Raw genomic sequence first — 54,032 nt, 5'->3', positions numbered from 1 at the left:
TGCATCCATTTTTTTTACTCTTAGACTAGGGCTGCTGAGTTCGTCTAAAAAAAAGAAGATGAGTATCAAAAAAAGCTGCATTTGCAAGCTTTTTTTTGAGCTTCTTTTGATTTGATCAAATGCTTCTGAAGTTTGCCAAAGGCACCACAAAAATATAAAGCGTGCTTCCGAGCTTTTAAGCCCAGAAGCCCAATTCTCAAACACCCATTTTGTTTCTTAAATTTTTATTTTTATTTTTTATCATTTTTTTATATTCTTTATCAATTTTAACTGTAAAGAAAGTGAGAATTAATTAATAATTAATTAATTATATAAACAAGACAAAATACCCACAACTGACAACACAACACACCAATCTCGTCTTCTACCCATCTCTCACCCGTCCCCTCTATATATAACGCCACTTCTCTTCCCCTGCATCTCTCTCCTACCATCTCTCTCCTTCCGCCACCACCGTGACCCGCCGGAATATCCACCGTCGGCGTCACTTACATCACCATTACCGGACAATTTCCCTTCCTCTCTTCATCATCTCTCATCTCTCTCCCCAAATCACAACAATTACATACAACACAACATAAACCCTCACACATCTCATAATATACACACCTAAATAAATTCTCCCCCCGCCTCTCTCTCTCTCTCTCACACACACACACACATTGTATCTTCGTGTTGGATTGCAAACAAGCAAAACCCTAACAAGTGAGTTATTCTATCATTCTAATAACTAAACTTTTAGCGCCAATTTTTTTCCGATGCGGTGCAGCTTTTACACATCGATTATATATGAATTTATACACACTTTTAGGTTTTATGCGCGTTCTTAAATTATTTCTATAAAATCTTTAAGACTCTGTTTCAGGTTCCGGTGGATGTACCGTAAGTAAAGTGCAATGTTTGAAGGTCTCGTCAGACAATTGATTGTCGGTTATTTAGGGCGGTATATTAAAGACATTCACAAAGAGCAGCTCAAAATCACCCTATGGAATGGTAACATTCTATTTCGTCACACTTTTTCCATGTTAGTCTTAAGTTATTCCGAGTTTCTATGTTTGGTGTATGAAGTTGAATGCACATCTATACTCCACTTTTTTTTTGTTTAAGCAAATTGAGTAGTTGAGTTGATTTTAGTAGAATAAGATTGATAGTATCAACTATCATCATATAATCTTGAGGTTTATGCGTAAAATAAAATTGAAGGGGGTGTATTCAATGCAGAATCTTCAGGGTTTTTTTGGTCTCAAGAAATTGGGGTGTATCAGTTTGGATTGTAAAATTCATTAGAGTCTAATCAAAATTTGATTCAAATGATGGATTATGTGGGATTTTTTTAGTGTATTTTATGTTTTTAGGAATCTCTTCGAAATTAATAAGATTTTAATGGATTAGTGCTTACTGCTTGAATCCTTAAGATTCTACATAAACATTGCAATATTTTACCTCAACTCTGCGTAGAATCTAAATAAAAAACAATCTATTAAAATCCATCTATATTATTATTATTTTTTAAAATCTATTAAAATCTCAATTGCATGCACCCCCTTAAAGCATTTTTAAATTTTTTAGATTCTTAAAACGAGATTAATAAAGAAATCAAAGGATGTAAGTGAGAATCAGTTTTGGCTTTAAAGGATCACCCCGATGAATAATATATGTGTAAGTTGTTCTAGTTGCGCGAAACAAGCATGTTTTTCTTCTCTTGTAATTGTCTCTTTCTTCCTTCAATTTTATTCCCACCTTACAGGAATTTCATTTTGCTACTCTATTTCCTTTTTGGCGAACTGGCTGTACTTGACAGGCCATCCCCGAATTTGCATACTATATACTTATAAGCATACAGTATAGAGTAAATGACAAAGTGGTGGCTGTAGTTTTTTAAAAATTGCAAAATGTTTGCTGGATTTTAAAAACTCCAGAACGGTTACTGGAGTTTACTTCCGCATTTTAAAACGGCGGCGACCGTCAAATACCCACTAACGGCTCTAACGGAGCAGGGTTAAATTAGGTAGCACCCTGACATTCTCCGGCCATTCTCCGATTAAGGAATAGCACCCTCTCTCGCCACCATTCTTTGTTACATCAAGCTCTCATGTTCTTCCCAAGGTGATGGGAACCTAAGATTAAGGAATAACTTGTTGTCAATGTTATGCATCTGCAGCCAAGACCTCTGTTCAATGACCGCAGAAGGTTTGCAAAATTGGCTGACCCAAGGCTTAAGGTCAGTATGCAATGCGAGGGCTAAACCAGGCTCTAGCTGTAGCATCCATGTGCATCCAAGAACAGGCTGCCAATCTTCGCCGCCGATCTCTGGCAGCTTCACTACCATGCCTGCCCCCCCTCCCCACCACCACCGCCATCGGTGGTGGTTTCTGTCTTCTCCGTTCCCCCTTCATCGCACACACAACATCACCACTCCTCTCCCTCCGTCATACCTCTCTCTCCCGTCGTCCTTCTACCCCATCCCCCGACACCGCTGCAACACCCACCTTGCTCAACCCATACACCTACAAATACACATACCCACTGCTTTCCTTTCTCCTTTCCCTCCCCAGCTGTCTCCTCGCTCTCCTTTCTCCTCCGCGAGTCACCACCGGCGACATTTGCAGGTGTAATATAAATGTTCAGTTGAATTTCCTGATATACCCTTCCTTAAATTTAATTTTTTGGAGTTAACAGAGCTATATTAACGGTGCTTGACGGGCGCCACCGTTTTAAAAGGCGGAAGTAAACTCCAGCCACTGTTCTGGAGTTTTTAAAGTCTAACCAACATTTTGTATTTTTTTGAAAAACTACAGCCACCACTTTGTCATCTACTCTACAAAATATTATCTTTAAGAATTGTGTAGTGTTTGTTCCTTATTGTTGCTCCAGGACAAATTTGTGTTCAACAACAGGTGTTTAGAAATGCAGAAATCAAGGTATTTTTGGTGTTCTAGGGTTTATATGCAGAAACTAGACAACAGAAATGTAGATCACAGAGAGAAATGAACAGTTAACCACAGAATCACTTATAGAAAGAGAAAGTACAACAGAAATCTAGAGAGAGAATGCTTGGTGGAAAAGATATTCCATTTTCCAAATAATATGTTCAACATAACAGAATTACAAATATAGTCCTGCTATAATGCTATTTATACTAATCTACCACATACTACTGCAGGTAAAAATAAAAGACTAACATACCCTTACTACTAATCTATATACTTAGATTGCACTTCCTCACCAATACTGCTACTGCTACCTAAATCAGACTCATCATCAGTGATACTAGTAACCTGTGACTGTCCTAACATTTGTTGCTATAATTAGTATTCCTTACACCATCAAATGTTCTTACTGTTTTACTTGCATAACGAGGGTAGTTATGAAAAGTTTGGCATTCATTATGGCTCTGGAGGACAACATCGGTGATTAGTGTGTTGACACATTCTAATTACAAGTTTCCTGATTCTATGGTCTAACCTTTTTTACTTGTATTTAGTTTGGTATTTTTTCTCCTGTTGGGAAGAAAAATATGTTAATACAAGAAAGAATGAAGACAAGAACAATATGAGAATGACCAAAACTTATTAGTAATAGGCTAATAGCAGGTCAGAAGATAAAGCAGAAACAGTGGTTCAACATATTTGGGTTGGTGTATCTGCAATTTTGTTACAAAGTCATATTCATAATTGATAAAATTTACTCATATAATTATGTTTATTTCAAGATAATTTGTTTTTTTTTTGACGAAAAGCTAAGATTTCATTAAGAATTCAAATCCAAGGAAATACAATGTTGAATCGAACTAGGGTTTGTTTTAGTAATTCCTTATCTGAATGACGTGATACTTTCTGCAGAAGAAGTAAAACTGGAAAATGTGGAGCTGATTCTTGAAGCTTTTGACTACCTTCAGCTGCCATGTGCTCTGAAAGAAGGTAATATGATGCTAGCCTGCCAGTAGTCTGCCTAGAAAAATACTAAATCTTTGTTAGTGTATCCAATAATAGAATATAACAGAAATACTTGATAGTCTAGCCTTGAACTTTAGGAAGTCTTTTTACTGCGTTCTATATTTATTTGCTAGACGGAGTTAATGTAATAACTAACATTAACAGTAACTGGATTATGCTAGGTCGTGTTGGGAGGTTAAGCATTAAAATTCCATGGAAGAAGCTTGGTTGGGACCCTATCATAATTAGTTTAGACGATGTTTTGGTCTGCGCATGCCAGCGGAACGATGAGGAGGTAATTTATCCTTGTTTAGAATTGTACTATTTGTTAAAAGTATGTTTCTCTGATTCTTTACAAGTGTTGTGGCTCAAAACCCAATTCCATTAACTGAAAGTCATTTAAAGAATACACAGAAGGACACGATTTTAACCTTTCTATGTAAAATTGTTAATCATTTGCTACATTTGCGTATGAATTATGTAGAGCATTATCTAGATGTGTAACAGCTGTTGCAGTTTGTACCGGAGACGTGTTAAACCAATAAAACTGGAAAGGAGAATGTGTTTCTTTGAACCATTATTGCTTGTCTTTTCAAACTTCCACTCGGTGCTTAACCTTTTGAATTGTAAATACAGTAAATAAGTTCTTACAATTTGGATCAATGGAGCATAAAAAAGTTGTCCAAATAGTTTTAATGCGAGATATTAACCCTTTTAATGGTGGGCAGTGGAGTAAGGATGCTGTTGAAAGAAGAGAATTTGCTGGCAAAAAGGCGAAACTTGCTGCTGCAGAATTGGCAAAATTGTCAAAACGTTTTTCTGGTGAGTTGTCTTTGACAATCAAATTTCAATCTTAATTTTCACCAATAGCATGCATTTATTACAGAAAGCTGACTTTTTTAACAGTAACACACAATATTTTTATGAGAAACAGATGGCCTTTGCATATGCAAACTTTAAATCTTAAATTGCAAGTTATATGAGAGCACTTAATGCTTGGTGCAACACTTAAATTTTCACCAACTTTACTACATGGCATACAAGATATGCATGTGAATTAAAAAATACTGTCAGTTGCATTGTTTATGTGACGTTACTGCCTGTAGTGTTTTTGCATGTTCCTATTACAATATAAAATTGTTATCCACCCCATTATTTAAATGTTAAATTGAAATTCATAAATGAACCTCTGCCTTTTTATGCCATCGTATGTACAATGAACACATAAGCTATGTTTAGTAAAATTGTTCATCTATGTATTATTAATTTATTATACTTGCGGAAAGCGGAAAATATCTGGTATGCTTTTTAATACTAATTGTATATAATGATCCTTGAGTATGGGGTCTACAATAGATTTGTTTAAAAGGGCGAGTCTTTAAAAGTTCATTTTACTTATTTGGTCCTTGATACAGATTCTTTGATAATATGCAGCATAATATTAATACATTATAACCTCTGAATCTCCAAAGATCGAGAAAGTGTAACCAAAACCAAAGTATCAAATGTATTATAAGAATTGTGTTAAGTTTACACTGTTTTTATAAAAAAAATTGTCTTCCAAAAAGATCACAAGCAGGGTCATCAAAAGTGTTTTGCTTACCGAGGTGCAAAAGTCTTCCCGACTCCAAACTTTCTGGAGCCTTGGCGCACATTCCAAATTTCTAAAATAGTACTAATGTTCAAAGATTCAATAGTACAAATCTGACATCAGATTCAAAATTTGAAGTTTATAGCTATGTTCCAGCTTTTTGGTAATTCTTTTTCATCTTCATCTTGAAAATCCTCTCCAAATAATCTTCACACCTTAAAGTGTTCCCTTCAAATTAAACTTGTGTTCTCCATTCTGCACTCACTTCTTCGGCCTTGTTTATCAAACATCTCTTACATGAAGAGGCATATGTTTGATTTTTGAGCTTTTTTTGTTTGTGATACATAGGCTTTCCAGCACCAGAAGCTTAGATTTTTCAACTGATGTTCATCATCCTTCATAGAAAACGAGATCATTTTCTTCACCTAATTTCCTATATAGGTTACCAACCATCCACTAGTTACGTACATCAACATCAAGCAATGATATAAGAGTCAATCGGGGGGATGCGAGAATAAACAGTGTATGCAGAATTTTCTTGTAAGAATTTTCTTCTAATTAGAATACCCGTGTCTGCAGAAAATTAATAGAAATTAAAATTTAAACTTTAGTACCTATTTACAAAAAATGCATTTATGTAGAACTATTAGTTAAGAGTAGTAATGTAGAGGGACTCAATTTATAAGATATAAATTTTCTTTGCACGAAATTACCAATTAACTGCCATCTTTTGTGGTTTAGCCGACGAAAAAATGTTTCTTGCATGTTTGGTGCTAATTATTGTTTCCATTTGTGTAGATGATCAGGCTGGAACTTCATTCATTTCATTTATTACAGCAAAGGTATATCAACTTCACCGATAGTCTTTGGGATGACTATTTCCATTTCTCCGATTCAGTTTATCACGTTTGTGTATTGAGTTTGATTTATAATTAACAACGATTTGTTAAGCTCTTTTAGAGTTAAGCTCAAAATCATGTCTTTCATTAGGGTTTTTTATAGTGTTGGATATGTGGAGATCCGATGACGCCCTTGTAATATGATGTGAGAACTAACATTTTTGTTTTTCATGTGCTTTAGATTCTTGATGGCATTCAAGTTTCCATACGGAATGTCCATGTCCTCTATCGTGATATGTTGACGGACGGGGTATAACTACTAATCTTTGATGTTTTATTAAGTTTTACTCAAGTAAAACCTACAATGATAATGCTCTTGAAGGCAAGATTGGATTTTGCGGGACCAAATGTTTGATGTTATACAATTTATAAAACAAAATAGTTTACTAATGGTACCAACACATGGTATCGGAATAAGAGTAAATGACGGTATGACGCAAGTCGTCTTATCTATTAGTGTCATATAATTAAAGCATTTAAAGTTTGGTCATTGGTCTATTTGTTCATGAAAATATTTATATATGGATCAATTAACGTTTTGGGCGGGACTAAATTAAGAACAAACTAAAATCAGACCTTTAAGTAAGAACTTAGATAGCATAAAAAGAATCGCACTTATGAATATTATGGACTAGTTCTTTTTGGGCAAACAAATAAAAAAAATAAGTTGACCCATTACAACAAAAATATTGGATACTCCTCCCGGTACATTTTATAAGTTACTTGACTTTTCACTACGAGCCTTGACCCTACAGTTAAATTAATGGTTTCTAATTTTTTTTGAATAGAAGTTACTCCCTCTGTCCTTCTCATTTTTTAAAGTTTTTTCTACATTGCTTGGCACGCATTCTAACTTCTAAGACGTATATAAAACAATTGAGGGGATGGATGAAGTTTAATTTTATTCAGGAAAAGAAAAATTTATACTATTTTTTTTACTTCCGAGTCAAAGCTTGTGGAAATATGTGAAAAAAGTCAAACAATTTATAAAACTGGAGCTAAGGTAGTACTCCTTTCGTCCCCTTTTACATGTCCCCGTTTGACTTTTGAGTTTTGACCAGTCAAATTGACTCTATTTTGACTGAAATTTTACACATATCATATAATTCAAAAAATTCTAAAAATTATATCATTAGAAAGTGTATTTAGTGTATTTTAATATGCAACTTTCAGATTTCAAAAATAATGAACAGATAATTTATAGTGTTTAGTCAAAATTTGGTCAATTTGACTGGTCAAAAATCAGATAGGGACATATAAAAGGGGACGGAGGGAGTATTATATAATTAAATTAATAAACAATTACTTTTTTCTAAAATCTAGTTACAATTCTATTAGTATTTTAATTATATGTTGATTCTTCTTTAAGATTACTAATCATATATACATGTTAACTCCTTTTTGTAATTTACTCATTTTATAATATTTTATGTAAAAAAGCTAGTCTGGGGATATTATTATTGATAATCCAATTTTTGTTTAGAAAGTATGTTAGATATTTCACTTATGTAACAAATTGTATGTATGAAATTCGAATCTTAAACCTTTGTTAGTACTTTTATTCTTAAATATAAGTATTATAGTTGGGATATGTTTTTGGATGGAAATTGAACCTTTAATATTATGCTTCAAGTTATTTGAACCCTAAAATTTTGAGGTATATAATACTATAGTACAATGAAGGCAATGATTGTCAAATTATGCACTCCGACCTTGATTATAATTATAACAGTTAAGTATAAATCGATTTCTTATTAAATTTTTTGATAAAATTTCTGTTTATTACTATGTAAGGTCAGTTATACAATTATCCATACTATATTGTTAAAACTAAAACATTAAAAGTTTTGGTTGGTCATTATTTGGGCTGCTCTATAGACCCATTTATTTTGAAATCTGTCTTAACAGGTGTATTTATTTTTATCTATACTATATTATTAATGGCGGAACATCGAAAGTTTTGGTCAATCAGTATGTGTGCCAATTTATGGGTTATTAGTTTTAAAATCCGTCTTGATGGATGTTCTTACTTTATATATCTATCTATATTTACAAGGTCTTTGTTTTTGATTTTTGGTACTTAATTATATATTAAATATTTATAGTTGGAAAAAAATATTAGTTACCTCATGAAAATTCTTAATTACCTTCTACATATTTAATACTTCCCCCGTCTCTAGTTAAATGTCCATTTCAATTTTTTAGAAGTCAAATTGACAAATCTTTGACTAAACATTAGAAAGTATTTACTATTTATTATTAGAAAACGGAATGTTACTTTTTAAAATAGACTAGATGTACTCTTCAATGACATAATTATTTTTGATTTTTCCAGTTATATAATACATATAAATTTCAATCAAACTAGTTTGACTAGTAAAAAGTCAAAGTGGTGTATTTAGGGACGAAGACAGTAGTAATGTAGGAAACATCTTAGGTGGTGTTTGGCAGGCATATATAAGCCGACTTCTGGGCTTATAAGTTATAAGCACTTATTTGTACCGTTTGTGTAAAAGGTAGAGAAGCACTTAAAAAAAGTTAGGATTACTAGCTTTTGTTTCAGGACTTCTGCTTATTTGCCAAACAGTTTAATCACTTATAAGTCTTAACTTGCTTCTGACTTCTACTTCACTCTTTTATTTTAAGCAAAAAGCACTTATTTTATGCTCACCCAAACGGCCCCTTAATATTCTCCTAAACTTTTCATTGCCAAACTATAAAATTAATTAGCATTTTTCGTAAACATAACTTATAACATATCTTTAAACCTAATTATCTTTTTAGATCTATATAAATAATAAAAGAAGAAATTTTAAAAATAACCTGTGCATCACAAGGGATATAAGGTAATATATCTGTCTGTCTATCTATCTATCTATATATATATTTATGGATGTATGTATATGTATATGTATATATGTTGGTTCTTATTTTTGACAAATTCTGATATTATATATATATATATATATATATATATATATATATATATATATATTGTCAGTCCTGTTTATTATTTTTTTTATTTCTACGTTTTTTAACTTTTATTTAGAATTCTATAAATCATACTTATATACAACACCCGTGCTTGGCATGGGCTCTTTGCATTGCTTGTTGGATTTTTAGAACATGAAGTAAAAAGATTTTTTTGTAAATGGAATTCTAACACACCAATAGAACAACATATGTACAAACATTTTTAAAGGTATATACATTGTTAAACTGGATGCTTTGTATTGTAATGTCAAGTATGTGGTTGATACCATAAATGTATATCTATTCATCAATTGTCAAATTTTGGAGAAGTGGGACCACCTATTGCAAGTTTAAGATTTGCACATTATATGAGGTGGAATGCAAATAACTTCTTTCATGCAATTATATGTAGCAATTGTTTTGTGGCCCTTATCTTATCATGTTGCTCCTTGGATGTGTATGGCAGGCACATGTGGAGTTTGGTTTGAAGTTTTCTAGCTTGACGTTAATGAAGCAAAGTCCTGCCGGGTATTTTAGCTCCGCTTTCCTTTCATTTTGTCGGTCCAAATGTACAGTACTATTGATTGTAACTCTGTGCTTCGATCTTAATCCTTACATGATATCTATACAATGTATAGTTCACACTGTACAGGCTTCCTTGATCCATTTCTGATATTCAGGATTACATGCGAGATATTTATAATATCGCTATAATTCTCAAGATTGGGTACTATTTTGAGTGGCGTGTGTGGAAAAGATGAAGGTGGTTGTTTTAATGTTGAGGCATTAATGAACTTCTTTTCTTTCTATCCAAGATGGATAGTCGTGTGATGCAGAATGAAAGTGACACTAGAAGGAATTTCTGTATTTTTTTGTTTTTATAGTTTAGTTATATATAAGAATGTATGTGGGATGTAGTTGGTTAGTTAATTACTTCACATATAATATGCCCAATTATTATGGGTCTTATCCATTAGTTTAATTTGTTTGGTATTATATTGTCTATATAAAGATGTAATCCCCATATTTGTTGAAGACTTGGTTTTTAATGTGGAATCCTACTGGGGTAGAGATTAATCAGCGGTCTAATCTACCAATAAAATTATCCTATATGTTTGATTAAACTGTCAGTTCCTGTTGAGCCCAACCATCTCATTACTTTAAACCCAGTGATTATTGAATCTGAAACGCCAGCAGTATGTTAATTACGTGATTTTCATATTTACGATCGTTTGTGCCTGATACTTTCTTAAGTTTAATCCTGTCCCGTAACTTTTAAGAATTTACAAATTGGTCCCTTGGCTTGCAGGAATTACAAACTGGTTTTTGATCTCCCAAAAGTTATAAAGCAGCTCTTTAACTTACAGATGCTTTCTCTGAACTTCAAAAAGTTTGCACTCATGGTTTCCTTTAGGATTGGACCATAGGGAATCAAAAGGCATGGAGTCCACCTATCCCCTGTAAAGTTTCAAATAAAAAGAAAACACGAATAGAGTTATGAAAGACACTCATGGTTTTTGTTAGCAAACTAATATTATTTACAATTATGCTGCTACGTCTTTTTAATAGTAACCAATTATACCTTCTTTTTGTTTGTTTCGAAGTTATCGATACAAAATAACCTTTAAACTCTTGCGTACCATAAATCTACCCATATGTCAAAGTAAAGTAAAGTTATTCTTGAAGGTAGTTATACATGACACATATTTATACTTTTAAGATGGAGGAGTATTCATATAAAACATTTTGATTTTGATACTTAATTGCATTATTTGGACGAAAGATATATAAATAGTAGACATTTGTTTTGTGCTCGCTGTGGAGGAGTATTTATAATTATTGCAAGTGTGTTAAGATTTTTTGTAAAAAGCTTTGCCCTTATACTGGTTGATTAGTATATCACGGGGTGAACTAAAAGTGATATCATCACCCAGACACCCACTGGAGAAAGAAAAGATAATTATTGACATTTTGTACTACTGTTTTTCAGGGTTTCAAGTGGAAAGGTGAGAGGTAATCAAGTTGCAAAACTTGTTGAAGTTCAAAGCTTAGAAATCTATTGTAGGACTTTTCAAAGAACTCTTGATGGAATAAGGATTGGTAATGATGGAACTGAGCATGTTGATAGTACAAAGAACCTACACGAGGGGCATATAAATGTCTTGGCTCCAGTTGATGTCTCGATATCTCTTTTGGTATGTATAACTGCTTATTAGAATCCATTAGTTTTGTTTAGAAAGAGTTTTAAAAAAAACAAACAAGATTATCTCTTCAATGCTGTCTAGTTTTTGTTTTCTGGTCATTATAAAGATTCTATACGGTGGGATGTTGTTCCGATGAATGTTACAGACATATTATGGGGTCAGCCTTGGCTCTATAATCGTGCTGTGTATCACTGAGGTAGAGAGAGTACTTATTTTATGTGCAAGGTTAAGGATGTTACTCTCTATTCAAAGAGTACTTATCATTGTTGTCAATGTGTGTAAAGATTGGAGATGCACCATAAAATGCTGTTTATTCTTTTTTATCATCCTAAAATTAGAGCAAAGAATTCAATATTTAACTTTGAAAACATCAAGGCTATGCTCGTTTGAGAGGATTGAATACGGGATTGGATTATAAACCTTCAAATCATTTAATCTCAAGTTTGTTTTGTAAGGAGAAGTGATTATGATTCAGGGATTAACAAGGATAGCGAAAATCTGAATTATAGTAGGGGATGAAGCTTATCTGATTAAAGGAAGATATAATTATCCTTTCAAATTGGATCAACTTCTGATATAAAACCTGAAAACTGATTTTTTTCGCTTTTTTTTTTACGCAGTGTCTAGTTACTTGATGAATCTAACATGTCAGGATAATAGTCATGATGATCTAATTGTAGGTCTGAATATTAATATTTAAGCAATTAGATTTTTTTATGCAGAGAATAGGGAGTTTGGGTTAAAAATTCTGGAGTTGTGAATGTGAGAATAGCTTGTTTGATTGCATAGGCACATAAAAACAACTTTCTTGGTCAATAAGAGTTATACGTACTGGCAGAGTCACACTTGCGCCAGCTAGATAATAGTTTGTTTGCATCTTGCGTAACTTAACTAGGGGTGATAGGCGCTAGCTGTTGACATGAAGCTAAGGTATTTGCTTTGTGCTAAAAGTATACATAAGCTTAAATATTTATGATATAAGGAGCTTATAAATTTTTCTAAATGTATATTTATATATTTGTAGGTGAACAGACCTGGAAATCTCGAGAGTGATGCCCCACAATATTCCATTAATTTCACCCTAACTGGTTTGGTTAGTATGCTGTACCGGAGTCTTTAGATTAATATATTTCTATTTTGGATACACTGTTTCTTACCTGCTTAATGTATTTAGGTCATTTCCCTGGATGAGGTGCAGTTGCAAGAAATTTTGAATCTATATGATTATCTGAGTACTTGTCGTTTGAGAGAGAGGTAGTACAAGAGAAGGGAGCTTTTTGACACACACACACATTCATGCATACCCAAGACATACATTTACACCATGATTGTTGGTGTCATCTTCATGCATTAATGTCTTATACTGTGTTCCTTATATTTCAATGCCCGTTAGTTAGTAATGATTTTTGAATAGATATGGTTGTTTTATCTATTTATGAATGGACATACCCAAATATCTCGCTATTTATTACTATTGACCAAATATTCTGGCTTTTGATTTGTTTGGGGTTTGCTTGAGATATCTGTTGTTTGTAACTTGTGTCACCAGTGCTCGTATAAAATTATACAAAAGAAATATATTCCAGTTCTCTAAATTTTGCTTTTACAGATTCACCGTTATAAACTTTATTCTATTTGCCAAATACTTGAGGATGTCCGTTTTGAAGGCATATATGGAGGCGTATGTGTGTTGGTTATTTATGTGTGTACATTATCCCGTAGATGTACTAGGTGTAAACAAAAATATGCCAAACAGTTGGTCTTCATGAAAAAATAAATTTAGTTTGATATTGGTAGATAGTTTGTTTAATAATGAATCTAACGTTATAACCTCCCATGAGCGCCAATATATGACTTAATGAAAAGAAACTTATTTATATAGTGGCGATTAGGTCTATACATAGGTCTGTTTATCAATGTCATCAGAGAGCTTTGCAGGGATTAAAATCAAGCTTATGCGTGAGTGTGGGTGTTTGCAACATTATTCTCCCTCTACTTTTGTAATCTGGAATCGGCTTTCAGTTGAAAACTCTCCTTTGTTTCCTTTTTATTCACCTTTTTCTTCTAGTTTATTATATTCTGAAAACAGCTTTACTTGGCCAATGAATAACTGTATAGTTTAATGATTTAGCAAGAACTTAATTTTCATGTTGAACATTGTGGAGGGAATGACAAGCACCAGATCTGTAATACAAAAATCCATCTTTAATGTATTAATTAATATTGCCTATTTATGATGTAGATATGGACAATATCGACCTTGGGCTAGTCCTTTATCAAAGAAAGTTAAGGGATGGCAAAAGTTATGGTGGCAATATGCTCAACAGTCTGTGTTATCAGATGTTTGTAAAAGATTGAGGAAAACTTCGTGGAAATACCTTGGAGAACGGCTGTAAGTTGGTTGCTAATTGAAAATAGGTTTTTAACCTACTGCACTCAAGAAATGCATACTTATTTGTTGTTAGGCATAACTTTTTTAACCTCTAAATTTGATTGGTATTTACTGTAATGTCGAAGACACATGTTATAGTACGTGGATGGTGTTGTTTTTTAGCTTAATGCAATTGTTTCTCCTTTCCTTTGATTAGTGTGTATATGTCTACGTAGAATGTATATCATGAAGTTTTGCTTTATGTGGTCCTAGTTGCTTCTTTTCAATATAAATGAGTATGAAGAGGAGTATTTAATACATTAGGAGACTTCTCCATTTTGAATGATTGTGCACAAACAAATAGAGAGTAAATAATAGATGAGTATGGTTTAACTTAAAACTCGTGCTTTCTCGATTTTTTTCAAGAGCAATATGATTAAGAGTTTCACATTCTGTCAAATCCCTAACTCCAAATCATCAAAATTGTTTTTGGATCACCTAGCTTTCAAGATAGATGGATTTAGCTTCATATTGACAAGACAGTGCAAATATGTTTTAACATGTTTATTATGAGTCTTAAGTCAAATATAATATATGGGTATAAGGCCTCACAGCCATAGTTACAAGGAACGCGGGTGGTGCTAGAGAATCGCGAATCAATTCGCTCGTCCCGGAACACGCTCCGGTTCTGATCCAAATCGCTCCAGTTCGCGTCAAATATAATATATGGGTATAAGGCCTCACAGCCATAGTTACAAGGAACGCGGGTGGTACTAGAGAATCGCGAATCAATTCGCTCGTCCCGGAACACGCTCCGGTTCAGATCCAAATCGCTCCAGTTCGCGTCCCAAATCATAACTTCCACAGAGACACGTCAGCTCCGGTGACCCAATTGTTTTTAAGAAAAAAAATAAAAAAAAGAATGAAGAAGGGAAGAAAATCAGACTTGAATCATGAATATCAAAGGAAAGATTGCGGAGTTACTGGAGAAGATGTAGAAGACGAAGGAGATGATGCCTCGATTCTCGTTAAAGTTAAAACAGCTGTCCATGTATATATGTATATGTATATCTGTATTGTGTGTATATTGTTGTTTTTATAGTACTACTGCTTTTTACTTTTTGTTTTGACTGGTAAATAGACTTCTTTCTGAAACATCTTTCAAGTCTTTGACCATAGTCTACAATGTTAGTCATAAAGTCAATTTAAAATTTTAACTTTTATCAATATTAGTAATAACGTTTTTAATATTTTTATAACTAATATTATTTATTATCTGTTAATAATATAGAATAGTAAGAAGATATATAATATAATATTTGAAAAAAAATTTATAATTAAAATCATAAAAAATATTTTTTCGGTACCCAAACTTTCTATCCTATACACACGTTCCGTCGCACCAGGTTCACTTAGTGTTATCTTCGATTATCCATTTTCGTATCGAATCCCGTGCCTGGTAACTATGCTCAGAGCAATGTGATCCGAAAAGAGCAACATAGTTGGGATCAGAAAGCATACAAAACCCTTCCCTTTATGCGAAAATTCAAGTCATAAGTAGTTCATGGTGATGCATTTTAAGAATCTGAATGCAATGACTCTTGTTTCTGCAATAGAAATGATGGTTTTGTATGTTTTTATTTAATGCAGCAAGCACATTGTTCAGATTATAATTTTATTTTATTACTGAACAGAAGCCGACGTCACAAGTATGTGAAACTGTACAAAACGAAATTGGAGTGTCTTCGACAAGAACTGGTATGGCTCTGAACTCACTACAAAAGTGAAGCTTATTTATCTTTATCAGATGACTTCTTTTTCTGGAGAAGTGTATATATAGTTGTATGGTTTAATAAAACAATTTGTTGTCGTAAGTTTGATATGTTGTTTCGAAGAAAGTATAAAGGAAATAATTAGGATAGCGATCCACCAAAATAAAAAAAAATGTATGGCTCCACAAGTATTCTTTTCCTTTAAAATCAAATTAGTATAGTCTCCTACATGGATCAAAAGAAGAATTCAGATTTGAACCTAAGGAAAATGTATATTATATGCTCAGCGGAACAACTTATGTTCAATTGGTTTAGGTTACTTCTGAGCAACATATCCCCTTTCTACTACATGACCAGAAATTGGATTGGAGATTGTTAACAACCATCCATTCCAATTGAGCATTCCTTTTCCAATTGGTGGGATTGAGCTCTAATTGTAAATTAGTAAATTCATAGTATTGGAATGAAAGAATATACAATTGCGTACCTAAAAGAAGTACCATATTCTTTCCGTTTCCACCCAATTTCTTTCCTTTTAAGTTCCAACCAAAAAACGGATTGTAGTTTTGTAGTGTATTGAGTACTACCAATGGCCTATCTGTAAAAATCTTTAGTTGTAGTTGAATATGAAGCTTATAGATTTTTTATACTTGTTTTCTAGGTTGCTTGGTTTCAATCTGTTATTCACTTTACTACTTTCTGTATCAGTTGCTTGATGACGATGTTCTTTGGGAGTTGGAGCAGATTGAGAAAGAGGCAGATATTGATGAAATATTAGATTATAGATCTGTTGCAGAATGTGTGATTGAGGTTTGTTCAGTTTTTTTTTCAGCGGTTACCAATCATTTTTGTTTTAAGTGGCCATGTATCTTCTCATGGCCCCTGCTTATGATTAATTTTGATTTCTTAGGAATTTCTAGAAGATTCTTCTTCTAGTTTTGGAGCAAAGGTTGCTGACGTTGCTGCTGATAATTCAGTAGATGATGAGCACTCTTCTAGTAAGCCACGTGGATGGTTGAACTGGCTGTCACGTGGCATGCTCGGTGCTGGAGGAACAGATGATTCTAGTCAATTTTCTGGTGTTGTTTCAGATGAAGTAATCAAGGTATGAGTATTGAATAACATTAATATTGAACGTTATTTTATTTTTCTTTTTCCCAAATGTATTAATACCTTATCTGTGCAGGATATCTATGAGGCAACCAAATTTTATTCAGTACCTTCCTTAGGTGGGGAGACAGCTTCGGATGAAATTTTTTTATCTTCTGTGAAGTTCAACATTAATCAGATCACTGCAACACTAAGGAGCATGTATGAAATTCAATATCTTGCATATTATTGAGTAATATTAATGATTAGTGAATACACTGTACACTTTCCAACTTCCGAATATGTTATATTGTTTCTCATTGATGTATCAATGTTTTGTACGGTTGTAATCCACTAATATGTGAAGGGTTTCTAGAGGCACATAATTCTAGTTTTTTTTTACCTTAAGACTCTCACATTGTTGTTGCCATATATTTCTGCTTTTGGGGATATGTAGCACTATTATCCGTCTGCCTGTCTCTTTCGGCCCCACCCCTCTCCCTCTAATCTCTCTCCTCTAACTGTATTCTTTTTCATCATGTATTCAGTCTGTTACTACTTTCATACTATAGATACGAAATGTTGAGGTATACTACGCATCTGGAAAAGATACGAAATTTAGTTGAAATGTAATACACCTGTAACACTTTCCTGTTTGAGTGCCAGGTTTTTTCATGATTTTCACCTAGCCTGAAATTTAGTTCTATGTTTATTGTGTATGCTTTTGATGATACTATATTCTTGCAAACATTTTAAATCGTTCATTTTTGTTGGGCATTGGACACGGTCACACAGAGAAGATGTGGTTTGATTGTATTGCATTGTTGAGTAATGTGAAAGTGGTTCTGTTTAGTTTTATGAGTCTTATTATCTTATTCTTTCACCTTTTTTTCTGCTTGCACTTGTTATACTGTGAAGATGTTCGCTATATGAATTTGGTTGTAATAGTTTTGAGTAATATGCTTAAAATTACTAAAGTAGATGACAAATGCAAATGCTAATTTGAATGCTGCATGCACAACGACAGATGTAGTAACCACATATTGTGAAGAAGAAGATAAAACATTATCGATGTAAGTATTAGGGTCATGCATGGCTTAGTAGTAGATACTGTATCATTTTAATAAAATGAAACACATTTTACATTTTGGACATGTTTTACCCTTTACCATCAGCTCTACAAACAGCCGAAAAATGGGTGAATTCATGTGCAAGGGTCGATATGATTATTTTTAAGCGTCAGCATGGTGGTATTGGCGATACTGACCATCTTAACTGTTTAAATATACAGGAAACATAATCGTGCTATTGCTGATTTGCTTTTCGAAGGGGTTTTTATTGAATGCAAGATGTGGGAGAAATCTGCTCTAGTTACTTCAACAATCAACTCCGCTCAGATAGTTAATCCATCAAACAAGCAAGTCATTTTAGTTATAAGAAGGGTATGTATACAGACAAGCCCTTTTGTGATTTATGGTTAAAAGTACTATGTTGGGATATTTATATAGTTAATAATGTCTCCATCTCAAGTAAAGGGTTGAGCATTAGGTAATCTGGTGTCCGAACTGGATCATAATTCAGATACTGAATACCAAATAGATTGAAAATCTAATACCGGTTTGGTTGTTTTACCGAACAGAATTATTTTTTTGGTTCAAGTCTACAGCCGAAAAACAATACCAAATTAGAAACCAGAGTTGATAAAACTAAAATCACCTGTGACAGGATACTAGGACGACTTCTGCAAACTAAAAAATGAAGACCAGAAACATAGTATGTCATTAGGCAAAAAGAAACATAAAAACAAATGAGTTTAATAACACAAATAAATGAGATACAGACTTTTTCCATAGCTTGATAACTTCTAGTGGATTGAATTGATCCATATCTAGACCATATATTATCGTTGCGTATATGTTCGAGCTTGGAGATATTTATTCATGAGTATCGAAATAATAAAAATAGAACAAGTGTTTTTAACTCAGTTAAATGTGTGGGTACTGGGTAGCCGGAGTAGGTTTAAAGATCATTAATACCTGAGACTGAATCACTGAAAAAACAAATTAAAAAGTAATCCAAGGGTATAACAAAAACAGATTGCTTGTCAGATTAGTTCAGAGATATTCGCCTATCAGCTATAACACAATTAAAATATATAATATATAATCTGGTATTTTGGTTTAATTTGGCTTTTTTACTGTTAAAAAGTGAAATAACCCACAGCTGCATTACACTGATTTGGATAGCCGGACCGAAATCTTTGTTTTAACAGAAATGCATTGGCTTAAGTTGTGCTTATCTAATGTTGTGTCTATAGTTTTCTAGCATTGTAATTAAGTTATATTTCGTGAAGTATTAATAATTTTAATTAATCTGGACTATGTAGGAAGACAGTGGACTATGTAGGAAGACAGTGACACACAGGATAGTACTCTTGGCCTCCTAGGCTAAGTTTGTTTTAAGATATTAAAGCTAAAAAAGCATTTCTACATTATGTGCGAGTAACATAATCAATTTTACTGGATATTGTGTTCTTACAACCTTTTTGGGTCTTACTTTGTTGCATTGAATTTTATAGATTATCAAGTGTCTTAAATTACCTAATGTCTACATTGTCCAAAGATACAGATGCCACGAGTCATGGTTCTGGGACCTATATCAGATGTGCCAAATATAGGGACTATATATATGATTAAGATATATAACCTTAGTACTTGATTACTCTCGTGCATCCATTGCTTATACTAATATTTGCTTTAGCGCAGTATAGTGGCTTATAGGTTTATTCCTATTGTTTTATGATGTAAGATTGACAATTTGAACTGTAATGAGTTCTTGACATAGCTTTGGATTTTTTTTTTAACACCAAATCTTGTTTCTAATCCATATTAGTAATAACCTGTACTCGTATAGAAACCATCAAAAAACAAACCACATCACAATACCCAACATTCCCCACACGGACACGGAGGTAGAACATGTGCAGGGTAATATGCACCCAGACCTTAGCTAGAGTTGTGTCATTAAGAAACAATATTCATCATCCTGATGCAGCACCTATTTACTGCTATTAAGGACGTTACGCCTAGCTTTAACTGTTCATTTTTTTTAGCCTGCCTCATCTATCCACCCCTTTGACTAAAAATAATTTTGACTCTCTCAAGTGTCATCCTCAGTGCCTTGCCGGCGTTGCCAAACCACTACAATTTTCCCTTCCTTTGTCCACAGTAGGTGTGACTTCTAAGTTCTAACTATACCGCGGAGATTGTATTTGCTATTTTGTCCATGGTACAGCCACATGTCATTACCACATTCTCATCTCTGCATCTGCCTCTAGATTACTTGAGACTTAGTAGTCATCACCCATACATCTTAGCTCGTCTTCTTAATACCTTTTAAAATAACCTCTTTGGAAGATAAGTGAGAAGCTGGAGATTGTTGAGTATGCTCATTGTTGGAGCTATTATATAAAATTGTTATACAAAATAATTCTCCATTCATATGTTGAGAATATGAGTTTTTTTTTTTTTTTTTTTTTGTAATCATAAATGGGATACAAGCTCACTTGAAAGCTTACAACAGTTTGCTGGGGCTGAATTGTGAAATGTATGCCTTTAGGTTGCCGTTTATGTGTCTTGATTATCTTTACTTCATTTGATGTTGTGATTGCTTGTTAATTGATTTCTTTCATTGTGCTCGACTAGTTTAAGCATATGAATTTGTTTTCTAAACATTATTAATTGACTGTTTTCTTCCTTAATTATATAACTTTTTCAAACCTTCAACAGATTTTTATACATCAAACTTCTTGCAGGCAATTACTTCCAAACATGCTCCTGAACTGATGGAAACTTCTGTAAATATACAAGTTGATTTGTCACCCCCAAATCATGATAATGAATTATCAGTAAAGGTAATTTGCTGTTTACTTGTGATCAGCTATGGCGTTCTTCATCATGCCTCAAATTTTATATACTAAGATTGGACTTTAAATTGCTCTTTTTTATCTTTCTGCAAAGGTTATGCTTCAATCACTGGAATTGACCTTTGATTTGGACTTCATCCTTAATGTTATGGAGCTGTATCAAATAATACGCTCATTCACATTTCAGCAAGAAAGGGTGGGTTTCTCCATATAAGACCTTTTAACATTCATCTATAGGCACATATTATCAGATTGTTCACTATCTACTTATTGTTTATTGTAACTGAGGACAGTGTTCATTTTTTTGATGACAGAAATGTTAGCTTGACATAATTAGTTACTCTTTATATAGGAAACCCAAACAAATGTGCATATGGACCCCTTTAAGGAATTGATCGATTTGGATTATTTTACCACTCTGTTCGGCTTGGCAAAAATTATGGCAATTGACTGCACTAAATTTTATTCTAATTCCCTTTCTCCCCTCAAGCTGGCTTAAAAATCTCTTTGCAAGCTTGCTAAATTGTTTCTTTTCTTTTGCAACCACTTTTTGGTTAATATACACTTATACAAGGCAAACAATCGGTGCTTCTCAGCCTTTGTATATCCACTACTGTTGTGGAAAATTACTATTTGTATTTAAGATTACTGGCTCTTGTTGTAGTAAAGCCTGGCAGTGGACGCTGTGCAAATCTTAATTTCTTCTTGTAGGAATCCACAAATTCTTATAGATAGTATGAGCAACACCTGGTTTGGGAGAGCTGGTCATCTAATAAAGTCGAGGATCGAAGGTCTGATTTTCAGCCTGATTTAATGACAAGAATGCATGATCTGACCAAGTCAGAATGAATGATTGCAAAATGAAATATATTGAAGACACCATTTAGGGCATATCTTGGCACTCTGTTAGATAGTAAACCCCTTTGAACTGACAAAAGTTTGGTCCATTTTTGAGGCCTTATGAATACAGGATTCAGCTATACCAAATGTTTCAGGAAAAGAAAAGAGAAAAGTGACTGATTGTGTATCTAGGAAGGATGAAGCTTAGAAGGGGGGTGTCGAAAGACATTAAAACTAGGCTAAATTCATTTTTTTGCTTAGAAGTTGTGGTGGGTGAAGATGTCTGAAAGACCCAAGTCTCTGCTGTACATAGTATTTTTGGAAAGAACTATTGTAGTAAACTTGGTAAAGATGGTACAAAATTGACCCTTTTGTTATGGTTATGATGAAGACTAGATAGAACTTGTCAACTTGGTACGTCATTTTTCTGAACTTTCCCATCCCCAATTTTCGGAGTCTGGATTTTTTTTGTTTCACCTTTTTACACCTCCTCCTCTGTTTATTTGGCAAAAAAACAAAAGAAATAAATAAATTTTTCCTCAGTTATTCAACACCATCCCTTGATCTTTAAAGCAAATCTCTCACAATCCCCAATCCAGTTAGGTTCTTTCAAGGACTTGTGAATGAAAAAGAATTCTCTTCCTTGCTTAAAAATAACTTGTCCTTTATTACTATCTTTCAGCTTGGTGGTGTATACTATATATTCTCATTTATAGATCATAAGCACTTTGGAGTTTAGATTGATAAAGCTTCTGTTGTTATATAGTAGTCTCTGGGTAATATTTGGTCAGGGTCTTTTGTTCCTGAACGTCTCTCGCAGTTTCTATCTACTGTATATTCGATGACATTTTTTAGGTATTTTGTAACACCATCTGTAACATCCCCCATCGATTAGTTAAAGAGTATTTGAGCCTCTATAAGCACAAGCAAATAGCTAAAGTATACCAATTTGCTAGCATTTTGGGCCGACTTGTGGTGGGTTGTTGGGTCTGGTATGCATCTAGTTGTGGGCTTGGGATGTTATACCATCTTTTCGTCGATATTAAAAAAAAAATTGATGTTTCAGTCTCTTAAGGCCAATTCATGTTTTTTATTTCTGTAAAATTTCATGCGCCCTGTAAACATTCTCATCATCCCACTGCAGAAGCAGGAATGAAGTTGGCATGTGGTTTTTTGTCACCTCTTTGAAACCAAAATTTTGTAGAGTGTTATGAATATTTACACGATTGTGTGCCAAGATTTGCATCCTCAAGCCCTCTATGAGAGGTTGAGGTTTCAAGCCTGTTAAAGGCAAAGTGGTCATGTGTGTTTAATTTGTAATAAAATTGGTGACAGACATTACTAGTATATTTTATTACTCTCTACAATTTAGTTAATAATTAATGTTCCATCCAGCTAGTGTTAAAGGCGTTATGGTTTTTTTTTGGGTTTTATGTACAGGTTTTGTTATCATTGAATGGTATTGATGATGACAAAGTTCGACTGCTATCAAAGGCCGAGTAAGTTTAACTTGCACTATAGATCTTTTTTTCAAGTTGAAAACTATTTTCTTACTAACTGCGTGATCAAATGCATATTTGTTACAGTATTCATTATGTTTATAGTTAATTATTCTTGATATAAATATTGCATGTGTTTGACAGATACATGTTATCCAGTCGCAAGAGGGTTATGTGGGATGTCCAAATTTTCCATAATCTGATAGGTGTAATATGGCAAGATACAAATGCAGATACTTACAAAATGGTAGGCCCCTGTGAAGGATTAGCTGTGAAAAACATATTTGACACTAACCTTTTCTTTAAACACCAACCATGGCAGGTATTGGAGTCACAAGCTCTTATCTTTCGGTCGATACGTGATATGGGCTCTGCTTCATCGGATATGAGTTATCAGCCGCGCCTCTTTGAATTTCAGCTCTCAGACTTGTATGATTGCTTTGAGATCAAATTAGATGATTTTGAGGTGTGTATCACAAAATCTTTCTACCTTTTTTTTCCATTATGTGAAACTAATAATAGAAATGGCTTAATGCAGATAAATCTATTACTGCCCTTGAACTCTCAAATGCTTTCTATCTTGGATAAGCTTGGTGTTTCTCTTACCTTGTCATCATGTATCCTCCCAGATGAGCCGATCCTGAAAAGCTCCGAGGTAAGAAAATGTTTGGGTAGAACTAACATTACTTCCTCCCCTATTTAGCAAGTTGTATATGAGTACTTATGATATAATGACAGAAATGATATTTTACATTGTCATTGCTTAAACATAATGTCTTATCGTTGTTGCTTCAATCTTTGTGATTAGCTAATTAATATTTTCTGCGCTGAAATTTTCACAAATCTAAAAAAAGCCACACACACACACACCTGTGTGTGTGTGTGTAGTGAACTTTATTATATTTTAGTGTGTTCGTCCACGCTTCGCTTGCTTTTTTGTTAGTTGAGTTAACTATTTATAATTTACTTCCAAAATCAGTAATTATGAATGATATTAATATTTTTAGCATTATTTAGCAAAGATTATCTCAAATTTTGATTTGTGGGGCGCATTCTGTCATACAATTCAAACCTGAATTTTTTTTTTGCTCGGCACACTAAAGATAACCCTTCTTTTGAGCAAATATTGGTTAGAGGGGGGCTGAAAATAAAATATTAACAAAATACCAGACTAATTCCACCAAATGTCCAAACAATAGTGGTCCAAACTGCTGATAACATCTAGACTATTATAATCTATTCTCTAGAGTAACTGTAAGAACTATCATAAATAAGAATTTATTAGTGTTGTTATGAATATTGTCTAAAAGTTTAAAAGTATAAAAAAATCTATATAAACAATGGACCTTGGACCTTCAAGTTTTTCATATTTTTCGAAATTGTGTTCGTACTCGGACCTTGATGGTTTGTGACATAGCGGAGGCTTAATGAAAATCACTGATAAATGATGAACACTGTGATGATTTTGCAAAATACAAAGGTATAGGTGTCTGTTGATTATAAATGATATGAGGATAAACTAATCTCAAGATAAAAAGAAGTATCAATATATACGCTCTTCAAGATTCTAATATAAATAACCCATAAAACAACTTATAATTCATTTGGGGCCATTCAGGTCAAAATAGGGCTGAAATTTGCCCTATTATTTTAATTATATTTTTATTAAAGTTGGATTCCATTACTCATTTTTCTTGTGATGTTTTCGTGAAAACCCTATTATACTTTGCAAATTTTTTTATTCAATAATATTTATATTTACCTTAGAATAAAATTGTAATATTTTTACATTAAATTCTTGCTTGAGGTGGATAATATTTATTGCACCACATAAAAACTATTTAGTATATTCTGGTTTTTTAATGTGGCCCTATGTGTGCTTATAATAGTTGTAAGGCAATACACCAATTGCGGATTAAAATGATAACAATATGGACTTCTAAATTATGATCTTATATATGAAAACTAATTGTTTAAGATGAGTATTTTTCTCTAGGAAAAAACATGGGGATTATTACTCTATTTTTTTGGAAATAAGTATTCATTTTTTGCAAAAAAGAAGTTGTCAAACACCCCCTAGGTATTTATTTCTATAAAAACATAAATAAGGCAGGCCAGATATTTACAACTCAGTAGATTAAAAATATATTGTTTGGTTAGAAAAATAGATTTCTAGAAGTACAATACTGTATAGTATATAATTTACTGGGTCAAAATAAATGTGCAAGTCCTAGAATAGCCTGTATAGTATTCAAAAGGTTATCGGGTTAGGAAACAGAGTTGGATTAAATAATATGAATAATTGGTTACATGCATCATGGATTTATAAAGTTAAAGATTCTATAGAGTATATAGAAATATTAGTTTTAAAAAAGGATTCAGAATAGTGCACCGAACATGTACTATTTATCATCCTTTTTTAGAGTATAAAATATTTTCCTATATCTTTAGGAGAAGTTACATTGTTAATTGTCCTGTGCAGGTTTATATAATTATATCATCTTTACTTGCACATTTTTCGCTGTCAAGATATTGTGCAATACTGGAATTGATTTCTAACTTCAGTGCACTGAAACCGGCAGCAGACCCAGCAATGCTGAAAATGGCCGCCTCGTCACAGAAACAATTCAATAGAGCAAGAACTTCTAATCTTAATTGTTTCTCTGTTGTTGCTAATTTGGGATCAGCCAGCTTACTTGTGGACCTTGAAAATGGTACTGAACATAGCTGCATTTTGAAGCTTTCTCTGCACGAGTTGAATTTTCGGTAAGTCGCTTAAATGATATCTTTTCCCCCCAGGTTTTTCAGTAGAATATGCTTCTTTTTTTCTCTGCGTGCTGCAAGAATAGCTGACAGTTCAGTAAAATCTTTCTTGAGCGACTTCTTTTGAAGCTTTTTTAACCCGTGATGAAAACCTTGTCCAGCAGAGTAGTTTAGCATAAAGAAATATAAATTCTTGTTTGGCTTTGCATGCTTTTTTAGTGGGGTTGTGGTTTATTGTTAAGTTAGATAATTTATGTAGATTGTAGGTGACTTGTGAATTTTTTTTTGGTAACTGTGACTTGTGAAATTTTAAGAAGTTGCCTTAGCTCTCTCTCTCTCTCTGTCTCTCTGTGTGTGTGTGTGTCTGTGTGTTGTTTGCTGTTTTTATGCGAGTCTGTGTAGAAGTAATGTATATTGATCTTTTGTGCACTATCTATACAAACTTTTTCATTGCATTCCTTACATACTCTAGATATTGGTTTTTGTTTTTGACATGAAGAAAATATAGTCAATATAAAAGTACAAGCTTGGAACTCAATTGATTTTCTATTCTGTGAGGAAAGCTATCTTGTAGTACATTTTTTAGATCTACAAAAGTAAGAAAAAAAGAACGATTTAAACGAGTTTTTTCTGGCCCGTCTAGCACAATAAGTAGATAGGAGGAGGAGATCTTTATCATTCATCAGGAGTCACTATTCTGACTGGCCCTATCTACGGCCTTCTCTCAATTGGATATTTAAAAGGGCAGAGTAAGCACTCTCGTTATGATAACAGTTGGGCAGATGGGTATTTAAATTTACCTTGCCTTTATGAACTCGTGAGGGACGGTGTGAGATGAGCTGTTATGCAATAATATGTTGTGTGTGTGTGTGTGTTGTCTCTCTGTATCGCACACATTTTATGCTGTTTACCCATTATTTAAATGCTATTTACAGTATTGTTTGCACCTTTACAAGTGCAATCCCCAAACCTCACATTTGCTGATCCCGGTAGCTATATACCTATATTTATTTTGTGCAGTTCATGATAACCATGCTTTGTTTTGTTGTGTGCATGCTTGTTGTAATTGCAGGCTATCTATTGCAAAGCTCTTTGAGTGGTGGATTGGTAGCAAGGCCTTGAAAGTTATCACTTGTCCGATTAAAAATGAGGATGAAATACGAACTTTGTGCTCGGCTAAAGCTACTGTTTCTAACAGCTACGCGCAAGCACATGGAGCAGATGGTGATAAAAATATAGTTATTGATAGAGATGGTACTTCTGATGAGAAATGCCTATTGTTATATTATCAAGGAAGGAGAAACTCAGATTTAAATCATCACAAGTATTCAATATGGTTTAATGATGTTGACCTGCATTTTTATCCATATATAATTGGTCAGCTGGTTGGATTTTCTGATAAACTAGCCAAGTGCGGGGCATCTCATGTTACCATGGCCAGTGCCGCTGTTGAGAGCTGTTTAGCAAAAGGGTCTGGTTTTGAGATCCAAAGATTTGGTTTCTCAAACTACTTTGGCAGAAATGCTGACGATTTGGATTGCATTCCAGTGGAACAATTTCCTTTTATTACTTCAAATAATGATGGTCCTCTTCTCAACCTTGAAAGTTCACTGAAATATGCCGTTCCTGAGTGGAGAGATCTACCTAAATCGAAAGAGAGAAAAATTAGAAGTCCAAGATTTAGTTTCAAAAAACAATTTGAACAAATAATTGCTCAGCCAGTTGATCCTAGATCTGATGATGAGGTTTTGCCTACATCGTTGCCTGTTGATAGGGCTGATATGTTTGCAGTTGAATTAAATCTCAGCAGTGTTCGACTGCATTTTCATGACTCTGCAAGTTTGATTGGAACAGTTACAGTGCCTACCTCTATATCGTCTATAGTCATCTGTGATGGTTGCTTTGATGTATTGTTTTCTTGCGAGGGAGTAACCCTTTCATCAGCTTGGTGTAATCAACATCATAGTAACATTTTATGGGGATCTTTATTACCTGATCTCCCTTCAATTCTGAACATACGAGTCAGGAAAGGAATGAACGGATCACTAGGTTCCATGATGGAATTAAGTATCAGTGTGCAGCATGTTTCTTGCATTTTACCGCCTGAATATTTAGCAATATTAATAGGCTATTTTTCGATTTCCGATTGGAGACCAAATGCTAAGCAGCATTCAGTTGCTGAAACTTTTGAGTTAGCCAATACTGAAACGAATATTAATCTTAAGTTTGAGGTTTTGGACTCTGCTTTATTTGTACCAGCTGGGAATGATGACTTTCATCTTTTAAAGCTTAACATTCAGCAATTACTTTGTAGTTTCATAGAAAATTGCAGTTCAGAAATTGTGCTGAATGACATTCCTGTTGATTGTTTGGTTCCAGTTCATAAAGTTGATGGCAAGAATGACTGTTGGAACATATCTGCACGCGATTTATCTCTTCAATTGTTGCTCTTGAAGGATGATGCCTCTGATTTCTTGGTATCGGATAAAAGCGCAACAAAAATAATTGCTACCTTAATTTCTGAGCTTAGTGCTGATGTATGGATTAGAGTGCCGTGCAAGTCCGTGTTGCTTTCTGTAGGCTCTTCTCCACTATGCATTATGGCAAGGATCTGCCATATTCAGTTTACGGTCGAAGGTAGTTTCTGTTGTATTTGAATGTTAACTTTATGGGCTCTTAATTCCCCAACCCCTCCCCTGGTGCCCTCGGTTTAGCTAAGTTTTTTTATTTGAATAACAGGTGTTCATGTACTTGCTGGCTATGAGATTCTAATAGATATTATAAATCAATTTTCCTCTGTTGATGCCGACTCTCGAGGTTTCACATCAGATGTTGAGCAGTTTCTCCAGTTTAAGAGGAGTACAAAAGAAAGAAAAGGAGTTCTAGCTGAATCTTCAAGTGTACAATTGACAGAGATTAAGTGTTCCTTCAATTCAGTTTCACTGAAGTTGTACACCTCCAAATGCGATTTACCTGCATCTGTACCTACTTTTGAAGCTGAAACACAGTTTCTATGCTATGCTTCGTTAAGAATCGGCGAACCTCATTACCTGGATATTTCGTTCTCCACTGTATCACTATTCTCACTTACTAATTCTGTTAGGTTAGTGGAGTGCTGCTCAAGCTCAGTGGTTAGTGAGTTTAATATTTTAACCGCGGCAGTGGCAGAAATTGAAGCTCGTGTTTCTCTTCCGCCACTAGACATATGGTTTTACTCGTCCGACTGGAGTGAGTTCATTGACCTATGTAGTTCATACTTTAAACATACACCCGAAAATCCGATCGTGAAAGTATCATCAAGAAAATCAATCAATGATCTTGTAGAGCAAGCTGAAAATGAAGTTGATGTTTCTAATCCTCCACAATCTGATAGCGTGTCGAGTACATTTGCATCATCGAACATGAAGCCTGGTACAAGTTTGCTTCATTTGAAGTCAGAAAATATTACCACAAAAGTCCATATACCTGTCCGAGTCAGTGGCGAGCTGTTTGGTGAATTTACTGAGCTCCAAGTTCACAAGGATTCAAGCGACATGTACGAAGCAGACCACTATGGTTTCATTGTATTTACTCTGGAAAGTAAAAGTAGTGAACTAGTTTTTGATGGCAAATCTGCAAAAGTAAAGTCCAACATTGGAAAAATAAATGGAACAGTTGAATTGTGCAAGGAAATAAGTGAACGAGTGTGGCGTTTTTTTCAGATCTTGCAAGTATATTTGGAAGCTAACATCAGTACACAGGTGGACCTTATGCAGATAACAGGAGAAGTTCGGTGTGATAGCATCGACGTATGGCTTTCTCATCATATATTTTATATTTGTCGATGTATCATGCATGGAAGTTCTTCACAGGGGTCATCGCAGTTTGCATTTGGTAAAACAGACTTAAACTTAAATCTGAGGAGGCTCTCTATTCTTTTGATTGATGGGAAGGTATGATAATTTTGACTACATCCCTCCTAACTTATATGAATTGGGCTGCATTTCTCTGCTCCTTGTGCTTATTGCTCAAAGTAACCTAAAAAAATCATACTCAATCAAATGTTCATGTATAGTCACAGAAAGAGCTAGCTTGCAAACCCGTGTGATGCATGGACTTTGAATATTTTTTTATCAAAAAAAAAAGTATATTGTTTTTTTAACAAATACTCCCTCCGTCCCTCTCATTTCTTTACAGTTTTTTTGCATTGCTTGACACGCATTTGAAGGCGCACATAAAACAGAGTTTTATAACTTATTTTTTGAAATTTTTTCATTTTTGTATAAAAATTTAAACATCAAACTTTTATTCAAAAGAAAAAAAAGTTCAAAATAATTTATCAAACTATATTTTATGAGAGTATTAAACGCGTGCCGAGCCCCCCTCCCCAAATTTAAACAATTGAGGGGATAGAGGGAGTACCTTTTATCATGTTTACTTAATTTCTTTGTGCACTTTTTTCCATCTTAAAATTTTTAAGTAAACCAAAACAATAGCACAAAGTGATAAAATCAATATGTTTTAAAAATTCAGTAGTGTATTCTAATTTGCTCTAAAATGCGAAATTAGAAGTAAGAGGTGACATCGAAATACTTTGATATTAGTGGTATGTTTTTTTTTGAATTTTCCAAGAATTGAACCCTTGACCTTTGATAGCACTAATAGACAAGCATTATTAATTTCATTTTATTTATGGAGAAATTGGACCCTTAATATTCGGTAATTACTAATATTATGTTATCTTTTGCTTTGGTAGTAGTTTCAATTACATCTCTCGTACTTTGGTTATGTAAAGTGTATGATAGGTGCTTTTAGAAATAAAGTGATGTAATTTATGGTTGGTTTATAATTTTTTGGTCCCATTATTGTTAATTTATTAAAGTTCAAAGTACTTCAAACTATAATTTGAAAAGAAAACGCTTTGAATTATTCCTTCCTCTCCTAAACCTAATATAGCAAGTACAAAGTTAATCCATTGAACTTAAAAGATAAGAGGTTCGTAGTATAGAGGAGAGATAAAAGGCTCAAAGGTTAAAAGGTGTGTGTGTGTGTGTGTGTATATATATATATAGGCAAGTGCTCAAATGAGAACTACACACTCATGTGAGATATGAGATCTAATCTAGGCCATTAGATCAATCTAATCTGATGGCCCCCCTAGAATTCACCACACACAATGAACCAGTACCCTCCCACACATGATCCACAGATTCCCCTCCGTTTTTAATTTGATTTTTCCCGTCAATTGGTAAACTTTTTTCAAAATCCGACTTCACTGAATTTTTATTCATCTCTGAACGATCAATTTCCATACCATATTTGCTATGTTTCGACATGGTTCTCATTTAGTTCTCATTTTAAGGGTTCTCACTAGAGTAACACTCTATATATATATATAGTTAAGTTCTATGGAGTACACAAAAAATTGGAGTATTGGAGTACAAGTTATAATTTTTTAGTTTAATCAAAAATAATATTTTTGATTATTCAAATTTGTATATAATTTATCATTTATAAGTTGTCTTAGTCATAATTATCAATTAATCAATAATATCTTTCGACTTTAACAAGCATTAAGATTCTTGTTCTGCTTATTAGTTATATTGCAGAACATGGGGCCTCTTATTTATAAAAGTAATTGTTCTACGTTTTGATTACAATGTTTATGTTGTAGAACATAATTTGCAGGTTGTAGAATGTTTACAAATATTGTATAACAAAAAAAAAAATTAAATTTAGATGACTAGATTATATTTTATCCAATTTTGTACTCCAATACTCCAATGTTTTTGTGTACTCCATAGAACTTAACACTCTCTCTCTCTCTCTCTCTCTATATATATATATATATATATATATATATATATATATATATATATATATAGGGTCATGTTCCAGAGAGAACCATTAGAACCATTACCGTATTTCTAGTATTAGTTAGGGATCTGCAGCAGAACTTCAAATGAAAAAAATGTCTTATTTATGTATTATATTTTAAAATTACTTTTGAACACACACAACGGATGCAAATAAACATGTATTTAGATTTAGATCCTGAAAATTTATGAAAATTATAGGGTTCTGTAGCAGAACCTTAGTGGTTCTATGGTTCTATTTTAAGCATTGGTTCGCTCTTGAGCACGACCATATAATATATATATATATAGGGTCCTACTCGAATAGAAACTACTAGAATAGAAAGTAAATAGAAACCAATGCTATTAAGTAGAATGATGCGGGTTTTGGGACCGAGGATGGACCCCGAGATGGGCCTAGACGGGGTCTAAGTGGGGCCTAATAGGGCCGGGTCGGGGCCTAGTGGGACCATGATGGGGCCAACATTTAGCTCTTTAAGACTGTCTGGAGCCTGTCCAGGGTCTGTGAGGAGCCTTGACGAGGCCCTGGCGGGCCCGGGTGGATTGAGTGGGAGTGAGGGTGGGCCCTAGGTGGGTGATGACATACAGGGGGTGGGTGATGACATATAGGGGGTAGGTGAGGTCATATAGGTATAGTTTCTCTTGGTTTCCATTTTAGTGGTTTCTATTTGAGCAATTGCATATATATATATATATATATATATATATATATATATATATATATATATATATATATATATATATATATATATATATATATTATTCTAGATTATATAATATTTTATATTAATAATTTGGATGAGCTTGTTGAATTTCATATATCAAGTATTATGTAATTGTAATCTTAACAAATCATTTTTTAGGAAAAATAAAGTATTATGATAGTGTTCTGTGCTGTTCTTTTTCTTAAAGTGTTCTGTGGAGTGCAACTCTCTCTCTCTCTCTCTCTCTCTCTCTCTCTCTCTATATATATATATATATATATATATATATATATATATATATATATATATGTATATATATTTGTTGTGTAATGTTTACTCCATACTACAAAGGAGGCTCGACGGTTAATGTACAGAGTATACGAAACTTGGTGGCTACTCTTGCTACAATAAGCAGTGCGGTGATGATGTCATCTTGATGACTTAAGCATACTTATGTCTAGACCTGACAATTTTGTACACTGACAAAATAATTAAGTGTTTGTGTTTACCTTTTCGGTACATACACACGAAAGTACACAGTTAGGTCAGGTTCACACATTTGAGTACATGACATGACATGACATGAAGGTACACAAAATTGATATATCTTTTTGTATTATTTGTTTGCATAAGTATACACATTTGTTTCTGAAATTATATGTAAATATAATGTAAAAAAATATATGTTTAGTATATAGATGTGTGTGTATAATTTATATGTATATATAAATAATGTTTTTACATATTTTATTACAACAGTTATAGTGTCATACAAAACATGACACGAAAATTTAGTGTCTGTGTTTGTGTTTAGCATTCAGGTAAATGAATCCATATAGTATTGTGTTTAGTTTTTAGTACACGACAACACCAGGATTGCGAAGTCTATTTATATCAGGTTTCTTGCTGACATTCAATAGATACTCCTACCAGACCTATAAAACTTTCATTGAACCACATAAATTTGATAAGCTTGTGAGTTGTGAGTCATGGATAGAATGTTACAATGCATCTTCTTTTGCTAATTACTATGCATTTTTCTTTCTTCAAATTCATTCTTTCCTTGTATTGAAAGGATCTTTTTTGTACACAATTTCTTCTTGTATTTATAAATAACATCTCTGATCCGAATTTCTATGTAATATGAAATTAGTCGTCATTCCGTTGAAGCTTCAACGCCATTTTTGTCAAGACGTATATTTATATAAATGGTTCGTCAGTAACTAAATCAGCTTATCTGAATCATTTCTTGCATCGACCTTGTTCATGCTTATGCTTAAAATTTCCATCCTGTAGAATGTAAGCAGACAAGGCTTTTAAAGTTATGCTTCTTTTTGCCAATGCAGCAAAGCTCTAATGGACCTCTATTAGAAGTTCTTCTTCGGCATTCTATCTTGTGTGCAGTATGCAATGACAATAATATACAGACATCATTTACTGGGGATCTTCAAGTGAACTACAATAATTTTCACAAGGTATTGGAATCGCCCAAAAGTGTTTTTGCAGCTTACATCAGGTTTGTGTTTTTGCAGTAGCGAGTGTTTTATTACCTGAAATCCTTCCAGGTATTGTGGGAGCCGTTTGTAGAACCTTGGAAGTTTAACTTGAGCTTAAAGTGGCGAAACCAGAACAGTGTTCTTCTTAACACTGCGCTCATGGCTGATATGTCTCTTTCATCAACATCAGAACTTAACTTAAATGTTACAGAACCCTTTGTCGAGGTATTTGACTACTAAATTTGGTTCAGCCAATATTTCTTATGAAAATATCAATTTTGTAAAACATTCAGTAATCCAGTGTCAGTGATTATGTGTGTCATATGGTCCAGTTTTTGATTCAGTTTCCTTGTAGTGTTGGGTTCATATCTTATTTGAACTTGCTTACATTTTTTAACAATTTGAATATGATTCTGTGTCACTAGATTCTGTTGCATTCAAATTTTTGATGAATACTTTTGGTTTGGTATGAGGAGTTTCGAGTTGCTTGAAGTCATTGTGGGCAATCACATAGTGTGTGCTTTTGGGGCAGGAGCTTTATGCTGAGGATGCTTAAAAAAAAAATTCTATTTAGATTGTTAATTGTGCATGTTCAATTATATTATTTGCAATGACGATAAATATGTTCATTTACTCTATTTTATCTGTTCAAAGCTTATCATTGTGTTACATGTCTTGTATAAAATCTTTCTTCCTACAGGTTGTTTTTAGAGCAATTGATATGATTGCAGATGCCTGGGGTCTTCAAGGGCTGACCAGTCATTCTGCGAGCCCTAGTTTTTTAAAGAATCAGACTAAAGACAGCATATATAATGGAAGATATGCTCCCTATAGAATACAAAATTTAACTTCTTTGCCACTTGCTTTCCGCGTTATTGAAGGCCCACTCAGCACTTATTATTCAGATGCTTCAGCATCCGAAGATGAGATAGTTGTTCAGCCCGGTTCTTCAATTCCAATTTATATTGATGAAAGTCCAGAGGAGCAACTCTTCCGCTATAGGCCTGCACATTCTTCTGAGAGGCTTGGTGATAAGCAATTCATGTACACAGCACACCGCTATGTTACCATTCGACTTGAGGGTACTTCTGTGCCCTCTACTCCTATATCAATGGATCTTGTAGGTCTTAGCTGCTTTCACGTGGACTTTTCAAAGTCAGCAAAGAGTCTAAAAGGTGATGCCCCAGATGGCTTGAAAACCAATTCTGTAGGGAAGAACAAAGCTGAACTGGACAGTGGCTATGTTGTTCCTGTTGTTGTGGATGTTTCTGTACAACGATATACAAAATTGATCCGTTTGTACTCGACGGTATATCCACATTTGTTTTCAATTTGTTTTTTATGATGTTAAAAACTGTTTAGTGTAAGTGAATTTATCTCTTTTCAGGTTGTACTGTCAAATGCTACTTCTACACCATTCGAAGTAAGATTTGATATTCCTTTTGGTGTGTCTCCGAAGGTATAATATGACAATTTACTTTCATGTCATTTTTTCTAGGCTGTGCTAAATTTTCTGTTGGCAGTGAAGTGCCACCTGAACCTCACTATGCTTGTTTCAGATGCTAGATCCTATAAATCCAGGCCAGGAGTTTCCTCTTCCACTACATTTGGCTGAGTCTGGGCGAATGAGATGGCGCCCTGTTGGCAATTCTTACCTTTGGAGTGAGGCTTATAACATCTCAAGTATAATTGGACACGAAAATAATGTTGGAGTTCTGCGTTCTGTTGTTTGCTATCCATCTCATCCAAGCAGTGATCCGTTTCGCTTTTGCGTATCAGTGCGTGACATGTGCTTACCTGCATCTGGCAGGCTCAAAGATGGTACATCTCAGTATAGTGACAATACTGTAAAGCAATCATTTGAAAATTCTCGTCAAGTTATGCCAGCAATGGATGAGTCGAAGAAGTATTTTCTACACCTGGTTACTATAAGTACTCCACTAGTAGTGAGTAACTTTCTACCTGTATCTATAACTCTAGAAATAGAAAGTGGTGGAGTTACACGCTCTGCAATATTGACTGAGGTACGTTGCCTTTAGTAACAAGCTTTAACTGCATTGGCAAGTTAAAATCTTCCTGAAGGCCGAGATGAATTTATCCCTGCACATACTGATTATTTTTCAGGTAGAAAATTCTTTTTTCCATATTGATTCTTCTCATGACCTTGCAATGGTCTTCAAGATTCATGGATATGGACCTTCGGTTCTAAAATTTCCCCGTGCAGAAAAATTTGGTGCTATGGCCAAGTTCAGCGGAACAAAGTTCTCTGCATCTGAAACCATTTCCTTCAATTCTGATTTATTATCTGAGGGTAATTTATTGATACTTATTTGAATAATGACATCAATCTACTAAAAATAATTTTGAGTATTGTGTATCATATCGTGTAGGTAATTTATTTGTATCGATCGAGTTGATTATGGATGCAGTCTCAGGAGCTCGTGAAATATACATTTCAGTCCCTTTTCTGTTATATAACTGCACAGCGTTTCCACTTGTTGTTTCCAATTGTGTCAGTGACATGAAAGTGCGGGGTTGTACTCTTCCATCTTGTTTTAATTTGGAGGAAGATCTACCCCCAAGCAGAAAAGATGGTTTGAGTCTGCTGATTTCTGATCAAGATTTCCAAATAACCTTGCATAATGGTAATTTGAGAAAATCTTCAGACAATCACATTGTCTCAACTAGGAAGCTTTTGGAACCCCACTCTTCAACTTTACCCGGAACTTCATACAAGGAAATAAGAACAGTAGAATCAACAGCAAGAAGTTCAGCAAATTTGTCTGGTTCTAGCAGCCAGTCAAACTCGAAATTTCCTGATTTTGTAGAATTTGATCATAAAAGGGTTGGTGGTTGCATGTATTCACCAGTTTCTAACTCCTCTGCAAGTGATATCAAGGTTCAAGTAAGTCGAGGCCAGCCCAAGGGTCACAAGGATAGCAGTCAAAACTGTATCTGGTCAAATCCGTTCTCCCTTGCTCCCTCAACTGGTTCAATCCGAGTTCCTGTTCCATACCCATCTCCGAATTCTGGGTATATAATAGCTGTTACATCTACTGTGGTTACTGGGCCAATTTCTGGGAGAACAAGGATGATTACTTTCCAGCCCAGGTATTTCCCTAGAATATCATATTATGTGATTACTTAAATAGTAACTAGGTGAATATTATCAGGCAATCCATATATTGACAAGGCCCAATTGCCTTCTCTTTTTGTTTCCAAATTATGCAGATATGTGATCAGTAATGCATGCAGCCGGAATCTGTATTATAAGCAAAAAGGAACTGATTCGATTTCTCATCTACGAGTGGGACAACATTCTCAAATACATTGGGCTGATAGTACACTAAGGTGACTGATATTGATCTTGTATATATTACTATTTTAGTTTGGTACCGCCCAACCGAAAACCGTATCTGAAATTCAAAATTTGTTACCCTTTTGATTGTGTTAAACAACCAACTCATCTAAACCTTAAGTTGTTAGAGGAAGGCCTTACCAGAATTGTATATTATTCAACACTCCCCCTTAGTCTTACATACGATTGAACAACAAGACAAAGACATAATGAGGAAAATCAACATATTAAATTAAATAAATTGGGGTGGGAGTACTTGATCCCGAGACACGTCCCTAAACCAAGCTCTGATTCCGTGTTAAATAAATACTCCCTCCGTCTCAATTTATAAGTCCACTTTGGAAAAAAAATTTGTCCCAAAATACTTGTCCCTCTCTTTTTTCAATACAAATTTATCTACATATTAATTGTGACTTTTTTGAACTCAACATTATTCTCATTTCTCAATGCACTAAATCCCTATATTTATTGTGATTTTTTTGAAACTCAACTATATTCTCACTTTTCAATGCACTAATTAATGATACATGAGATAAGATTCTATCTAACCAACTTTTTTCTTAATATGCGTGTTTATTCCAAAATGGACCTATAAATTGAGACGGAGGGAGTAACTCATATAAGATGAGTTGGTTACCCAAAACAACGTGCTACCAAGCTGCGCTACTCCCTACAATTGGTCCGCAGAATCATCGTATAGAATTCCTGTCTTGTTTTCCACATTCTTATTTCGTCCATTGATCTATACAAATTATATGGGCATGATGTCTTTTTGGTCCCATTTAACATATTATAATAGTAAAGAAAAGTCTTACATACGTATGAGATACGGAACGGAACCTGTCGTAAAAGTAAATGAGTAGTTTCCTGGGATGCTCGGGACGAAAGGGACGTTTTTTTATGTTTTAAGAAAAATTGTATTTACCGGATAGTTGTATATTTTAGTCTGAATTAGGGATTCCGTGTACAAGGTTCTTAACTGCATATGCATCTGAACATTATGTATTACCCTTTTAGATTACAATAAAAAAAGGAAGGCGATTTTTCAATGCGAGATCAAAAAACATATCTTTCCGTGGCACCGATATTAAGTACTCTATGGTTCGGATCTTTAGCAGGTCTATTCATAGAGATTAATTGTTTTCTCCCAGATGTGTTGACATTCCCCTTTTTTTTTTTATTCTAGTTATTAATACGGTACCAAATAAAAAAGATTGGAGATTTCAGGTTTTAGATATTTGATTACTTTACATAGTATTAGATCTTGATTTAGGATGCGGTCTCGGGTTTGAGCCCCCCAACCCCCATTAGTTTAATCTAAGTATATGTTTGTTTGTCTGGTTTGGTTGGTTATGTTTGTCTGTTTCAACGGTATGGTTCAATCACATGTACAATCTCATCTAATTGTTTATTATTCAAATAATCATTTCTTTTTGCTGTGAACTTATATAGTAATGCTTCATCTTATTACAGGGACCTACTAGTTTCTGTTCGTTTTGATGAACCTTCATGGCAATGGTCAGGATGCTTTTTGCCTGAGCACCTAGGTGATACACAGTTGAAAATGAGAAATCATGTTTCTGGTGCACTCAACATGATTCGCGTTGAAGTCCAAAATGCGGATGTTTTAATTGGAGATGAGAAGATCGGTGGAAACTACAGTGGAAATTCTGGCACAAACTTGATCCTGATATCGGATGATGATACTGGTTATATGCCATACAGAGTGGACAATTTCTCAAAAGAGGTTAGTTTCTTGTTACTTATCCGTCCTGTACTTCTGTTTGCCAAGCATAAAAATTTTGTAATAGGGAAATGGTGAGTGATTAGGGAGATATACTCTAAATTCTAAATGAGAAACTGTTGGTGCTCTTATTTTCTTCGATCTCTGTAAAGAAAAACTCCTATGGTATTTTCTTTTTCCATGCATGTTGAGTGTATTAGTTTTCTGCAAGGATAACATAAGGATGCAATGATTTCCATGTTTCTGAATTTGTTTCATTATTCACGAGGAAAACTGTATTTAATCTTATATTATAAACCAGAAAAAGGCTTCTTACAACACAAAAGTTGCTCTAGGGGTGGAACAATCCGACACAACATGGAACCCGACTCGAAAAGTACGAATTAGGGTAGGGGTTTTTATATTTTAGGTCGGAGGGGGGGGGGGGGGATATAATTTTATACCCCGAAAAACTCAAGTTCGGCTCGACCCAGAGTACCTGAACCCAACCCTTAAATATATAATATATTATATACAATATATAAGCTTATATTACACAATTACATAAATTTGTGCATTGAAACAAATTTATTGACATAATCTCATTAAATTATTATGTATAATTTTCTTAATATATTTTAATAAAACATAACTTTCTACAATAAAAATAATTAATTTAAATAAATTTCAGGTTAAAACAGGTCATTTTTCGGGGTGATTGGGTACAGAACAGGTCGGGTTCGGGTTGAAGTTTTCAACTCGTTTCTGGTTAGGGTAAATCCAGAAAAAGTACCAGGTAAGACAACCCGACCCAAACCCGCCTTATTACTCGAAATTGCCTCCCGTAGCTTGCTCAAGGGAATCCCGCATATGTTCTGGTGAGGCAGAATGATATTGAGTAGGAAACCTTACATTGAAGGACGAAGACGAACTAGATGAGTCCATTAAAACCTAGTCTGGGAGTAGAGCTTAAATATGGAGAGCGCAAAGAGACTGAATATTGAAACCATTGACAATTAACATGACGATTATGGAGGATTTTGATATTTTTTTGGTGAAATCTGATGACAAAGTAATTGAAAGTGACCAAATGTCTCTCTCCCTCTCAATTCTTGAATCTCAGTATAACCTGCATGCATAGGTCGTGTGTACCAAGGCTTCACCAGTTGATGATGATACTTGTTTGACAGAATTTATGTTTTCTTATTGATTAATGGGAAGTATTTTTGGAATGGCTGGAACTGATTATTGCACCAAACATTTTACTACATGATAAATTAGGCAGTAAACGGTAAAACCTAATTAGTCAGAGAACAGGGACCTAAAGTTCATTAGTGTTATAACATGTTTTGGTTCTTAATATCAGAAAGAATATTAAGTGTTTTCCAGTTTTGATGATTTATGCCGAGATTTATAATTCACTTTTTTGACGCAATGTAGAGACTACGGATCTACCAACAAAAATGTGAAACTTTTGAAACAATTGTGCACACATACACCTCATGTCCTTATGCTTGGGATGAACCCTGCTTGCCCCATCGTCTTATTGTGGAGGTATGTCCATTCTTAGAATATCATGCTGATGCTTCCTCCTGATAGTTTATTGTTCCTCATCAGTCATTACTATTATTGCTGTAATTGCAACCATATGCTTCCTTTAACTTTTAAGGTACCTGGTGAACGTGTTTTGGGGTCGTATGCTCTTGATGAGGTGCAAGAATTTTCACCAGTATACTTGTGTGCAACTTCTGAAGTAAGTTTTCGGTGTTGACACAAATTACATCAATACATTCTCTTGTAACGAAATAACAATACATGCATTGATTTATCTGAGAAAAAGTGTTCACAAGATTGCCATCTATTTTCCCCCATGATCCCTATCTATTTATCTTTGTCACATGAAGCCAATTATGTTTGTACATTTGTATTAATTGGTGTGTACATGTGTATTCAGTGGGAATATATATATATATATATATAATGTTTTTCTTAAATACGAACCATCATAGTGCATAAACTCTAGCAACAATATAATTTATTAATTATTTTAGCAAATTTGTTGTTTGTGAAATTTAATAGATACTAGCTTACAGCCCATGCAAAGCACGGGTTAATTTTTAAAAAAAAAAATTTAGGAAATTTTAATTATTACTCTCTCTGTCCCTCTCTTTTCTTACACTTTTTCCACTGCTTGGCATGCATTTTAAGATGTTTAAGGTGTATATAAAGTATAGTTAACTTATTTCTAAAATTTTGTTTTTTGTATGAAAATTATAATCAACTCTATTCCTGTATAACAACATAAAGTAAGTTCAAATTAATGTTTGAATTTGATGCTCGGCATCAAATAGTCATAATCACCATGTGTGAATCTTACATGTCAAAGTAACCAAACCTATGCCACATATCAGTGTATTCAATTTCCTACAAATCCTAATTTCTTGTTCTAGAGCCTACTGAGGTATACATCAAATACATCAAGACTTCCATCAGTGACGTGAAATGTCCTTGTATGTTCCTTAAATTAGATGTTTTAAGAACTCTCGTCCAACCAGAAAACAAAAATAATTGCAAATGGAAGTAAGTCAATCAGGTCTTGGATGTGTTGTGGTCTTTTCATGATTAGTCGGTCTTGACGAGAACATTATCGATTAGGTCATGTACTAAGTCAGTTGATTGACCACATATTTTTTTTTAGTTTTTCTAGTAATTCTAGTCAAAGCTAATGGTACTTTTTCCACAGAAGCCTGAAAGGACTTTGCTTGTATATGTCCAAGCAGAGGGAGCAGTAAAGGTGCATTGTGTTACGAATAGATATTGTATCTTTCTCTATAGTGGATTTGAATCTTTTTTCTGTATAATTGCTTATTTCTTTTGTGTCCAATGTTATAGGTCCTTAGTGTTGTAGATTCAAGCTGTCACAGTCTAAATGATTTGAAGGGTCCCCGTGTTACTAGTTCAAATGTGAGAGGAAAACAAGATAAACAGGAAACTTCTACACATGACAAGGAAAAGTTATCAATTTTTATTCCTTTCATCGGAATCTCAGTAATGAACTCACACCCGCAGGTTATTAATCTGAAATATCGAAGACACAAAGTCACCCCCCCCCCCCCCCCCCCCCCCCCCCCGCGCTGAAATCACTACTTTTGCTCATGTATTTATTCTATTTTTTGTGTAGGAACTGCTTTACATATCTGCAAGGAACATGACAGTTGATCTGGGTCGGAGTATTGATCAGGAAACATTTTCCATACAATTGTCATCTCTGCAAATTGATAATCAGTTGCCCAGTACACCATATCCTGTTATCCTGTCTTTCGAGTATGAAATTAGAAACAACCCAGTTGGTCAAATAAGAAGAAAAGATGATAACACAAGGTTAACTAGTGATAGTGAGGTTGAGATTGTTGACGGTTCATGTGATCCTGTATTCACCTTGGCTGCTGCAAAGTGGAGGAACACAGATACATCATTGGTTTCGTTTGAGTATATAAGCCTAAAGTGTGTACTGTGGAAACAAGCTAACGTTAATATATTATTTAAAGCATACATAGGAATATAGGATTCTTATTAATATTTACTGTTGCTTTCAGGGTGGCTGATTTTCATCTAGAGCTTGAGCAAGAAGTAATTCAAAGTGTTTCTAGTTTCTTTAAAACCATATCATCAAGGTTCAATGGTGATATTTTGCCTGATGGGGTTTCCATGCTGAATCTTACATCTGAAATTGGTTTGGTTGATATAACTTCTACATACGCTCAGGGCCATGAAGGTGCTGAAAGTGCTGACCAAATTTCTGCTAGTAATATTCCTATAGTTACTGGAAACCACAAGAGCTGCTCTTTATTACCATCAGTGGTTCCAATTGGAGCTCCGTGGCAGCAGATTTATCTCTTAGCCAGAACCCAGAAGAAGATATATGTTGAACTACTTGATTTGGCTCCTATAAACTTGACATTAAGGTGAATTTGGAACTGCTAACTTGTGAGCATGTATTTCGAGAAAAAAACTAATAAGATTGTTTTGCAGCTTTTCTAGTAGTCCATGGATGCTTATGAATGGAGTGCTCACATCTGGAGAATCTGTTATTCATGTAAGTACAGAGGTTTAATCAGGAATTAAATGTTTATTCGTTATTATGTCTACCTTCCAGCATATTCGGCCCAAGAAAACAGCTGCAAGTTTCTTCTTGATTATGTTTTGATGCAAAGTAGCTTAGAAGTTTCTTACTTGACATTTTCTAAAATTATGAGCTTCGTAGTATTATATTGGTTAATTTCAGGAGTCAAAATACAATTATATTTGGAGTTGGATTGAGTATTAAGTGAAAACCCACTGTTTGAAACTACTCCCAGTTGATGACTGCTCTGCACCCAACTGGTTGTGATCACGATACTGAAAATAATAAAATCTCTATCTAATTTCTAGTTTTATTTCGACTTCAACCACCACTAAATCGTATTGTGCTCCCACTCGTAGCTGAGTTACTTGGACATGGATTGTCTCACTGGTCATCTGCACTTTGGCAGTCAATTGCCATGACTATTTCTGTTCCCAATATGCAAGTCAATTTGTTTGTTCTTTCTAGTAGCTCAAACAAATTCAACAACCCTCCCAACTGGTGGCATGTTGTAGCTGCAATATGATATAATGAAGTTTTTAATGCTATGTGAGTTGTGGAATAATCATTATATGTCGTGCATGTTTGGTTCACAATCAAAACGATCTACCTCAGAAGTCACATAGAAATAATTATAGAATAAAAACCAGCGCATGATGTTCATAGACTTGGAGAATGCCTATGATAGTGTCCATGTAAAATAATCCGGAGGTTCCTTGTGTCAAGGAAGTATGCAAGGCAGTATAAGCTATGTAATCACAAGCAAAACATTTGTCTGGGCCCTGGTGAGTTACGCTCGTTATTTTCCAGTTGAGATGAGGCTTCCCCGGGACCGCCGCCCCTTTTTTCTGTGTAGTTTTGGATATGATCTCCATAGGGTGCAGATCTATGAGACTTCTCCTGACAGTGTCCTGGCGTGTGTGCTTTATGTCGATGACATTGCGATAATTTAAAGACTATTCTTTCTCAACCTTGTATGTTTTTCGTTTCAACAAATTATCTTTTTTGGTTCATGTCTGACCAATGCATTAGAGAGTTCTGCCAATGACATTGCAGTAACTTAATGGCTACGATTACTTAAGCTTGTTGCTTATGTTTCCAGTATTCTCTTTGTTGTTCTTATGTAACCAATCCATTACAGAGAGGTCTCATGGCACTTGCTGATATTGAGGGGGCACAAATTCATCTTAACCAGCTTCTTATTGTACATCAGTTGGCTAGTTGGGAATCCATTCAAGTGATCTTGATCAGACACTACAAAGGGCAGTTTCTTCATGAGATTTACAAGGTAAGCATATGTTTATCTGTAAATACTTCATAGGTTTTTCTTGAGACGTTAAAGGCTTACAGCATTCAAAGACATTGCTGATTGTTATCAATGGTTAGGTTGTATTATTTGTTTACTAACGTTTTGCAAGGTTGTCTCATGGCTTTATTGTTGTACTCTTGTACTCTGGCTATGCCTAAGTGGCATCTTTGTCGAGCTTGTTATGCAATGTATTTAAAACATCCAGTCAAATATTGCCAGTGGTGCAGTTATGTAAATTATACTCACCAGATATTCTCATGTTAGAAATAATATTGCATATTTTAATGCAATAAATATTGTACTCCTTTTTTGTTGTTGAGTTGAGACTTTACACATGATTGAGTGATTATTCATTTTTGCAGGTCTTTGGTTCAGCTGGTGTTATAGGCAATCCCATGGGATTTGCTAGAAGTGTAGGCCAAGGCATTAGAGACTTCTTGTCAGTTCCTGCGAAAAGCCTTGTGAAGGTATGTCATATAATACCAAATAGTGGTGCTCTTCCTTTATAGCAAGTATATAAACCTGCAACTGCTTTGCAGAACCCAACTGGACTCTTCACAGGAATGGCACAGGGCACCACTAGTCTTCTAAGTAACACAGTATATGCCATTAGTGATGCTACTACTCAATTTAGCCGTGCAGCACACAAGGTAATTACAACTAATAAATACCCTCTAGGCATATAGAGTATTTATTTTGTTCATTTTACATCAAATATTGATCTAATTTCCAATGGTAGGGTATCGTGGCATTTACATTTGATGACCAATCCGCAGAGAGGATGGAAAAGCAACAATTTGGTATATCATCACATAGTAAAGGCGTAATTAGTGAGATCTTGGAGGTAGAGCAGCTTTCTGTGATTTACCTTAACATTTAAAAAAGTTAATGGACAGCATAACTTTGATGGAACTTCTTGTTTAATATGACCAACATATTCAAACAAAATAAATGAAACACTAACAAGCATACCTTCAGCAGCATATATGCAATATGGTTTCAGACTTGGTCGCTGAACAGGAACGCTTCTGTGATGTATACATTGAGTGTTTCTTGAGTATTATACCACATAATAGGAATTTTTGTTATTTGATCAAGGAACTGTGCTGTTGAGTATCCCTTTCGAGATATGATTTATTCTTCTGTCTCTTCCTTATCTCCAGGGCCTTACTGGTCTTCTTCAATCACCAATCAGGGGTGCTGAAAGACATGGTCTTCCGGGTATCCTCTCAGGTACTTCATCATTTCCAGGGTCTTACTATATATGTATCAGATTAGTGTGTATTGTAATTGGAAGCAAGATAAGGTTCACATTAACTGCACAGATGATCATATTGATTTGGTAGGTGTTCATGTTTGTGTACTTGTTGCTTTTACTGTTCAGGTATAGCACTTGGAGTCACGGGCCTTGTGGCAAGACCAGCAGCTAGTATACTTGAAGTCACTGGGAAAACTGCACTGAGTATAAGAAATCGTAGCAAGCTGTACCATATGGGATCCCACCGGTTGAGGGTCCGTCTCCCTAGGCCTTTAAGTAGAGAATCTCCACTGAGGCCTTACTCATGGGAGGAAGCCATTGGAACGTCTGTGCTTTCAGAGTTTGATAGTGGCTTGAAGCTGAAAGATGATATTTTAGTTCTGTGCAGAAGACTTAAACAAGGTGGGAAATTTGTGATCATTACAGAAAGACTGGTCTTACTTGTTAGCTGCCTTAGTCTCCTAGACCTGGGTAAACCCAGGTTTCGAGGGATTCCAGCTGATCCAGAGTGGGTAACAGAGGCTGAGATCGGAATGGATAGTGTGATCCATGCTGATGCTGATAATGAGGTGGTACATATTGTCGGAAGCAGTTCAGATACATTGTCAAGGCAAAAACAGTACCATCTGAACAGAAATGATAGAAGAAGGTGGAACAGTTCCTCTACACCTATCCCGCTTTACCAAACGAATTTGGAGTTCACATGCATGGAAGAGGCAGAGAACTTTTTGCAGGTACTATTGGCTACGGTTAGGAAGGGGCAAGAGCAGGGATGGGGATATGTAAATCTTCTTCATCAGAGTAATCTTAAGTAGTGGGAGTGAGAAGTACATATTATTTTCTTCTCGCTTCCTGTCAATATAATTAGATATAGGTCTTGTTTAGTAAAATAGAGACATAACAGCAGCTTTCCAGATTAGATCAAAGGCTGTTTGTAGTGTACATAATGTAGATGCAACCAGTGTATTGTAATTGTATATATGTTGTAACATTTTGGGTCAGCAGCTGGTTTTATACGAAATGTCAGACAAAAATAGTATAGTGAAGCAGTCGGACGTTATATGGCTTGTTAATGTAAAAGAAATATAGATACAATACGAAGAATAAATACATTGCAAGACTCTGGAACATTTCCTTTCATTTTCTTATCCTTTTTAATGCCTAACCTTATATGAGAAATATGTGGTCAAATTTTGGTTATGTTACGTGATCAGATTTAGAGTTTAAACAGGGGCTGGTATGTCATATTGGTGGATCCAGAAAATGTTTCAGTGGGTGTACATGAACAGACAAAGCTGTTCCAACCATGATTTTCCGAAACGCACATGCATACAACTCTCCATGACGAAGATTCTGGCTAGGATATTACTGCAAGTATGGGTTATCACTTATCAGGAAGATCATCTGAGAACACAGTACGCTTAACGTTAGATTATTTTAGTTGCTACAACTTCAGAAACTTCATTAAATTGACTACATAAAAGTTTATACTAGCATCACTCAAGATTGTAATTCCTCTACATAAAAGCCGAATGAACTTGCAAAACACTGGTAATCTGATGAATATCCTAACTACCCAGCGCCCAAGACTTCAAACCATGAATGTTCAAGTCTGCAAGTTTATATGTGCATACATTAGATGTGTTCGAGGTACCAAGTCGTATAATAGATAGCTCAGGAACACAAGTACCTTGTATCCATAGCGTGTGACCTCCATATTGAACTCTTATTCATCATTATTGCATCTAATATAAGTATTTCTATGCGGGTACCCAAGCAGAAACAGCATGGAGGATTCGACCCTTCCACCCAACCAATATCCACTCAGAATCTTCATCAAAAACAAAATCTTTGTGAAAATCCAACTTAACCTTCTCCTTCAGCTTTTTCACGAGTTCTTTGTTCAACGGATGAAGTTTGAAACCAGCCCTCGTATTGCGGATCTGCCACTGGTTATATCTCTCAGGCCTTTCAACCCTTTCCACACCCTCACATGCAACAACATTCATAACCTCACGGCCACAGAACTCTCTCTCAAAATCCAATCTCTGTTGATTGTCACTGGGTATATTTGTATCAAGTAAATCAAGGAAAGAAGAATAATGGTAGAGAGCCTCACGGAACCGAGTCACAAAAAACGGTGCACTGTATGATCCATTGACAATAGCCTGCACAAATATAGCCGGGTTTACTTGCCTGATCAATTTAAGAACAGCATCCCTTGGGTTGTTCACTACAACAGACTCATCAAGTAGGTTTTCAAACCGTAGGAAACAATTTACAGCAACAACTTCATTTTTCTCAATCTTGAGGTCCTCCACAGTAATTGTTTCCCATTTCTGGCGGGCTATGGGATTGTACTCGAATGAAACATTAAAACGCTGGCAATAACTTTGTAGTCGACGACCTGTTGCTTCCATATATTCTGCTGGTCTGAAACCAGGCTGGGGCAACTCTATTCCAGTAATTCGAAGCTTTGGCGGTCCACCTGGTCTCTTTGAGAGAAGTTGGATAAGTACTGGCCACTGGAAACCATACTGTATACCAAAATCGATAATATGAAGTGTCGTGGCATTTGACGCTTTCTCCAGAATCATTTTATTAGAAAAAAGAACTGACGTCTTTTTAAATGGACAGGCTGAGAGATATGCTTGATATGCTTTTAACATCTCGGTAGCTGAGATCCTCCTCCTGGATGATAAGGCTGCTGCATATAACTGAGAGCCTGTGCCTGTCATGCGTGCCTCAAGGCCGTTAGCAAAGATAAAACCCAATCTCTGTGATGCATCCCCAGAGGCAGATGAGTGCTCCCTAATCAACTTTAGCTGTTCATATGCAGTCTTGCGATCCTCACAAGCAACTGATTGTGCACAATTGATCAGGAGAGTCCTTAGATCTACCGCTTCACTATAATTTTCTGTAATTGTAGAATGACTCCTGCTACCATCATATTCATGTGTTGGACCATTTTCAAGAGGAGAGACCGGGTTCCATTCAATAGGTTCTTCCTTGCCACAGCCTGGCTCGTAGAGCAGAACTTTGTCGAACATTTCTGATAACTCAACTTCTTCATCGTAAACTGCTGATTGCTTGCTGCTTCTCTCATCTTCAATCATACTATCCTGCCGGAGATAATGCTTCCGTCTCCTTGAGCTGCTAGGTGATATCTCCTCATCCTTTTCTATCTTCACTTGAATTGCAGGGGGGACTTCTTTTGCTTTTGTTGGTAACTTATAGTTATCCAAGTTAACAAGCAACTGAGAAATGTCAGGAAGGAATTTATTAGCTTCCTCCATTCCTCTCTGGAACTGCAATATAGACTCCCTTTCACTAAATATACTTTGAACAGCCTGGGTGCTAACAGCAGCGTTCATATCTCCATTAATGTTATTACTGAAGCTGTTATCAGGTATTACTGACCACGGTAATCTGCTCCCCGGATTAGAAGTAAAGTCTTCTTGAGTTAGATTTTGCACATTAGATGATTCTGGGCCACCCGAGTCAGCAACTGACTGAAGAGGCTCAAAGTAGTTTTCACTACTAGTACCACCACTGCTGGTACTGTTCTCACTCGGGCTTCTGCTAAAATAATCATCTGGACTTTCAACACCTTGGTAGATATCCATCTGCCCATAGGGCGAAGAAGGATATTTCTTGCTAACTACTTCATTGAAAGACTTCTCTGATGCTTGCAATGCCAACGGATCATGAAACATAGAAGGCCTCTCGTCAATTACATCTTCCATGAGAATCTCGTCAAGAAACTTCAACATACCATCAGATAATTCATTCTCATCAGGAGAGTCCAGTTCCGAGCTACCCGTAGGTGAAATAGTAGTAGCATAACCAGGTTCATCAGGAGGGTTAGGAATATCCAAGAAACCAAAATCAAGCTCATCCCTAAACTTAATTCCGTTAAAAGAATTCACAACCGAATTAAAACCAGGCAAAGCAATCTCATCGCTAAACTTGAACCCATTGCCAAGATCCGGGGACGAATCAAAACCAGGCAAAAGAATCCCATCCCCAAATTCAAACCCATTTAGTACATCAGAAAAATCAGCGTATTGCGAATCCATCACCATTTACAACCAATTATAAACCCTATTAAATCCAGTACAAATAATCATGTCAGAAAAATATTAAATTATATTAAAACATCAGAACAACTTCGAACCCAATTAAACCCAAAATTAATTATGCGAACAAACCCTTAACCTAAGTCCCTAACACGTGAATAAATTTTAAACACATACAAACCCAGAATTTAAATCAACTTAAACATAACAGAGAACAAATAAATAAAACAACCTCAATACATGTAAACAAGAATAATTATAACAAAAATTACAAGACAGAGCAAAAAGCTTAGATTATAGTGAATCTTGATGCAACATATGGTAAGAAAAGAGATATACATACAGTAGACACAAATATTAATATTAAGAAAGAAGAGAAAAAAAGAGTCAAGTGAGAGTTGAAACGTAGCGTACCTGAGGGAGAGAGGATTGGACTTGAGAGAGAGAGATGGAATGATGGAGTGTAAGAAATCAGCAAATAAAGGCTTGAGAAATGTATATGTATATGTTGTATCATGTATGTATATGTTGTAGGAACACGAAAGTTAAAAAGCAGAATGAGAAAGTTCGGTGAACAAGACACAGAAAGCTAGCTGCTCCACTATCTCACGGACACGCCTGCTTTTACCTTTTGCGTTCCGAAAATTTACAAAAATACCCGTTTTTCGGGACAAGTCGAAAATACCATCAAATTGTATAACACTAGGAGCATCTCTCACGGTGTTGGCTATAATCGTCGGCTAAATTAGACCGGTAAGACATTATGTAAAATTTGCTGAACCTGTAAGACATTTTGCTTCAATGGTATTGGCTATACTGGTTGGCTATAATTTAAAAATAGTATGTTATTAATATTTTAGATTGTTAAAATAGAATATATCAATTTAATATGGTAATAAATGATGTGCAATATTCTTACAGATTTCTTACAGACCTGTAGAGATTCGACAAATTTAGCCATCCATAGAGGGTTGGCTAAAATTATAGACAACAGGTTCACGTAGTTGGAGTGCTATTTTTTCAAGATGTTGGCTATATTTTTTAATTTTGGAATGCCAACTCATTTTTTAGCCAAGGGTTTTGTCCGGTTGGAGATGCTCTAACACTCGAAAATAGTTGTTTTAAAATTACCAAAAAAAAAACTATTAAACTTATGTGATTTTTTCATTTTAACCATAAAACTGTTTTTGTTGCAGAATAATGCAACTAAATAATACAAAATCAATTTGACATAACCCAATTTTAATGAATCTCTAACCTTGATTAATTCATAGCTGGCATGAATGTCACATGCAGCACAAGACATCAATTTTTTTAATTTAATTTTAAAATTTTACATAATTTATTATACATACATAAAAAGTCAGCTATATTTACATTTTCTTTTTGTGTATAAAAATTCAAATGATAAATTTTTATTTAGAAAAAATAATAAAATAATTTATGAAACTAAATTTTTTAGAAGTATTAAAATGTGTGTCAAACTCTCGTTTTCAGATCACCAAAATATTGCAAACTACCACAATATTTTAAAAATGCTAAAAAGAGTAATATAGTGTTAATAATCAAATCTGAATCTAACATCAGTGACAAAAAAGAATCCGAACATAACATCAGTGGCAAAAAAATCATAGTTTAGTGCTAAATTCCTAAATACACAATAAGTTTGGTGGCGAAAAAATCTATTTTTTCTTAAATAAAATTATCAATTCGATATAAATTAATATAAATCGCATGAAAAATAATCGATATACAGTACCTAGTTAACGGTGGTTTCAAAAAATCACACTAACATCGTCGTCTTCCAACATAAGTTTTAGTACGCTCTGCATTTGTGTAGATTGTGAATTAAGATTTTGACCCTTAATCAGATAATAAAAGTATTAATAAAATCCATGTACCAAATAATTTAATTAATAACTTGATAATATATGTGGCATCCATCTTAATTTTTAACTTAACCATGGTTATGAACTAGTGAGATTGGGTTTTTAAAATAAAGTTTTTTAAAGTTACTTGCATTATCATGCAACAAATATACTATTATGATTAAATTGAAAAAAATACGATAGTTATATAGTTTTTTTGATAATTAAGTCTTAAAATTATACTTAAAATTATTTATAAGATTGTGTCGTATTTTTAAGAAAACTAAAATTCTTATATTTTCTGGACTATAACATGTAGATCATAATTAGATTTATATCGAACCTCACAATTCATCGGTCTAAAACACTAGCAATTTATTTGTAATTACAAAAATCTCAAATACTTACAATCTTACAACTATTATACCTGAATTTTGTTTGTTTACATGAAAATATTTTTCTTGCCCTTTGATATTTATTTATTTTATAATAAATATTTTTGAAAATGAGATTAAATTCTAAATTCCATATTTCTATACTTATTTCTAAAATCTACTCACAAAGTAACAAAATCTATATACTCTGTAATACTCCCTCCGTCCCAATGAATTATATACATTGGGATCGGACACGGAGAGTAAGAAAAAGTGTAAGAAATGAGTAAAATTAGATGGAAAGTGGGTAAAGTGGTGGAACCCACATATTTTTTTATAATAGATTTGAGATAATGGAGTAAAGTAGTGGGTGTAATAGTGTTTTTATTATTATATAATAGAGATAGTAGGAGAATGTAGTGGGTGTAGTAGTGTTTTATATAATAGAGATAGTAGGAGAATGTAGTGGGTGTAGTAGTGTTTTATATTATAAAAAATTGTTATTTTGGGAATTTATAGAAATAATGGGACATCTCAAAAAAAAAACGGTATAGAATTGATCGGGACGGAAGGAGTATAGTACTTACTCCCTCTGTCCCATTTAATTGTATACGTTTCTTTTCAACTGCTCGACACGCATTTCAATACTCTTATAAAATATAGTTCCGTAATTTATTTTTGAGATTTTCTTTTTCTGAATAAAAATATAACATCCAAACTTTAATTCAAAAAAAGAAAATTTCAAAAATAAATTACACAACTACACTTTACAGAAGCATTAAAGTCCGTGCCGCGTCCCCGTCCCCCAATGTATACTACTCAGGGGGACGGAGGGAGTATAAAATTTTGTTTTGTTACAATAAAGTTGTTAAAAGGATGTAGTGCGTAGCCTGCAGGCTGCAGGTGAAGTGAACAGAGTACATGGGACAATTATTGAAAGAAATGATATACGTGTGACGGACGAATGAGAGCATCAAAATCTCGTTCACAGTCCAACATGTAATCTACAAAGATTCGTTACATGCTGATCAGAACCAAGTGCTTATACACATAGATTGTCTATTATTGACCATCAAGGAGTGATTCAACTCTGACCAACTTATCACTAATCAAATCAATTTATGAGCCCACTCCGACCATGTAAAATTGTAGAATTAGTAGCATTAATTAAGTAAGAGTATAAAGCTTGATGGAACCAATTCTGGAAAAGTATAGTTATACGGATTTTCCTAGGCACTTGTAATTCAAATTTTTATATAAACAAGTTGCATCAATTTCACTATATTATTACGAGGCCCGTTTAAGAAAATTAAATTATATATATAATTTAAGTGGAGAAATCAAAGTAGTATTCCTGAGCTGACATATAGGCTGACGCGTCCGCTTACATACACGCTGACGCACCCTTGCACTTTGGCCTCCTGATATTTTGTTACTTCTATATTTAAAAAAATATTAACATGAACCGAAAGGTTAAGTCACCAATTAATTATATATACTAATTAGTTCAATACGAGTAAACCGCACTCAGTATATATACATATTAATCACAATTTTGGACTGGCTATTCTGTTTGGTAATATTGAGAAATGGTGTTGACAACCATGCATATGTACTACTCTTCTTATCACCATTTATATACAAAATAAAAAAAAATATTGAGGTTCAACATCCTACTACTTCTACCCCTGTTCTTTAAAATGGGACCGATGGTGCGATGCGAATTTTAACACTCATATATTGTGTGATATTAATAATTATTTTTGTATTTTTTTGAATAAAAATATAATATCCAAAATTTATATATTAGAAAAGTAAAATATCAAAAATAATTTATGTAATTGTGCTTTATAAGAGTTTTCAGTGAAAAATCGTGCAAAAAATGAGAACGGATGGAATACCTAAAACCAATGACGAATCTAGGATTGCTTTCTTAAGAAAACAAAAACAAATTTTTGAGAAACATCTATATATTTTTAAATTTTTTAGAGACACTTCAATAATTTTGCAAATTTTATAATGGT

General features: G+C 34.3%; 2 protein-coding genes across 4 annotated transcripts; one reads left to right on the top strand and one right to left on the bottom strand.

Annotated features, from left to right (window-relative positions):
- Window positions 1-355: 355 nt before the first annotated feature.
- Window positions 356-46,827, top strand: LOC108222220 (uncharacterized). 2 transcript variants are annotated; one of them, XM_017396136.2, is made up of 48 exons: window positions 356-705; window positions 866-993; window positions 3,843-3,920; window positions 4,118-4,230; window positions 4,664-4,757; window positions 6,325-6,368; window positions 6,607-6,675; window positions 9,865-9,926; window positions 11,389-11,593; window positions 12,627-12,695; window positions 12,777-12,856; window positions 13,845-13,994; window positions 15,668-15,731; window positions 16,454-16,555; window positions 16,656-16,850; window positions 16,932-17,056; window positions 18,126-18,276; window positions 20,649-20,747; window positions 20,854-20,955; window positions 23,040-23,098; window positions 23,243-23,345; window positions 23,421-23,564; window positions 23,637-23,753; window positions 25,581-25,864; window positions 26,934-28,498; window positions 28,601-29,793; window positions 33,767-33,895; window positions 33,986-34,141; window positions 34,617-35,225; window positions 35,304-35,375; window positions 35,476-35,940; window positions 36,041-36,227; window positions 36,307-37,027; window positions 37,148-37,267; window positions 38,748-39,021; window positions 40,438-40,551; window positions 40,667-40,750; window positions 41,741-41,791; window positions 41,890-42,066; window positions 42,179-42,501; window positions 42,594-42,962; window positions 43,030-43,093; window positions 44,262-44,408; window positions 44,792-44,896; window positions 44,969-45,079; window positions 45,169-45,273; window positions 45,593-45,662; window positions 45,814-46,827. In XM_017396136.2, the coding sequence occupies exons 2-48, from the start codon at window positions 897-899 to the stop codon at window positions 46,500-46,502; spliced, it is 10,506 nt and encodes a 3,501-aa protein (XP_017251625.1). In that variant the 5' UTR covers window positions 356-705; window positions 866-896; the 3' UTR covers window positions 46,503-46,827. The 2 variants fall into 2 exon arrangements, with proteins under 2 accessions (XP_017251625.1, XP_017251626.1); XM_017396137.2 differs by having other exon boundaries at window positions 854-993.
- Window positions 46,828-47,138: 311 nt separating this feature from the next.
- On the bottom strand, window positions 47,139-50,358 carry LOC108222221 (scarecrow-like protein 14). Of its 2 annotated transcripts, XR_001806919.2 has the most exons (3): window positions 50,181-50,358; window positions 47,378-49,791; window positions 47,139-47,299 (listed from the first exon to the last, which is right to left on the bottom strand). XR_001806919.2 is itself a non-coding variant. In XM_017396140.2 (2 exons), the coding sequence occupies exon 2, from the start codon at window positions 49,770-49,772 to the stop codon at window positions 47,448-47,450; it is 2,325 nt and encodes a 774-aa protein (XP_017251629.1). In that variant the 5' UTR covers window positions 49,773-49,791; window positions 50,181-50,358; the 3' UTR covers window positions 47,139-47,447. The 2 variants fall into 2 exon arrangements, 1 of the variants encoding a protein (XP_017251629.1); XM_017396140.2 differs by having other exon boundaries at window positions 47,139-49,791.
- Between the last annotated feature and the right edge of the window lie 3,674 nt (window positions 50,359-54,032).

This window comes from Daucus carota, chromosome 5, assembly GCF_001625215.2.
Source record: "Daucus carota subsp. sativus chromosome 5, DH1 v3.0, whole genome shotgun sequence".
Taxonomy (NCBI): Eukaryota; Viridiplantae; Streptophyta; class Magnoliopsida; order Apiales; family Apiaceae; genus Daucus; species Daucus carota.
This window is presented reverse-complemented; position numbering and strand designations above follow the sequence as displayed.

What these genes read in the sequence shown, in the direction of transcription:
- LOC108222220 (XM_017396136.2), top strand. Translation starts at nt 897, where the DNA reads ATGTTTGAAGGTCTCGTCAGACAATTGATTGTCGGTTATTTAGGGCGG. An exon ending in TTTCATTTATTACAGCAAAG is followed by an intron (nt 6,369 to 6,606) that starts GTATATCAACTT and finishes CATGTGCTTTAG; the next exon opens with ATTCTTGATGGCATTCAAGT. An exon ending in GTGATATGTTGACGGACGGG is followed by an intron (nt 6,676 to 9,864) that starts GTATAACTACTA and finishes TGTGTATGGCAG; the next exon opens with GCACATGTGGAGTTTGGTTT.
- LOC108222221 (XM_017396140.2), bottom strand. Translation starts at nt 49,772, where the DNA reads ATGGTGATGGATTCGCAATACGCTGATTTTTCTGATGTACTAAATGGG.